This window comes from Dermacentor andersoni, chromosome 8, assembly GCF_023375885.2.
Source record: "Dermacentor andersoni chromosome 8, qqDerAnde1_hic_scaffold, whole genome shotgun sequence".
Lineage (NCBI taxonomy): Eukaryota > Metazoa > Arthropoda > Arachnida > Ixodida > Ixodidae > Dermacentor > Dermacentor andersoni.
This window is the reverse complement of record NC_092821.1, coordinates 142,999,328-143,070,350: the sequence shown is the minus strand read 5'-3', so window position 1 is coordinate 143,070,350 and position 71,023 is coordinate 142,999,328. Positions and strand designations below refer to the sequence as shown.

At 47.0% G+C, this 71,023-nt stretch overlaps 3 protein-coding genes, 1 long non-coding RNA gene and 2 other non-coding genes across 7 annotated transcripts in view; 1 reads left to right on the top strand and 5 right to left on the bottom strand.

Annotated features, from left to right (window-relative positions):
* Positions 1–1,773, bottom strand: part of LOC129383300 (uncharacterized) — a 7,772-nt gene extending 5,999 nt beyond the window's left edge. The window contains exon 1 of the long non-coding RNA XR_008611171.2: positions 1,564–1,773. This is a non-coding gene — a long non-coding RNA (uncharacterized lncRNA). The remainder of the gene's footprint in view (positions 1–1,563) is intronic.
* An 8,946-nt stretch (positions 1,774–10,719) lies between these two features.
* On the bottom strand, positions 10,720–24,446 carry LOC126525890 (uncharacterized). 2 transcript variants are annotated; one of them, XM_050173855.3, is made up of 5 exons: positions 24,153–24,446; positions 17,124–18,097; positions 15,085–16,021; positions 12,123–12,501; positions 10,720–10,830 (listed from the first exon to the last, which is right to left on the bottom strand). In XM_050173855.3, exons 2-5 carry the CDS (start codon positions 18,020–18,022, stop codon positions 10,823–10,825), a joined length of 2,223 nt encoding a protein of 740 aa, XP_050029812.2. In that variant the 5' UTR covers positions 18,023–18,097; positions 24,153–24,446; the 3' UTR covers positions 10,720–10,822. The 2 variants fall into 2 exon arrangements, with proteins under 2 accessions (XP_050029812.2, XP_054923901.2); XM_055067926.2 differs by having other exon boundaries at positions 15,085–15,184; positions 24,153–24,442.
* A 3,936-nt stretch (positions 24,447–28,382) lies between these two features.
* On the bottom strand, positions 28,383–38,966 carry LOC129383299 (uncharacterized). The gene is made up of 3 exons (XM_055067670.2): positions 38,035–38,966; positions 29,898–30,276; positions 28,383–28,590 (listed from the first exon to the last, which is right to left on the bottom strand). The coding sequence occupies exons 1-3, from the start codon at positions 38,827–38,829 to the stop codon at positions 28,544–28,546; spliced, it is 1,221 nt and encodes a 406-aa protein (XP_054923645.2). The 5' UTR covers positions 38,830–38,966; the 3' UTR covers positions 28,383–28,543.
* Positions 38,967–59,565: 20,599 nt separating this feature from the next.
* Positions 59,566–65,318, bottom strand: LOC129383298 (uncharacterized). Its single transcript, XM_055067669.2, has 3 exons — positions 64,777–65,318; positions 61,060–61,429; positions 59,566–59,770 (listed from the first exon to the last, which is right to left on the bottom strand). Exons 1-3 carry the CDS (start codon positions 64,906–64,908, stop codon positions 59,724–59,726), a joined length of 549 nt encoding a protein of 182 aa, XP_054923644.2. The 5' UTR covers positions 64,909–65,318; the 3' UTR covers positions 59,566–59,723.
* A 5,038-nt stretch (positions 65,319–70,356) lies between these two features.
* Positions 70,357–70,431, bottom strand: TRNAM-CAU (transfer RNA methionine (anticodon CAU)). The gene has a single exon. It is a non-coding gene; the product is annotated as a tRNA-Met (tRNA).
* Positions 70,432–70,605: 174 nt separating this feature from the next.
* Positions 70,606–70,680, top strand: TRNAS-GGA (transfer RNA serine (anticodon GGA)). The gene has a single exon. It is a non-coding gene; the product is annotated as a tRNA-Ser (tRNA).
* The last annotated feature ends 343 nt before the right edge of the window (positions 70,681–71,023 follow it).

Here is a 71,023-nt window from a genome sequence, read left to right as displayed (position 1 = left end):
AGGTCATCAAAGAGAGTGCAAATTGTCCTATCGTGACTTACGGATGCCGTGATTACCAATTGGGAAGATAATCTGACTCCTCTGTCTGAAATACTCAGCAGAATGTGCGCCTCTGCCCCGAGATGATGCAAGTGCGACGGCACTCTTGCGGCCAACTAAGGGCCACGCAAAAGGAATCAAGGGTGGCTACCTGCGCTACGAATTATACGTGCAAAAACATGTAGTGGTTAGTTGACGCTGCGTGCGTCCGCTTCAGCGTTCTGAGAAATGCGAGCCGCGTCGATATGGCCTAGGAAAGACGCCTAATCGTCTGACGAGTTTTCAGGCGTGCCGTGCCTGCTCTTCACGCCATGCTCATTTCGTGACAAAGTAGCTTTAAATTGTTCGCGTTAGTGCAGCATTAGACAGTTTTAGTTACACGTACGTAGAGGCTTCACGTGTGCAAACGTGAAAAGCCTACGCACCTTACGTGCACGCCATCTGAAACGCTTTTAGCTACACGTACGCGACGCACGCCAAGAGCGACCCCGTAGTTACGTCTATCGGGAAATGTGGACACGGCGGTAGCCAATCAAATCCTGTCGCCGTGTTTCGATGCAAGCCGTCTGCGCGCGCGCGGCCCGCTATCGCTTGTTTGTGATCTCGCGGAACTCCCGCGCGAAGCTGTCTACGTACGCAAGAAACGCACGCAAAGAATTGAATCTCACGTACGTCCGTGAGACGCGCGTGCGCCCGCTACGTTGTACGCATGCGCACTGCTGACACGTAGAAGCTCTACGTACGCAAAGCCTCTACGTACGTGTAACTAAAACTGTCTATTGTCTTGGAATTCCAGTGTAACTTGAAATTGCGTATCATCGCACCGCCATGAACCATGAATGGGAATGTGCGTGTAGCTGCGAAAGACTGCGGTTGGCGTTAAACTTCGTTAAAAGAGGCACCGCCGTTAAGTTTAACCGCTGTAAGCGGCGCCTGTGTATAAAGGGCATTAAACACGCCAAGGACTTCACAGAACCACGTGGTTAACCCTTCTATGAGTTTAAATGTACGCTTACACTGACGCGCAGAACTGTCAGTGTGCGTGACAATCAATTTGGACTGAACGGCTATTGGAAGCACTCCATACTCCATATCTCCCTTCGCGAATCCTAAATATGCCTTTCCCGCACGTTCGACTATGGCAAAAACTAACATTTCACGTTATTTCACTTCGCCCTCCTGTTTTTAAAAATCGGCACTGAACTTGAGATGCTTGATCAGGGCTGCGCATACAACACACCTCGAAATCCATTATATTCTTATATCCAACTTAAACAAAGACCAATGGCGGTATAACTACCACCCGGGTTGCGAAGACGACGCCACGTTTACGAGGTCTCATGCGTTAACTCATGCGTCAACTATCAAACGACTCTGGTCAAGTGGCGAGTACATCTCTCCGTGACTATAAGCAGCAGTCATAGCGGCTGCATTTAAGACACGTAATTTCCTTCGCTCTTGTAAAACGATATACCGACCACCTTCAAGGTCACACAAGAGACGTATGCGAAGAGAAATCCTCACCGTGCGTTCGTTGAGGTGCCGGCCCGGGACGCTCCGAGCACCCGTCGAAGCGATCGAAGCTGTGTCTCTTGCCGATCCCCGTTCTCATTAGCGAAGTGTTCTGGGCGATCGGCAGTCAGATCTCCGTACCCTCCTCGGATTTCGCCCTAAACCTGGAACAGCCGACGCAGCCAGCGTGAGTGAGGGCCCCTAATCAAAAGGATGCGTCCATGCTCGTTCGATGGCCACGTCAGAAGAACTCTGGCGGGTCGGGCGCTCGAGGCGAGCGCGAGCTAGCGCGAGCCCCGCAGGCCCCTCGACGCGCATGCTCGCCTCGCGGGTCTCCAGAGACGCGCAATCAGCAGCGCAAAAGACGACGAAGTCAAATGGCCGCGCGAAGCTCGCACATCATCCCTTCTATCGGCTCTGCCGGAGCACGGCTTGTCGCAGCGTCTGGCATAAGCGTTGAACTCTCGCACAAGAGCAGCTGTGCGCATACGACACCGCGTGCCATTGTCCTGAGCGGAACGTATAGGTATCAAGCTAAATTTCAACGCTCCGCGCGTTCTGTGACGCCTTCAGCGCGTTGCTAAACATCTTATCGCTTTTATTGCCTCGCCTTTGGGCGAAACTGCCTTTTACAGAGAAGCTGTTTATGCTTACCCTGTTACTTCGTGGTCGGGCTTCGCTTAAAGGGGGCCACGTGACCTAGCGGGAAAGGAAGAGCTCAGCAGGGGGAAAGGGGTTGTAGTGACCCCTTTCCCCCTGTGAGAATCCTAACGCACAAGCGAATCATCTTATACGGTTGTCACACGGTGCATTTTCGGCGACCCAGCCAAATCGGCATCGAATTTATCGACGATTGATTCCACCATGCAGTGAAAGAAACAAATGCTGTGCTGGCAGCTTGCGGTCAACGAACAGCGCCCAGCGATTGAAACGCGATAGTAAGAGCGCGCGGCTGCCGGCACTCCTTGCGCCGGCAATAAGAGCCGGCAGCCACGTCAATCGTCAGACCAATCCGACCAATCATCAAAACGATTGCAACTATGGGGAAAACACGAGCTACAACTATGGGGAAAACACGAGTAGCGCGTATTCCTAAGAGGCTGCCATACAGCGAGCGTCAGCGGGAGTTGGCTCGTGAACGGGCTCATCGTCGTATAGGGCCGACCCCGAGCTGCGTGCCAGACAGACGTCCAGTTTAAACGGCAGTGCTCCTAAAGCAAGATCACCGCGCAAAGCACACAAAAGCGAAAATGCGGTGAAAGAATCGTGAAACAAAAAATTTACAACATAAACTGCTTGTGAAGTTTGCCTTGCATGGTGTAACATTCGGTGCAACTAACACAGCTTCCCTGTTTGACCATCTCCACGGACTGGGAAAGAAGGTCATTTTTCGTTTTTTCTTGGCTTTTATTCTCGCTGAAACGCTCATGCTACGGTGGGTTGGATGGCTCATCAGACACAGAAACGAGACCCTGGCCTCAGCGCGCTCAATACTCCCGCGCGCTGAAAAGCAGGGGGGGCGGGGGGGGGGGGGGGGGGGGGGTATTCTGTAAGAGTCCACCTAGTGGACCGTCCATGTCGTCCGCTGCTGATTGGATGCAGCTGTATGAGATAGGAAGAGACGAGCGGCCCTAGCCAATCAGCAACGGCCGAAATAGACAGTCCACTGGGTGGACTCTAACAGAATACCTCTCCGGCATTGTCGCACCGTCCACATCCTCTAAACAGCATTCCTCTGCAGAACAGGACGCACTTTACAGTCGAGCACCCGCACGTGAACGCAGAATACAAATGCGTTTTGCAATGCGGCATAAGTACCAAGAGACGCTGGCAACATATTTCTAAATAATTACGCGCAGAGTTTACACCACGGTACCAGCGGTGCTACTAAACACTGACAGAGTGAGGAAATGTGTAACACTCCATAAGGCGACTTGAACAGCGGACAGTCCCGGACTGTGCGAGGTATTAATTACGCAACGCTAATTGGCTGAAAGCACCTTGGGCTGCCCGGGACTATCAGGGAAGGATAATCGAAGAGGTACACTGTTCCGTCTCCAGCACCTGTCAGGAAAATCCATTTCCACCTTCGTTTCCTCTCAGAAACTCGTAGCTGGCGATGTCAAAGAAATTCAGACACCAAAATCTCGGGTGTTTGTTATGACACAGCATTTAGGGGACCACAATGACGGCCGGCATAAGTACGATCGTGTACGCAATAATGAAGTATCATTCAATTTCTGCCGCCCAATTTCTCTTTTCAATATTCCCGCCAGCGGGGGTGAATAACCTTTTGAGTGACGTGAATGTTAAGCGCACGACGTCACGGAGGCCCGGTGAACTAACACAGCGTTGAGGATAGCAAATCGACGCGTCATGGAGGATGGAAAATATAGGAAGGCGCATTACATCACGCAGCGAGCCTTGGCGAGCGAACGCACCGTGTAGCCCACGGCGTAAGAGAAGGCACAGTGGTGGTCCAACACGTGGCCTCTTGCGTCGAGATCAGGGAGCAAAAATGCATATTTGCCGAGGCGTTTGGTTCCCAGTAGCTATGCCAGCAGTTTTATTCGGTGAGCGTTTGTTCGGCTGTGTCTCCTGAGCGGGAACATCGAAACCAACTGCGCATTGGGACGTGCGAGGATGTGTTGGGGCTCTAGGTTGGCTTCAGTCGCGTTGCGATATGCTCCGCTCCCTCCTATATATTTCCTTCCTCCCTGTGGCTCATCGTCGTTGTCTCAATTTTACACGTGCGCCCATGCTTATGGATGCTGGAAATGCATAGGTGGTAAAGGCGCACTTTCTTCTTCCAGCCGTGCTTTGGTAAACTCACTTGCAGCCGCTCTGGAAACGCGACTCCGTCAGCGTCTCTATCAGGGTCTTTAACGTCAGACTATTTTGCTCTCAACAATGACCTTTCTATTATGGCTATAGCGACGAATCCGGTGAGGGGAGCCGCGTTTCATTTCTGTTCGAGAAAATTGAAATGCATATACCTTTCCCACGGCTGCTGTGAATCATACTTCGTAAAAGCTGTCCCCGTTGGCAAGCCAAGCTTATGACAATGACAATTTACTCTAACCTCCATATCAGAAATGCAACTTAAGTTGAGGCTCATGCTTGACTTGATATCAACGACGCCTGGTGCGAACGCGCCGAAGACGCTCGTTGCGTTTCTTTTGGTGCGCTGACGACAGGCGTCGTTTAAATCCAAGTCAAGCATGGGCTTCAAATTACGATGCATTTCTGAATAAGGGGGTTAATCTGGTGTCTAGACGCCTTTAATAGCACTGGAAACGTATCCGGGTGGCCGGCGTCGAGTGTCCTCCCATCCGCTCCCGCCGGCCACTTTCAGGTGCACCGGGAAATTTATTTTGCATCTCATCCACGGAATCGGAGGCCTACCTGGTAAATCGAGGAAGGGAGGCAGGCATGGTAAGAGAGTTGTCATGCTTCGGCTTGTCAGGAGAATTAGGGTTAAAGAAACCACGGGAGGACGGCAATATGGCGTAGCCGAAGATGGCATTAGACAAAGAAAGAAGACCTAGGCCGACGCCAGCCGAAGCGTTCTAAGAGACTTCGTAGCCATGCGTAGAAGTAGTAAATGAAGTGACGTAGTTACGTAATGTTGTAACTTACGACAGCTGAAGCACGGGACATTCTTTTACACAGTATTCGTGACCACTGTAGCGTCGCGCCCGAAGCCGGCGACGGAGGGTAGCGTCCGAGAGGATGACGCAGTCAGGTTGGCGGAGCCGCTTCTCCAGGGTGAGAGGGTCTGTGGGGTCTGGCCAACATGGCGTTTATTCGACATATACCATTTAAAGGACAGGTGCCATCACGCCATTCGCTATGACGCAGGTGGCGTAATCAGACCCGAGTGGTAGTAGCAATGCCTTTGGTAGTACACAGGTGGCGTGGACACACCTTATTGGCCTGTTGAATTCATACAAACATACAGACATTGAGGTCGTTCCCCCATCATGCGGATATCGCAAGCAAGTCGTGCTTATGACACTAGAGGACAGCACGACACTATAATCGCCCTGAAGCGTGGAACCACAGAGTTTCTCCCTATAACACCTAGAGAGAAATCTGTCGTCACTGAGATTCCTAAGGGTCGCTGTGCTGTCATTGGAATAACGCTATACGGTGTCTGCGAGGCTTGTGTTGGCTGATGTTGTAAGAGGCTTCGTCTAAAACGTGGATATGGCTACACAAATAAGGCGTCCTTAAAGTAAAATCTTCATAAAAGGTTTTCATTCACGCATATTAAATCTTCCAGTGACGTTTGCTCACCTACGATGCATAACCATGCAAGCGAAGAAAAGCAAGAACAGATGACAAACTTTCAAAGCAAGCGCGAATCTTGTCGTCTGTTCTCCAACTTCTTACGTTTCATATAATTGTACATGCAATAACAAGCTCTCATAACTATACAAAACCTGTTTTTGTGTTGTAATAAATTTAAAACAGCTTTTTACGTGCTGTTTTAGTAGAAAATGAATCACTATGACAAACAGAACGGTGCCTGTCAGGTGCGTTTTCAGGGTGTCCTGGCTCTCTGAGAGCGAGGCCCATCCAAAGTCACAATATATTGGCATTCCCATGCATACCACGGCGCAGCAGCGGCAGAGTTCCCTCTAGGTAACATAGTGACATACTCAATGCGAGGAACAGCTGTCACCGCCAGCGTGTGGAAAAATTGTGCGAGGGCGCTGCGAGCGAACTGGATTGGGGCGGAGACGCGCTTCACGGCATGTGCAATGAAATTTCGCATGTGGACGCTCAGACCGATTGCGCGCGTACGCTCTTATAATGCTGCTTTATTTCGTCTGCAAATTTGTATTGACTTTTTTTTCCGCTACATATTGATATTGGATGCATGGGTTACACAACATGAAGTCTTCAATTTTGCTGTCGCTGTCAGTTGCGTCATCTGCCAGGGAACGCGCTTTCCTTGCGCGGATGCGGGCGGAAATCCAGTTTCTCTCGCAGGAAGTCTGTGCAGTAAAATATTTTATGGTTTTACTTACTTTGGTGCGCCGGCAAATCCTGTCGGCCGGCGCCAATTGTAGTTTTATTCAGGTGAATTGTTATTTTTAACTCTGTTTTCTAAAAGTAACACGTAATTGTTGCCGCAGAAGCCGCCTATCTGCAACATGAAGCTACGTGAGAAAATTTTATTGTTATACTGTAATTTTACGTGCGCTTCCCGTTGGTGGAATATTGATCAGGGACGATGATCAAAGCAAACAATATTATAGTAAAATAAAGCTGTAACTGCGTGGCGCGAAGAGACGCGGATGACCAATGTACTTCTGGGTAAATGTAAGGGCTTATAAACATTATATGTCCTCGACATATATGTAAGAAAAAATTATCAAATATTATAAATGCACTGATTGAAAAAGTGAAAACTCCCGACCAGAGTAAGCGTGTGTTTTTTTAAGCTGTGCTCGCCCCAGGTGAACCAGTCGACTTTGGGAGAAAAAAGAAGCGCGGCAATTATTGGTCGTTAATAGGAAGAAGAGTCTTAAGGAAAATAGATTGCCTACGCACTCAGACTGAATCGAGGAGACCGGAAAGTCTTAATCAATGTAATCTCCGTGGCTTGGCTGGCTATCTCCTTCAACTTGCCAACGTGCCATCGACGTGCCAATGAAGTAGAAACATACTTATACAGTCTGATCGAACATTACAGCCTAGCGTCTTCAATTTGTTAAATCGCACACTTAGGCTCGACGAAGAAAACTTTCAATCGAACATTTTGCAGTAGATTGATTAGACGAGGGGTTTAAACACAACCTTACTAATTAGTCATATATTGTAGTACTAGCTCACAGATGAAGACTACCGTTCTTCGTGTCCCTTACGTACTGTTCTCTACCTGCTTGAAAATAAATCCATAGTTTACAAGACCACATGGTGACATAAAATTGTTATGCATGTTACCTTGTCTGAAAGTGTTGTGTAGGGAAAATATCAACCCGATTTGCCAAGAACCGAGGTGTCAGGATCCCATCTTCTTTTAAATTCGTTCACCAGCATTCACTCCGACTTTATACAAAAGGAAGAGCATCGGCCGTGCGCCTGAGACCACGAAGTATATTTCATAAAAGGGAACGGTGCCAGGTGCGCCCTTACGTACAGTTGAGAGGCTGAAATTCACTGTAAAATCTGTGTTCCCGTAGATCGAGGTTTCGCCTCCTTCATTTGGTAGTTATCTCTATTAAATAAAAGAAGTCGCTATAATTCAAGAAAATAACTGAATATACACGCATGGCGTGTATTGAGCTCAGTATGAGAATGGAAGGAATTTCTAGCTCGACTCAACAGATTTCTCTGTTTACAGTTAGATAGGCGCTAACCAGATAAATCTCTACGTCGACGCTTCCTGTAAATGTCGAAATTATTTTTCGCAGCATTACCCACACCGATCTTTATAAACACTGTTTGATATGACAGTATTGTTTTTTTTATCTGCGAACACTCGAGATTCCGGTTTGAAGCCGGCATTTTTGAAGATTTGGCAAAACCCATCTAACAGCCACAGTCGACGGTATTATTGCGTTAGTATTAAGAAAATATAGACACACGACCTATTGCAACCGTCGGAACGAGTTATGTGTGAGGCGTGTACTGCAGCTGCACTCCTCTTTCGCGCTTCTCTACGAACACTCGGCGCCCTCTAGCGCCGCCAAGGCAAAGCTTACGGTGGCCTCCGAAATGCATGGCGCAACGGAGCATGCTAAAGCTGCGGATCGAGTAATGCGGTAACCAGGCTCCTCTCTCGCGCTTCTTTATGGTGGATCCACAAGACGGACGCAATCCATCTTTTTCGCGATGGACTGCGCATCACGTGACTACGCGTCACGGATATGTGCCGTCCGCGCGTCGTCCGCGACCCCCACGGACGGAAAATGCCGAGGTATTTTGCGCATCCGGATTTTGGGGCTCGAATGCTGCTGATTTAGCCTAGCATGCTCTACAGTCTGGCAACAAGCGCGGCTTTGGGATCTTTCTGAAACAACTTCATCGCTGCTGACACCATTCGTGTCCAATTCGGACAAAACAACAGCCACTGCGGCCAACCGCCGTTTCCTTTCGATCTCCATTTTCATTCAGAGTGAAAACACCTATGACGAAGTCTTTGTTACACCGATGGCGCCATCTAGAGTGAGTAAAAACAAGTAATTATATTAACTTACGGCCACTGAGATCCGCCCGGGCCGCCGCAACATCTTCGAGGCCATGTTCAGCCAATACAGCCACTCTAAGCCTACACGCCGAGAATCTGAGTATCGCTTTCGGAAACGGTGTCCACTCATCACGAATACATTGCTGTCGAAGATTCTGGACACAAATTTAAACCAAATACAATCCTCAGTTTGAAAGTTACGGGTCACACAGTGGACGACGACGACTTGACAGGTTCGAGGAGGACGGCAGTGGCTTCGGGCGTAGCCGCCATCTTTATTTTTCCGGCGCGGTCGTCTACTCAGTCCGTCCGTCGTCTGGATGCGCTTATGGTGTATCCACACGACGGACGGCTCCGCGCAAATCTGTGCCGCGGACGCTCTCGCCGCGCAGGAAGCTCCGCTTCACCACGACTAGGCGCGTCACCGCGCCACATAAGCGAATGTCAACAACTTGCCCACGCGCGCTGTTTGGGCAGCCGCCGCCGCGTCTCTTTCACCCTTCTTTCAATTCCCTCTCCCTCTTGTGCAGCGCGGTTGAGGTGTCCTCACCTGAGAGACAGTTACTGCGCTGCACTTTACCCCAATTTTTCCTTCCAACAAGAATCTCTCTCTCTCTGGATGCGCTTCGCAGCAGGACGGGCGGCGGAATAAGCGTCGGCGGCACAGATTTGCGCGGAGCCGTCCGTCGTGTGGATACACCATTATTGGCTGAGGAACACAAGTATGTCACGAAGGTTTGTAGAGCACCTTCAGAAACCAGCGATCGAGTTATTTCGTGTGCGATACGTCTCAAGAAGTCCTTTTTTCCGGGTTGCTAAGAAAGCCCGCGAAATCTGAAAAAAAAAAAAAAGCCACGTGACGGAGCGGTTGCGCAGTGATATCGTGCTGCTCTCAACCGTGCGTTCGGTGAACAAGGTCACCTCTCGTCTGTTCACGGCGCCCATGATTGCTGCTGGCCGAGAGCTGCCGAGGAAATAAAAAACGCCCTGCCGCTTCTCCTTCACCAGTCACGATGCAGCCGACCTGGTCGCGGGGTCGACGATCCCCTAAGTATTGGAAATGGTAAGCTTCTGGTGCCACTCATTGCGAATGCGGCTAGACGGAGAGAGCAACGGTGCCCCCAATTATTCCCTTAAGAAAGTTACGTTGATTCCCCGTGTCCTGGTCGACACGGTGCGAATGCCAATACAAATTCAGGAGCATTGGGTGAGACCGCAACGTCGCCCTGGTGCAAGCACGACACCTTGCTTTCTTGGAAGGTCTGGGTGAGGGAAGCACTTGGCAAAACGCTACTAGCACAGCAACTAAACAGGATAGAATCCGTTCCGAGAAACAGGAACTGAGTGCAGGCGGTGGCGATGCGAGAAGGGTCTGCGATAGGCGTTAGCAATCCACGCCAGTCTCCCTCCGACACCGGCGTGACAAGTGGTTTGCGTGGCTAAACTGGGACTGACGGCACTTCACAGAACTTATCCCTTAATTTGTTTTCGCGTGGGCCGAAATGCACTTGCATGCCTATTCTCCGAACGCGACGCGCTCAAGCGTTCGTACAGCGACGGCGACGGCGACGGCGACACAACCGAAAACAACTCGGAGGGCGAAGGACATTTGTGTATTTATGTTTAGGTGTACGTTGAAGAACCCGGTGGTCAAACTTGATCTGGAGTCCCCCAGAACGGCTTCCTTCATGCCCAGATAGTCGATTTGGTAGGCAGAGCCCCAAGGTTTATTTAAACTTCCACGTACTAGTTTACGGCTGGCAAAAAGATTTTTTATAGTCGCTAAAGTATCACAAAGCGGCCGCTTAGTACGTTTGTCTATACCACGAAATATTATAAAGATGTCTGCGTAATTATGACCTCAGTTTGTCGTCTCTAGCACGTACATAAGTGGAATATTTGCATTTCCAAAAGCTTCCTTGCTCTCCATTGCGGAAAGAGACATGAATAATTGATTGACGCATTGACTGAATATTTTATTGACTTATTGATTCAGCCGTACGTCGACGTCATAGGGGCATGCCGTGTCATCTATGCCAATGCTTGAAAGCTCTGCTCTGCTGACGGTGATTACCGGCCTGCAAGAAAATATTCAGATAATGTACGGGAGGATCATTACCAAGACATGTGCGGGAGCAATGTTTCTGGAAACTCTATACGTGTGCTGTATTGTTCAAAATAGAAAGGCCGGCTATATCGCCAATATTAACTTATCTTTTTTTATTTCCGGGAACACATTACGCAGTGAATTTCTACGCAGATATGCATTCATTAGTCATTCATTTATTGAGTTATTTATGCACAAACCTTTGCGAGCGCTATGATTAAAACGCATGTCGCAATGTTCTCAAAACGTCACAATATTCTCAGCCCATGTGACCGCCTTCTTCACCATGACACCACGTTATACATATCTCCCGGGGATCGAAACCTTAATTATGAAAAATCAATCATAGCAACATGTTGGGGGCGCCGGAGTGCTTGTCAGTATGCGTTATATTGTTTAGGTCGATGATATTCGTTTAACATTAAAGATGAAAACTACAAATTGTCATGCGAGTTCTCTGGTCACACACACAACACTATTTGCAAAGGCTACACAAATCTCAAGCCTCAAGTTAGGTTGCTCAGTTTTCTCGTTTACTTATTCTTTTTTTTTTATTTCCGTTCATACCGTTTGAATCATCCCAATGAAGTAGCAAGTCCTGCGTAACTTGGCTGGCAACTTCGTCTTTTGTTAAAGTCTCTCTATCATCCACGTGCAAGTAGGCTTAAGAACCAACATTATGCAAGCTATGTTATTCAGGGGCAATCCAAAACAGCAACTTAATTAATATAATTGAAAATCAATGAAACAATGAAAACAAAAAAGTACTGTTTGCTTTGCCCGCCCAGGTGTGATTGCAAGGCAACCCAAGCTAGTACAGACGTTTTACGATGCATAAACCTTGTCACGTTTGCTGGATTCGCAATAATTGAAGCGCGGGATAGACTTTGCAACTTGTTCCGTTTGTTATTGCGGATTATGTAGACTTAACAGTCTTGCAGTCTAACTTGGGCCGCCCGTGGCCTGCAGTATCTACGGGAAATAAAAATATGGTATCTAGAAAAATTAATCTCAGATTCATAAATAGCTCGCCGTTGCGAAGCTGAGGATTCATTGTAGCCCCCCCCCAAAAAAAAAAAAAAAACGTAAGGAAATTTGCAACAAATCTTCCTGCTGTTCATGTTCCACCCGAATGACCCTTCTTTGTAATCCATCATTTTTTGCTGACAGGTATTCATATTCACATTCCTCCTAATGTAGTAAACGAGCTGATCTCTTATCCCCCACCAGCAAAATAAAAGGATGATAAAAAACCCCTCGTACAGTTTTCACATAGATCGGCTCGAGGCTGCAGAACGTCCGCTATCTTCAAGAAGCGCCGGATGTGTAGCCAGCAGTCGAGGTTCAAGTCAGAGAGCTGACGCCTGGCACCAGGATGTGCAAAGCATTGCGTCTTCTGCTTGACGACACTGGTCATTCTCATAAACTCGTCGAGGCTCAAGAGGCCAACACGAAGCAGGGCGCTGCTGATCATGTCCTTGGCGACGGCCTTGGTGACGTCAGCGCCTTCGCTCACCATTTCGAGGAGATGAGGATGATCGTGCATCAGCTCGATAGAACGAGCGCCTTCGACGCCATCTTCCCGACCTAACACGAGCTGAGCTGCAGCAAAGACGGCGGAGGCATTCCGTCTGGTCGTTTCCTGCACGTAGAAAAAAAAATTGCCTTTGTGGGGTTTCAAGCCGAAAAAAAACGTTGATGAGCCTGCTAAGGGTCAAAATTTAGAAGCCGTTTCTATCTAGGGTTGTTCGTTTCGGGTAAGACCTGATTTTACGCAATTTTCACACCCCGAACGTGTTTCAGGTGAATCGGGTTAAGCCCGATTTCTCCCCGAAATGACTTTCCCAGTAGCGATTTGCGCAATCATGCGCTGACGGTCCGCCGTTTTCTCCGGGCATCCCGTGCAATATAATTTATATGAACAAACGGGCGAATTCTCACCTTGCTGCTTGGAGCGTAGATATTGTTTTCTAGCGCAGCACTTTTCTTATTCCCGCTTTCTCGTCACATCTACGTGAGTTCTTAAATGCACCCCCCCCCCCCCCCCCCTAAAAAATAAGGCTTCCAAAGGAAAGGGGCAAACACGTTTGAGGCTGACCACGCTGCTAGCGCATGGCTGCCAGTCAGGGAGGAAAAAAAATTTGAACGAAAAAAAAAGCTATGAAAAAGGCGCGTCGCCTACTGCAGGTTAGTCTGCTGGGGCAGTCATTTGATGAATACCGACCTCTGTTCATGTCCGCAACCGGCGATGTAAATTCATTTCACGGCGATTTCAAACACAGCTGTCGAACTCATTGAGTATTGGCATGATTCTACCGCTCGCTACTCCAGGCTGGAAAATGCTGCTGCTGACATTGTTGTGCCTAGCTAATGGAAGCTGCGATGTCGAGAGAACTTTCTCCCAGCTGCGAGATACGTTGAACGGCCGAACAGGTCTCGAATGGAGACTGACATGTTGCGCATGAATATGATAATGTATGTAAACAAGGGTGCGTAAAAAAAATTGATGACCAGCTTTTCGGTAATAAAATGTGTCATTTCTTTGAAGTTATGAATGCTCTTTACTGTCATAATTAATTATTCATTTCCAAACAAATGCCAAATTTCAGACAGTGCTTCCTAGAAAATCCTGGCGTCCCCACCCATTACCAGCTTGAAACAAACACCAATTTTAACGCGTTACAGTTAAGAAGCCCGTGACATTGTTTGATAAAATAAACTGAGTGTACTGCGTAGATGTAACCCGAAAAAAAAAAAACGGATTTCGCAATGGTCAAAAAAGAAAACAACACACGATATCTCTCCGATTATCCAGTTGGAAATGGATATGGAGTTGGAAATGGAAATCCAGTGGGAAATTTTTTCCCCCGATTTTAAAAAATAAAAAAACCCGCCCACGAACAACCCTATTGCACCCGCAACTGGTAGCTGACAATGTGCGCGAAAACGTAAGGAAATCTAAGTTAACTCGACTTGAAAACTGGTTACCTACCGCCCGAATTACCAGCATCTCAAAAACTGATAATAAGAAACCTCGGCAACCTGCGATAAGCGTTCTCCAGTAAAGCGATATCGACTGCAACCGAAAGATTTCGAGTGGAACGATCTCTTAAGCAAGCATCACAGGCGACCGCCATTGTTGGATGCACGAGGATAATGTCTAAAGAATTGGAACGAGTGAGTGCAAAAAAAACTTGTTAGCTACTTTTTCTTTTATTGTAGATGTGCGAAAGCATCGGGGTCACGATTCACATGTGCGATGCCAGCTCTCGAAAGCCACAGCGAGTTTAATGTGCCTTGCTGCAAATGCAAAGGGCAATCGATAGACAGAATTTGCCGGCTCGATAGCTTGTTAGTTCAGTACAAAAAAGAATCGCCCACATCATACTGGTGGACCTCTCACACAGCCCTAAACGATGGGGTCGTGCGTTGAGCGATTCGGACACTCGTTCCGAACACCGCAAAACAAAAAGGTATTAGAACTTATCTGTATGCGGCACTGCTATATCTTCTTTTTGGTTAACTCATATGGTTAAAGAAACGTTAAAAGCCATCCTTACACGAACGTACGAAAGCAAATCAAACTGGCTGGTGGGGGACTGAATTATACGTTTTACTGTACGACACTCGTGGAAATAAAGCGAGCAGGTATCGCAAGTTAGGGGGCAAGAACAAAGCGAAGAACACATTAGTCAACTTAACTTAAACTACCTAAGTTCAACACAGATTTCTGGAATTACTACTACAGGAAACTAAGGGGCTGCGACCATTTGGCTACACGGGAATAATGGCAATTACCCACAGTTGTCTACTTGTGTTCACTTGTGGCTTCTACGATCTTTGTGGCACCATCTGTGACGCAATTTCCCAAGTTTCTCAGCGCTCAGTGTTGTCTAACCCAGCAACGCAATTACTCTCTGCAGGTGCTCGTAATCATTGGAAATAGTTGCACACATGGCGCATAGTACTGACGGAGAGTGTCAATTTACGAAATCACGAAACCGTTCTAAGCCACAAGGAGTAAGCTTAGGCCATATCTGTGCAACTGTAAATCGTTCTCATGCTTGTGAAGCCGCTACTTACGCACCATCACTAGACGCGAGTACCGGAGTTCTCGGTAGTGATTTGCGCAGAACAGCACAGCATGGAGCGTATTGCGCCTGCACTGCCCTCAATAGCTGATCACTTTACTTAGCATCCAATAGCAGTTAGCACTGAGTCATACCAAGATGTCGGCCAGTGCGCTGTTCTTGTCGATGGATTCTCCCGCCAAGGCCTCGGCCCTGTGCACCGAACAGCTGCGCGTTACTCCGTCTTGACCAAACCTGGCATTGAAGATACAGGCAGGAGTCAGGGTTAATTCTGTGAGGCAGAGACTCTTGGTGGCACCATGCGCGAGCCACTTGAAGTCATCGTTGGAGAGCAGTGCTCCCTTGATGTTGACTCTGACTAGTCTGAGGTTGGAGGCCAGCGCACTCACCAGTTCCGCATGTACATCACGATTCTCTTGTTCTGTTTGAAGTGAATTTAAATTGAGGTTTATATTTATATCAATAAGCGGGGACGGGGCTCTTATACATGCCGCCAATGCGGAGAACACACTGCGGTCGAAGAATTCGCAGTTAACCAAGAGCGACGTTATGTGAGAGCAGCCACCGACCGCGTCTATAGCAGAGATAACTGGCTGCAAACCGACCTCGCGATTGCACCGAAAATGGGTCGCTCTGATGGTTACGCTGCTGACTTGAGGGCATTGCTGCAGACATTCTGCGTTGTGCATATAAGGCCAGTGGATGACCACTCGGTCGTTCAGTCCTCGCTCCTGGATGGTGGCGCACACCCTGTCCGGCCGGTCGATTGCAGGCAAGGATTGAACGACCACCGACTTCAGGGCGTCCGTTTCTGCAACCGCGCCGAAGAAGGCGTGGCACTCAGCTTCCCCGAAGCGCCGCAAGTCGATGCACAGCTTGCTGAGCGGCAAGTTCGGTCTCCGCAGGGCTGCGAGCCAGGGCTTCATGCATCGCGCGGCGTTGGGAGCTGGAGGCTGGACAGTAGGGCTCCAGAATGTGCCATAGCATTCGCAGAGCGTCGATGGTAACCTCAGGCTGCGCATTGAGGCGCTCCGAAAGACCACTTTGGCGAAGAGACTGACCACCCGGACGCTGGCAAACACATACAAAACACGTATTAGCTGAAGAACAATTGAACTTAAGGGGGAACAAAACGGGCAATATCAATATACACTAGGTCTAATTAAAAAACTGAAAAACATGCTCTAATTGGTGTTCTTTCACGCGTAGAAGAGTCGCATCGAACGTTATCCGCAAAGGACGTTCAAGGAATCTACCATGCTTTAGGTCTGTGAAGTCGTATGTCACAGCCAGTGCCGACTGACATTGACGACTGGACATACAAGCCCTTCATATACAGTACATACAAGCCCCGCAGTGAGTCATGGCGGGTTATTAACAGCGTACTGCCCAAGGACAACAGCTTTTACAGTCTCGTTTTTCTCCCTGAAGAGTACCCAAATTAGGAAAAAGAGGATTCAACCTGTTCTCGAAGTTGATGGAATACGACGTCTTCCTGGGCGAGTTGGGGCTAAGGAAGGCGTGTGGGAAGCGCGTGATTTTTGACAGTTGCACTGGAGCGACAATATTTGATCGATGTCAACTCTAGGTTGCGTTGCCTGCCCAACTTTTGCCAATATTCATTATCGTCTTCATCGTTGTCATAATCACTATAGCACTGATCATCGCCATCGCATTCCCAGTGACACTTATATTCACACTAGTACTTTCGCGATGGGCCTGCAAAGGAGGTAGCTCGCCAAGGAAGACATTGTCGTCAAAAGAAAATCTCACGGAAACGTCCAAAACTAAAAGCTCACTCCAGAGCAGCACACGAGTACCACACTAAAACCGAAATTTGAGGAATCAAATTCAATGTAACGCAAAAGTATATGATACATTGGTCAGTACAAGGTTAGGATGTAGCGACCATCCGTCACTTCTCCGTACCTTGCCGTGGGCGTCATTGCCCCCTGCTCCTTCATGGAACCGAGATGGCTGCTCGACTGGGGTTCCTCCTCTGCCACTCCGTAAACCAACGTTTACTTTTGCATAAAGACAGTGTACTCCCCTTTTTCAACCTATCAAAAGGTGTATTCCTTGTCTCCGCTTACAACGAAAGTAACGGGAGGACTACTTCGAAATGTCTGAATGCTATAGCGTCGATCCATAATACAAGGTCAGCTATACTTACAATTCTCGATTCTTCACAATGATGTCCGCATTCAGCTCCTCCAAAGTATTCATATTGCAGAACACATTGATGAGTTCTCTCAAGAGCAACTCCCCGTCATAATAAACACTCGATTTGAGTGTCAATTTTTGCAGCGTTGAGGCTTCTTTGGCGAGGTAGCTGGCGAAGAGTGCGTTGGAGGCTTCATCGCGGTAGCCGAACACGCTTTCTCCGACGCGCAGGTCAGTGATAGTTTTGTTTCCTGTGAGGGCACGGATGAGCGAACTCGCCTCACTAGCGGATATTGAAAGTTTTGCCACGTCGAGAGCCGTCAGGTGATGCCAGTCTAGGTCAAGTGATCTCCCAAACAAGCTTGTATTCATTGTATATTCCTTCTCGAAATCATGAACCTTGAAAGCTAGACTCTCGAGATGCGAGCAAGACTTGATCACTTCGCACATAAAAGCTGCGTCGTCAGCTCCAATGAATGTGCCGCCGACAGTAACGCTTTTTAAAGAGCAGTTACGTTTTACTGCTGAAAGCAACGAATGGCGATGCTTTGAGCTCCCGTTGAATTCAATCGCTGTGATGCAGCGATGCTCGGCCAGTAGACGTTCAAGAAGGTCCAGTGGCTTCGATTTGAGCAAGTCTTCGTCTACGCCGAGCAGGACATAGCCGCAGGAGGCTGCCTCGACGACCGCAATAAGGGCATCGCCCCTGCTCTGTCCTCGCCTGTCTTCCCGAAGCTCTAGGCAAGCTTCTAGAAGGATCCGGTTTAAGCCACGACGGTGGTCCAGTAAGCGACAGCTCGCTCCACCCGTCTTTGTGCATGGGATGTTCTGGACGTGCCATTCCATGCTGCTTTTGTCGGCAGCATGTCTGGCGTTACTGGCATCTTTTACGTGCAACGTTTTAGACATGATTCACCAGCCCGTTCGGTAGCGAAGTACAGTGCTGCCACGTGAACTACATCCTTCAGTTGTCTGGGGCAAGACCTGCAGAAAGAAAAGAACGTGGTGCAACAGTGCCAGAATAAACAAGTGCTTCTGCGTAAAAAAAGTGTCAGCGCATGCGGCTTGCGCAAGAAGGATAAAATGACGTCAGCTCTGTGATATATATGAACGACGAAAAGCACTGTGAAGACAGTTTCTTAGTTTTTCATAGTATACCACGCAGGCTGCTGCGTGGTATACAGCGAAGGCTTCGCAAAGTGTGCTGTGGTATTTCGACCCTGATGCTGACACTGAGTCCTAAAGCAAAAGAAAGCCGAGCAAGTTGATAATGTAATCACGGTATTGCAGTGCTAGTACGAAACAAGCGCTTGCGTTGCGATATCTTGACTTCGTTAAACTCGCATTGAAAAGGTGGTTCAGTGAGTGGACACACACACGCTCTGCATGCCTAAGTACAGCCCCAACTTTGTCTTTAACGTCCGTGCTCTCGTTCTGGTCGTTTCCTACCGTATTTTACGCGACCGCCCTTCCCCCATGATGAATCTATACCGTCGCTAGATTAGAAACTGTCCAATGTATGAGCCATTCCTGTTATCTTGTGAAGTTAGCCGATTCGGCCCATATTTTCTAATGCAGGACTAGACTCGATGTGGGCTGTGTTTCTTTAGTTTGCTACTTGTTCACATTGAAAGCGATGTGACTCACCAGTTTTCTTGCTGCTATGCCCGCTTACTTCCTCGCTTAAAAATGCCCCTGTCACACGGGCTCCCGCGAACTCCGTGCACGCGGAACCACCTAACGGAGATTTTCGGCAGTGGAGTCGCGGCCGTGCTACACGGCACAATGCGACCTATGGACGGGCGCCGCATGGGACAGAAACGGTGCTGCAGCGCTTACTTTTGCGTGCAACTGCTCGCATATAGAGTCGCAGTTAAGTGTAGTTTCTTTTTTTTTATTTTAGGCAGTATGCAGTCCAATAAAATTCCAGCGAGAACGTTTCCTGTATGTTGCCGCAAGACTTGTTTTCCAAGCATAGCGAAGTTGAAAGCCATGCTGGCCACACTGCGTTCTTGCTTTCGTGCGTGGGTCACGTGGTTCGGCTGGTGCGCTTCCAGTTGTAATTCTCTGCTGCGTAACCGTGCGTCTGCGTGTGTTCGCGGTGAGCTCAACTGCTTCCAGATGAGTGACGAGGCGGAAAAACAAAGGAAATGGCGCAACGACATCTCAAGCGGCATGGCCAAGCATTGGTGTAGAGGGTACAGGCAATATGCATCCTTGAAAACAAAATCAAAAACTTCCATTACCTGGCGTATAAACTATGGCAAATAACATAATAATCCTAAAACTTGTAAGTGAGCCATTCACGACGAGTTTATTAGCGCACTTCTCTGCGCAGCCTTAGCTATCTGTGAACGAGAGGGCTCCATCCCATTGTAGTGGTCATTGCCGAACTCCCTTCGGCAAAATCTCCATTTAACTTCGTTGGCACAAGTGTAGAGGCTATAGAAAAGTTCTGTATTCCAAGGGAGACCTCATGACACGCAGCGCAACTCCGTTGACGTAAAGGCGAAGCAGTTAAATGGAGTTCGAGGGTGCCCGCGTGACAGGGGCATGACAGGGGCGTGACAGGGACAGCGGACATTAGTGCACTGTGCTCGCCTTTCTTGCCCGGACATGACGTCGAAAAAGGCAGGGCATAGCATGATCCGCTGGTTGTGTACTAAAGCGCACCTCTGAATTATAACATTGCTATATTGGTTACGTTGTACGAGTTCATCAGGTCAATTTTTTTTCGCATTAAATTGGGGGCGGAAGGAGAACATTATGATGCGAAATTATTCATATACAAGATAATGCGAAGTACTTTCCAAACACAAAATCTTGTAGAGCAAAGGACAAGGACGCTACCGGTGGTTGCCGCAATTTACATAGCAACAGAAAGAGAATCACAAGCACAACCTGGGAATGAGTAACGTAAAGATTGTATTCAAATTATGTTGATTTTCGAGCTCGGATTTGCGCTCCGCCTGCATTATTATCAGAAGTTGCTTTGAAAGTATGTTCTATTTTTTTGCTTTTGTTTTCTTTCCAGCCAATAACATTCAGATACAGTTTTATAACTGCGCAAACAAGCGAACACAGAGAGAGCACACAAGGGCAGGCGCAGTCCTTCTGTGGTCTCTCTGTGTTCGTTTGTTCGTGCAGTTATAAAACTGTTTGAAAATATGCACCAATTTGCCCAACAACAAGCTTTTGTAAGCTAAAAATATTGAGATAGCTGGCCGCAAACCTCAAATATTTTATGCCTAATGAAGGCCTTAGTAAAGAACAATTAAAAACCAAAACGACGCAAATTACCGCCATTTTGACGCAGAACGTTCTCGTCACGCGACAATGTAAGTGCACGCATGGATTGAGGCAAAGCGAAAATGAACGTACGACGTTTCCAGAGTCTTTCTATCTACTAGCACAACATTTCACCTGCATCCTATGTGCATTACCTATGGCAGCCAAGTTGGCAAACGGAACACTGAACAATTTGTTCTGACAACCTACAATTTTCATCGTTTAATGTCTGCAGCCGCGTTTTTGTGACAGCCGGGCAGCCGTTTTCTATGCTGTCGTAGTCAATGCCCAACGACCGGACAAGGCGGCTTAGCTACGAGCTTTGTGACGTCATTGAAAGGCGACTGTTGAAACTGTGCGCGCCTTTCCCGCCGTGTCCATCCTTAACGGAATAAATCATTAACGGCCGCAAGGTGGTTGTTATATCGAATTTTCTTATGTCAACGCTCCTACTATGCAAATGTGCGCACATAAAAAAAATTTATAACCTGCGTATCATTTCACGTCCCGATGTGGGCGCGGCATTACATTGTACACAAGCTGCGAATGTACTCAATGCATCCGCCTGAGCCCGCTCAAGGTGAGGCTGCATTGCAACGTATTTCGCAGCTGCTTATAGAAGAATATTGCCCCATCTGAACCATCCTGCATCCACTACGAAACGCAAGCACTGACCCACCCGATTCTGAGGCAGAGAAGATTGTCTGTGCGCGACGCCTTTGTTGTTTCATTTCGGATCAAATTTTTCACCTACTTCCGTTAAAGAACCAGGACACTCGTCTCGCAAGCGAACGTTTTGGCTGATCTGGCTATACAACTACAAAGGGTTTTATATAAACAAATCCGTGGTCCCGCTGACCAATCGCTCTTAAATACCTCGCTGCCTACAGCGCAGTTTTGTAGCGCAGGGCAAATGGAAAAGCAACGTGAAGAAGAACTGCTGCCATGACCGTGATGCAGAAACGACACCCATTAAACAATCACTATTTAATTGATGGGCAAATTTTAGACATAGTGACAAGCTACAAACAATTGGGTGTAGTTATCGGTTCGGACTTGAATTGGAACGAGCACGTGTCACATATAGAAAAGAAAGCTGCGCAGAAGCTTGGTTATACTTGAGGCATGGCTTGAGAAATTTATGCCGCGAGACAAAGCTACAAGCTTAAAAAGCTTTCGTCCCCCCGATTCCCGAGTATGGGTCCGTCATCTGGGATCCACCTGGCGACGTTAACATAAAAAAGGCAGGCAAAAGTTGAGAAAGCCGATAAGATTTGCATTCAATTGATTTATCTGGTATGCGTCACCAAGTGCAATGCTCTCAACAGAGGAACTGGTTAACCTACAAAAAAACGACGATATAACGAACAATTAGAGTACACGTATCATCTTTATCATTAAAAACTAGGCATAGACAAGGTCACATATAGTAAGCCGGAGACATATACACGGTCTAGCCGTGCTAAACAGCTAAAAGAGGCCGCTGATGCCAGCACGGGACTGATGCGAGCGGCATGCACATATTCGATCAAGAGCGGAGAGCACGTGTTCGAAACACACTGACGACGTGTCGTCAAGTGTCCCCGCTCGATTTCGCAGACTGGCCGCACGCAGCGACCACCGTGCAATGCGGCTCGCGTTAGTTGCTCTTTGCTGCCGACAGAGTATAGAGAGAACCGACACAATATTATTTCAGCCATGACATAATTGTCCAGAGGCTAAAATGCTCGCGAAAATATACGCTTTATAACTCGCGGCGTTTTCATTGCAAGCGCCGTCGGCTGCTGCTTCAACAAGCGGGAGCTCGGCCTACCGGCTTGAGCGATCGGCGGCTGCCGACAATGTCGGCGAGCCAAGCGCGATGCTCCGCTTACAAGAGTTTACCCCACGGATATGGCCCATCTGCAACAAGCAAAGTTTCACGCAGCTGTTTGTCTTATCACGACGGTCCTTTTTTGCCCACCGTAACTACGGGAAAGCCTCAAACGGGGCTCTGTTCCCTTGACTGTATGCACCAACGGCAGCCGATGAACACAGGAGGCATTGCTCGCTGTCCATGGGTGTCGCCGGTTACGAAACTTCTGCTAGCAATTGAACGCATACATTTTGCGAGCTCCTCAACGCATGCATAAATATTAAGAGGCTAAATTAAAAATACATTTGGCTATCTTGTACACCGTCTCCAGAAAAGAGCAAACCAGGCGAACCCAGTCGCACGGTTCGCGCGGCGCCGCCCGTTGGCGACACCAAATGCTCTCGGTTGGTGTGTTTCGATCACTTCAGTGGCGTAGTACTGGGCGCTGATTGTCATATGAGGCGCACGTTCAACATATTTATTACGACTACATGTCAACGAAAACTGAATGAGACCACCGAGCTTCAGCAAGCTCTGTGCGTCCTCGTCCCATCTCGAGCTCTCCAATTTCCGGCAAAGTGCGGCTGCGTTTAAGGGCGTCTCAAAGCTTGCGTGCCGAAGTAACCCCGCTGCGCTGGCACATTACAATTCAGAAGCCGCAAGCAGCGCGATGAGAACCGGTTTTGCGAGGAGCGGACAAGTTGCGCGCTGTCATGGCATCGCTGGCTGTCGCATATCGATGCTGTTTGCTTTGCCGGTTAGCTCTTCTCCGACGGAAACCGAAATAAACTCGTGCTTCATTTGTCAGTGAAGCTAGCGCTGCCCAATACAAAACACAACTAGCAGGCCTTGTCACGCGAATACCGTGATTAAAACAATCACTAACCGGCGTCCGAAGGCGTACTATGGCTGCGTTGGTTGTTCGACTGCTTCTCGTATATCCAACTATCTAGAAGGCGCTCGTGACAGCCGTGTTCGCGCATGCGCAACAGTATATTTTGCAAATCAATTGACTGCTATTGCATTCTGCTGAAGCTTCAATGTATTGCTCCTCATGTTTGTAATCGCCCCTGCTTGAGGACTCATCAGAGGCTGGCAGTACTGTTCAAGTAAACAAAATGAAGAGAAAATATAAAAGGAAAGAAAGCTTTGCGCACGATTTGTTCTTAGAGGCAGGGTAGTCTAAGAATATCTAATGTACACCTTGCACCGTCGCCATCGAGTCTTCGACAATACTAATTTCGGAGTAGCAAAGAACATCGCTGTAATTTTTGTTCGAACATCATACACCAAAAAAAGCGCAATTTCTTCACTGGCCTTCTGTAGCCTGGATGCTTAAATGGGGCCTCGTACTCCTGCGCGTGGCGCCGTTCTGCGTTGAAAACTAGTGCGCCCGTCAAATGGACACCGCGGACTTGTCTCTGGTAAGAAACGGCAGAGAACCCTTCCCTTTGTCAGCCACTGTCAAAAGTTGGCCCCCTCTGAAGAAAACCCTTGATATTCCAGCGTGAACTTTTACTGCCGAGTACAAAGAGGCTAGTTTCACTCTCCTGACTCTACCCCCTGTCTCGGTTCTATTGCTTCTTCTCTATCCTTAACGTTTTGCTAAACTGCTCATTTCTCTAAAATCTGAAAACAAATGCCAATCCACCTTCTTTCACATCGCTACAGCGCATGCCCACTGCCAAGCGGATTAGTCTCGATACGTTTGGAATGGGACGCGCGTATCGGCCGCGCAGCCCGATCTTGGGAAAAAGTACCGCTAAAAAGAAGAAGTAGTAGTGCTGTGACGCGTTCTGCTGCAAACACTCGTGCCTTGTGCCGCGTCGAAACTCTACTGGTAGCTCGACGTCGGTGCGGTGCCAAGAACGCGCGTAGCGTAAGACAACAACTCACCTTCAAAAGAGCAAATATCCAGGACTTCGGCCGGACTATACTGAGTGGTCCGGACTGCACTGTGAGCCGCGTAGTCACCGCCTTTCATCGATGGCTGCAAATTTAACGAAAAACTTGCTGTTCTACACTTGCGCGACACTTCAAAAAACGTCACGTTGTTGACGTAATCTTCTTGCAGCGTCGGCCCGCAGTTGCTGGATGTGGCAGCGTGTTCCTGACTTCGCGGGCTCGATAACAATTGGTCGATACGATGACCGAATAGACGCTCAGCTCACGCCGACAATTGCCCGGTGATTCAGCACATGCAGCGTGTCACTGAAACCATTTTATCACACTAGGCCGAATCATTGTGCTGCGTCAGACTCTTCTCGGCGGCACCGATAAAATCAGCGTGGCGACCATCGTTTGATAGAACCCCGCGTGATCTGCCGTCGAACCGGCAACGCGACAGACGCAGCGCCTTCGCTTGTACATACAATCTTATTAGATAACGCTCTTTTGCTATTGAGCCCGTGACAACATTATAGCTATTTGACATACATGCAGGTACATCTAGAGCCAAGCGATAATCTTGGAACGGTGGTTCGACGCTAGAGAAAGATCACCCAAAAAAACAGTATGCAGTTGCTTCAAATATTACATGAAACATAGTGCTCGTGGTACAAAGGGCCCCGTAGACTGCACAGCGGCGCCGACATAACAAAAAATTCAATAGTTAAGCACTTTCAGATTACTGGTATTTAATGAACCAGCATTTCGTGGTTCAATGCAGCCCTGTATCCAGGGATCAGTTCCACCACGGTTACGGCGCCGGAGCTCATATGTCACGTCACTGTACGTATGTCAGCATTAATTGTCACAAAACCACAGTATTTTTTTTAGATCTTAACATTAGACAGCCAAAATATATGCAGCGAAACCCTCAGCTTAATATTTCAGTACATTTCGTTCTAAAGTATACATGTCCTTGCTGATCCATATGTTACAAAGTACTGAAAATGTATCCAGTGCTTTCCCTCAGACGGCTGTTCTTATTCCTGATAATGCCAGAAAACCAAACCTGATGCCACCAACGCTGATAAATCTAATCGGGAGCACACACAATGTTCTCGCACACCTTGTGTGATGTACCGTAGCGCTGAGGCGCTTCTTGTATAACGTAGGAGGATCGGTTGTAAAGGCAAATGTACATGGCTGGACACATGCGTTTAAGTTCATGAATTTCGTTTGTGTCAAGGTGACCTGCCCAAGCTTTCATGCTTGCTTTATAAGAAAAAAAAATTATGGGGTTTTACGTGCCAAAACCACTTTCTGATTATGAGGCACGCCGTAGTGGAGGACTCCGGAAATTTCGATCACCTGGGGTTCTTTAACGTGCACCTAAATCTAAGCACACGGGTGTTTTCGCATTTCGCCTCCATCGAAATGCGCCCGCCGTGGCCGGGATTTGCTTTATAAGAGGCCTACAGCACCGTCAATATGCCGGCTGTTTTTAGGTGCAATGAGCAAAACTACTCAACCAATACAAATATTGGTGACATCATTGTATCATTCGAGTGTTCAGACTGCTAACCTCTGGATGCGGAGTAAGTTGAGAAATTCTGCACTTAATTAACGAAGCTACGTTAACTAAATTTTCAATAAGTGATCTTAGGTGGCTAAAGGAAATGAGTAATTTGGAGCCCGTCCTCGAGATTATCTAGCCGAGCGAAGAAATTTTGATTAAGCATGCTTCCGTAAGAGCTATGCGAACAAAAGTTTCCCAAATAAATGCTCTTGGAAAGCGTAACTGACGCATAAAAAGAAAACCTGTGACATCACAGAACAGCGCTTCAAGGCGGGACACAAAGGAGGAACCACACACACTGCGCTAACAAGCTGAAGCGCTGTTCTTTCTGTGGTAATGAACGAACTAGCCCGTCAGCCAATCCTTCTAAACCTGTGAAGTCAACCTGACAGCATTCAACCTTTGTATGTTGTCATGAATAGTATGGCCCGTAAGAATGTTCCTTGTGGCCAGTCCACTTTCGATTTTTATTCAGGCTGTATTTTTTCTTCGAAGGCAAGTAGTTTTGTGTCAATATAGCAGCGAACGTGTGCCGCCGAAAGCTAGCTTGATCGCCGAAGCGATGCATGGCACAATGATGGTGCAGATTTCGCGCGTCGCTGGCATGAAGGCAATGCGCTGCCGCAGAGGCAAGGAAGATTATGAAAGTGACCGCTTGGTAGCTGCTTGCGGAGCCGTACCGATGATGACGTTGCCATCGTGACGAAATCTGGGGCGGCGATATTGACGGCTCAGACGGTTTCTTTTTTCTTCTTTTTTTGCTTTTTTTACAGCGAAGCTGTTGAGGGCTACTTTCTCCACTATCGTGTCCGCGTGTAGAACAAGATGCTGAATAAAGCGCAATACCAGGCGGACCCGCGGCGGAGGTGAAGCAAGTGTGAAACACTGCCCATATGTGGGCCGATCCTGAAGATAATGCAATGCCGGGCCGAACCACGTTGAGAGTGCAGTTCCCTATTCGAAAGCCCAGGCACGTACCCTCCCCCTCTCCACCCACGCCACCACTCCTCACATACACTCATAAAGTGCCGACAAAGCAATCTATTCGGCGGTCACCATCTTGCTGCCTTCTAGAGCGAAAGCTGTATATGGCTAACCGTCAGTAGTTTTTTCGGCGTAGTTTTGGCCCGGCATTCCACTATACCTTCGGGATGGACCTACGTATGCGGAGCGCTCAACGGCTGCTTCACCTTTGCCGCGGGTCGGCCCGGCTTTGCACTACCTTCGGGCCAACCCGTGACGGAGGTGAATCACTTTGCTTTTGGTTTGGGAGCTTTGAGTGTCGTCAGCTCTTGCTACCATTCCGTTTTCATGGAGTGGGATGGTAGTCCATTTTTTCACTCTTTTTCGATGGCGGCAGTTATCGGCATCTCCTGGGATGTGAAGGCCAATTTTCTCATCGATTCAGTGCCCACGCGATTAGCTTGAGATGAGTTCAGTTGTCACCATCTATTCAAAGATCACGCGCATCGCTGTTGCTTCGTTAGTTCAACCTTCCTTCTTTAGACTGATCCGGGGACCAAGAAAGGTATTCGGTTCGTAGTCAGCTATGGCCTGTATGCTCGTGGAACGAGCTGGGGCTGGAGAAAACGCCAGATGCGCTTTTCCTTTTGCTTCATTATTTCCCCAAGTAACGGTTCGCCGCGATGCTTGCAGATCCTCGGAACCATATACCCTCGTCTGTATACCTATATAATGTAATTAACAAACGATACAATAATAATAACCTGATTTGATACGCGTTAGATAAGGTTGGAAATAAAACGATGTCAAGCAGAGTCCATCATCAGGCCTTTCAATAAGCGCTTTACCCATCAGCAATGTGACTGTCCCCCGTTACCTCGTCTGGCTTTTGCCGAATTGTACAGCACTTTTCGTGAAAAATTGGCATCTGGCAACAGGAGTCGCACGGAGTTGAGTAATTAAGCGATCTACTAAGGGAGAGAGCCAGGGAAACAGTCAAACAGGCAGCTAAAGCAAATGATGCCGCGTGCTTTGAACGACGGCTGTGCTTAATCAGTCGAGCCAGCTGATATGGCCACTTCTCTCTCTCTCTCTGTATATATATATATATATATATATATATATATATATATATATATATATATATATATATATATATATATATATTGCTGTAATTCTACCAGAGCCAATTCAAAAAACGCTACTAGAAATTTGTATTTTACGTTTTTGCTTGTTTACTTCTTGGCAGTGTTCTTCCTGCGCTTCTGTCATGCGCCTGTACATTTGATGTGGTTCCTTGTTTGCCAAGCAAAGGAGAGGTGTACAGGTGGACAGGCGTACCTGTGAGCTATTTCATTTCTCTTTTGCGGGTTCACCCGTGTTTATTGCGAATGGTGGGCATTATTCACACTTGTACTAGTAAAAGTACATTGCCCCCCTCATTCGCATGGAAAAGTTACCTTGGGTTGGTTTAAGCCCCCCCCCCCCCCCCCCGCCAGTAGAAGAATGCTCGGCACGTGCCTAGGAAAGCCCCATGGTTTATTTAAAGTTTAGCACTTCCAAGAACTAGTTCCAAGACAATGTTTTAACGTCGCTAAAGTTGCCCAATACACTCGCCTATTACGTGCCCAGTCCATATTTCATTTCTCTATATCATAAAATATCACAAAGATGTTTGCGGAATAAAACATCCAGTTTATTGTCTCTAGTGCATACACAAGTGGATTATTTGCATTTCCAAAAGCTTCTTTGCTCTGAATTGCGGAAACAGACATGAATTATTGATTGAACCATTGACTGAATCTTTTATTGAATTCTTGATTCAGTCGTACGTCGACGCCATAGAGACCTGGCCTGTCTTCTATGAAAATGGTTGAAAGCTCTGCTCTGCTGACGGTGACTGCCAGCCTGCAAGAAAATATTCAGAAAATGTACGGAGGCATTATTACCAAGACATGCGAGGGAGCAATCTTTATGTAAACTGGTCATGTCTATTCTAATGTACAAAATAGAAAGGCTGGCTATATCGCCACCATTAGTTCGTTTATTTTACTCGATTACACGAACTCATTACCCAGGTAATTTCTACACATATATGCATTCATTAGTCAATTAGCTATTTAGATATTTATGCACAGACCGTTGCGAGCGCTATGTTTAAAACCCAAGCCACAATGTTCTCAACATGTCACAATATTCTCAAGCCATGTGACCACTTTCTGCAGCATGACATCACGTTATACATATCTCGCGCGGATCGAAACCTTAACTTAATTCTGGAAAAGCAATCATAGCAACATGTTCGGAGCGCCATGAGGCTTGCCAGTATGGATTATATAGTTTAGATCGATGACTTTCGTTTAGGATTAAAGATGAAAACTACAAAGTGTCATGCGGCTTCTGTGCTTTCACAAGCACACACACACACACACACAACACACTATTTGCAAAGGCTACACAAGTCTCAAGCGTCAAGTTAGTTTGCTCAGTTTTCTCGTTTATTTCCTTTTTTTTTATTTCCACTCATACCGTTCGAATCACCCAATGGAGTAGCAAGTCCTGCTTAACTTGGCTGGCACCTTCGTTTTTTGCTAAAGACTTTCTCTTGCGTCCACGTGCAAATAGGCTTAAACACCAACATTATGCAAGCTATGTAATTCAGTGGCCATCTAAAACAGCAGCTTAATTAATATGATTGAGAAGCAATGAAACAATAAAACGAAAAAAAGTACTGTTTGCTTTGTCCTCCCAGGTGTGATTGAAAGACAGCCCAAGCAAGTACAGAAGATTTGCGATGCATAGAACTTCTCAGGTTTGCGTTATACGCAATAATTCAAGCGGGGGATGGACTTTGTAACTTGTTTCCTTGGTTGCTGCGGACGATGTAGACTTAACAGTCTTGCAGTCTAACTTGGGCCGCCCGTGGCCTGCAGTATCTTGGGAAATAAAAATAGGGTATCTAGAAAAATTAATCCTGGGTTCATAAATAGCTAGCCGTTGGGAAACTGACGATTCATGGTAGCTTGCCCCCCCATATACCTAAGGAAATTTATAACAGATCTTCCTGCTGTTCAAGCTGCAGCGAATGACCCTTTTTGTAATCCATCATTTTTTGCTTACAGGTATTCATATTCACATTCCTCCTAATGCCGTAGACGAGCTGACCTCTCCTCCCCCACCAGCAAAATAAAAGGATGATAAGAACCCCCTCGTACAGTTTTCACATAGATCGGCTCGAGGCTGCAGAACGTCCGATATCTTCAGGAAGCGGCGGATGTGTAGCCAGCAATCGACGTTCAAGTCAGAGAGCTGACGCCTGGCACCAGGATGTGCAAGGCATTGCGCCCTCTCCTTGACGACACCGGTCATTCTCATAAACTCGTCGAGGCTCAAGAGGCCAACACGAAGCAGGGCGCTGCTGATCATCTCCTTGGCGTCGCCCTTGGTGACGTCAGCGCCTTCGCTCACCATTTCGAGCAGACGAGGATGGTCGTGCATCAGCTCGATAGAACGAGCGGCTTCGAGGCCATCTTCCACGCCAAACACGAACTGAGCTGCGGCCAAGACGGCGGAGGCATTCCGTCTGGTCGTTTCCTGCAGGTAAAAGAATGAGCCGTTGTGGGGTTTAAAGCCGAAGAAACGTTGATGAGCTTGCAAAGGGTCAAAAGTTGCATGACCTGTACTGGTATCGGACAGTGTGCGCGAAAATGTAAATGAGCACCGCTCCAAAAGCAGTAACGCAGCGCCAGAATCACGGCATCTCAAAAATTGCGAATAAGAAATTCAGCAACGTGTGATAAACATTCTACTGCAAAGCGCCATCGACTGCAACCGTAAGATTTCGAATACAGTAATCTGTTACGCAAGCATCACAGGCGACATCTATTGTTGGATGCACGAGGCTATTGGCTAAAAATTATGGGGTTTTACGTGCCAAAACCACTTTCTGATTATGAGGCACGCCGTAGTGGAGGACTCCGGAAATTTCGACCACCTGGGGTTCTTTAACGTGCACCTAAATCTAAGTACACGGGTGTTTTCGCATTTCGCCCCCATCGAAATGCGGCCGCCGTGGCCGGGATTCGATCCCGCGACCTCGTGCTCAGCAGCCCAACACCATAGCCACTGAGCAACCACGGCGGGTGAGGCTATTGGCTTAAAGATATGAACGAGTGAGCACGAAGATATAAAAATACTTGTTCGCTGTACTTCTTTTTTTTTTTTTTTGCGGCTGTGGGAATGCCTAGGCGTCACGATTCTCATGTGCGATACCATATCTGAAGGCCACACAGAGTCCTATATGCCTTGTTCTAAATGGAAAGGACTACGATAGAAAGCATCTGCCGGTTCGTTAGCTTACAGGGTAGTGCAAAAAAGAATCCTACGCGCCTCACACTGCATGGAGGACCTCTCACCCAGCCCCAGAAAGGTGGGTTTTTGCTTTGAGAAATTCGGACACTCATTGCAAACATTGTAACACTCATTGTGAAACAAAAAAGCGATTATAACTCCTAAATATTTTGGTTAAAGGAGCGCTGACGCAAAATTTCTAAGTAGAGTTAACCTGTGAGAGCGATTTATTTGGCCAAACACATATCGCTTGCTAAATATCAACGGCGAATTTCGCTTTAGTACATGCAGGCAGCCAACTGCAAAACGCAGCACCTCTCGACATCGACATCAAAGCAGAATTGTAAACAACCGTGAATACGCTACGTCACGTGTTTGCGCCGCCGTCGGCGCGGGCTCGGCGAGCACGTTTCTCTCCGTTCCGATCGCCCCGGTGGTTTTTTTTTTTTTTTTTCCTTGCCGCTGACGGCACCACAAAAATCAGCTAACATTTGTTTCTGACACGAAATGACTCATATATTAAGGTGAAGTCGTAAGTGTACATGTTTAAAAACGCCGCGCGGAATAGTGAACCGCTGGCGTGATTTTGACTCGCAAGCGGACAGCGCAGCCACCGCCACAATCGCGTCTGCGAAGAGGCTCGCCTGGCAAACTTGTTTTCTCAGCGCTACCAACGGCGTCGGGAAAATTAATTGTAGTGTCAATTATGAGCAACATAAATGTGCAGACGTTGATTGCGTTGACCAATATAGGTGCTTATTACGAGTTGCGGACGGATCGCCAGGGCCGGCGGCCTCGGATCCGAAGGCTAGCGATCGCCAGCGTGCCTGGCTTCCTAGTTCGCTACTGTCGGCGTCGATAAGCGGCAGAAGTGGTCCGTGTTCGTGGGCGCCTCTGGACGCTTAGAATGGGCCCGCGGTGAAGGGCAACCAGATTTGCTCGTTTCATTTCGACCGTGCCTGGTATAAACAAAATCGGCGGATCTTAGACCAGTCCTATGACCTTCGACGAACACGACGTACCCCAAGCCTTTCACCCCGGATTGGGTTCTGCTCCGGAATACGCTTCATTCCAAAAGCGTGCACGACGAATGCTTCATACTACTTCTAGTGGGGCGTACACATATTGCTGTCACTCACCGTACCTTCCGAGTCGCTGCTTTGAAGTGTATCTAATAAAATATTGGCAGTGGCTTAACCCGGCTATGCCAGTATATACGTAGCGAACGCTAAGGCATAGTACGGTTAGCCTTGGTAATCTTGATTGCGAGTCCAGATTAGTCTGGTTGTCTAGCTATGTTGCGCCGTTTAGACAGTCGGTTGGCGCGCTGTTCATCTGTTCCCTGGGCGATACGTTTCCTCTTCATCTCGTTCCGATGTCGATTCTGGGCCTCCTCGTGCTTCTCAGAATTGTCGCCTTCCATACTGCCCCCTCAATTGTGGTTGCGGCGCACGCGAGCTCTCCTTTTCAATCCTCCGCCACGTTATCAGGCATGCGACGCAGCTGGCGAAGCGAGCGGAGGTGAGCGCAACGACGAGGAACGCCGTGTGACGTCTATAACGAATGGCGGGGCGGAAAGGCGCGGCGCTGCGCAGCGGCGGAACACTTGGGTCTTGGTACTACTAGTGGTGCATGCGCAGTACTGACTAGAGAGCGAGAGAGAGAGAGAAATATCCGCGGCGAGGCGCGCGTTGTGACGTCATGTGACTCTTCCGAGCACCGCCACAGCGAAATCGCAAGTTCGCGTCCAGTAAAGCTTTTGCTTTGAAAGTCATTCGCCACGTCTTATAGAGCGGCGACTCCCGTCTGCAGGAAATAGTCGCCGCTAGAGGACGAGAGTGAGAGCAACGATGATAGCAAGGACGTCGCAAACCACGTGCAGACGTAGCAGACGAACTTGCAACACGAAGCTCGTACGTCAGCGAGCGTGCTGGCATGCTTACGTCACAGTTTTGCGCGTTCACGTGCACAGGTTTGTTTACATTCTTTCTTTGGTCCATGTCGTTGCTCTCTGAAACCGAAACATGGACGGGTCGCTATATACGAGGCTCCAAATAATTACTGTGATCCTCTGAAGGAAATGATGTTTCCTGCAGTGAATATTGGGTCATTAGCTACTTATTGCAGCCGAAAAAACAAGATCGAAAATATTTTTCTCGGTACTCCTTTAACCCGTACACAGATAATAAAATTCTAAATTAACGAAATGCCACACAGGTTTCAAGAAATATTACTACAGAAAACTAAGGGGCTGTGACCATAACACCCCCCTTGAGGGGGGTGTTATTGTGTTGCTGCCACTGCTGCTGCCAAAGGAGCGAACCTTGTTTATGTCAGTATGGAGTGTGTTGAGTGTGAACAAGAAATCTTGGATCCCAAAGAGAGTATATCTTGCATGACTTGTAAGCTTTCGTACCATGTAGGAAGCTGCGCAGGAGTGTCGGAGGCAACAATAAAATCTAAGAAATCAACCTACCAGAAATGGAAATGCCCGAAATGTAGGCTACCAACCTCACATGTTAACCAGGATGAGAAAGAAAAAGCACCGTTGACCGTAGAAGATATGTTGGTCGTACTTCAGGAGATTAACCAAAAACTTAATGTTTTGTTGCCACTGAAAGAAACTGTCGATGGAATTGAGCAATCGGTGCAGTTTATGTCCGAACAGATGACAGACCTGTTGACGCGCACAGAACAAAATGAGCGAGATATTAAAGCAATCCAGACTAGGCTCGCAAAAACAGAAATGAACAAAGAGCAGCTTGAATCGCTCAGTGTCCAACTCGATGACCTCGAGTGGCGCAACCGGAAACTGAACTTAGAAATTCATGGTGTACCACAAACGGAAGGCGAAAATCTTTTGTCCAAACTTAATGCTTTGGCCGGTGAAAGTGGATTGCCCCAGCTATCAGAACACGACATCACGGCAATTCATCGATTGCCGGCAAAGCGTGACAAAGTGCCTGGCATCATCTGCCGTTTCGCGAGACAGAGCATGAGGGACAAATGGTGGGCTAGCAGGCGGGAGTTGACCACTGCGGATGCCAATGTTCACATGTTGGAAAACCTGACCAGGCGAAATCGAGAACTGCTGAGGGAAGTGAAAGAATGGGCAAAAACAAATCAGTACAAGTATGTCTGGCACAGCAACGGCAAGATTCTGATAAGAAAGACTGATGGCGCGTCAGCAATGCTAGTGCAGCACTCTTGCGACCTTGGCAAGCTGCAATAAGAAGGGAAAATTGATTTTTTATTTTTGTTTCCTGCCAAAAATGCAGACTGTAACAGAAAAGAATTATCTACTCCCAGAGAACTTCAAAGATTACCTTGGCCCGGTTTTCCAGACGTCATTCAAATGTCTTCATATCAATGCTCGATCTGTCAGACGTAAAGAAGCATATTTCGACACTTTCTTTCAACAACTAAATGTTCCCATTGACGCTATCATGATCAGCGAAACCTGGTCTACAAGTGATTATGATGTCTTTCGAATTCCTGGTTATGAGACATTTTTTCTGAATCGTTACGCTGGTATTGGTGGTGGCGTATCCATATCATTTAAGAAGAAGTGGCGGCCTGAAATATTAGAGCGATTCACAGTTTCTGTGAAAGAATATGAAATCTTAACAATGTGTTTGAACAACACTATTTTTGCAGTGTGCTATCGTCCACCAAAGGGTTGCGTAGCCATATTCTTGAATTTTCTTGAAAGCCTGATTTCATTTGCAACCAGTCAGCATTTAAACATTGTCCTTGGTGGTGACCTAAACATTAATATGTTATCGGTTGATGCATCCCAAATGAGTTTAGACTTATTGCTTAGAACACATGGACTTCTGAATGCAATCAAAATGCCAACGCGTGTTACGATCACGTCTTCATCGCTGATCGATTTGTTTATCACTAACCATGACCCTAGTATGATCACATCTGGAGTAATAATTTCTGACATCAGCGATCACTTGCCAATATTTATGTGTGTTAAAAACATGTCTAAAAAGAAACGTAGTTCAACATATTCTTTCCAACTTATATCTGAAAAAACACTGTCGACATTTAGAAACTCGGTAGAAAAGAACAACTGGAGGCCTGTCCTTTTAGAAAATGACGCCAATAATGCTTACGAGGCATTCTTAGGTATTCTGAAGCCGATTTACGAGGCCTGTTTCCCAATATTAACAAAAAAACAAAGGCGTCACAGTCGCAAACCATGGGTCACACCGGAGTTGGTGGCAAAGATAAACACAAAGAACATCCTATATCATAAGTTTATTAAATCGAGAGCTGAATGTGATCTGACAGCGTTTAAAAAATATCGAAACCGCTTGAATACTGAGCTCAAGAAAGCCAGAAACGCCTATTACACAAATCAATTCACGTCAACTTGTGGTCGTGTCGACATTATGTGGAAGAGGCTAAACGCAATTTTGGGGAGAAATAGCAAATCAGGTGAATTAAATATGCTAAATATCGATGGTGTAAGTATAACTGGAAAAGAATTAGCAGATACGTTTAATACGCACTTTATTTGCGCTTCTAGAAATCAAGTCCCACATAACAATCTCAGTGATGTCGTTCATATAAGCGACACTATATTTCTCAAACCGGTTGAAGAAGCAGATGTAATGACAGCCTTCCACGAACTAAACAATAGCACATCCATTGATATTGATGGCCTCCAGATAAAGCCTATACGGTATATTTTTGACCTTATTTTACCATACATCACGCATATCTTAAACCTTTGTGTCAGTACCGCTGTATTTCCTCGTAAAATGCAGATTGCACGTGTAACAGTTATCTTTAAAAAGGGTGATAAAAACCAGCTCGGGAATTACAGGCCAATATCTATCTTACCCGTGTTTTCTAAGCTACTAGAAAAAGTAATACTTAGAAACTTTTTGCAGTTTGAAGAAAAACACAAAATTATAACAGCAGCTCAGTATGGCTTCCGTAAGCACCACTCTACTGAACTTGCACTATTAGATCAACGAGAATATATATTGAACGAACTCGAACATAATAGGATAGTCATTGGTATTTTTCTTGATTTTTCGAAGGCATTCGACTTATTAAACCATACAATACTTCTTCGTAAACTTGAGCGTTGTGGCTTCCGCGGCCATGCACTATCGCTTGTGCAGTCATACCTCATGGATCGCAAACAGGCAGTAGCAATAAATGGTCTCCTCTCAGATATGCAATCTGTAGGCTGTGGCGTTCCACAAGGTAGCATTTTGGGTCCATTTCTGTTTAATCTTTACATCAATGACATTGTACATGCAACTCCATTCGTTAAATTTATCATCTATGCTGACGACACCAGTATTTTTCTTGCCGGAGATAATGCAGCCGAACTCACAGATACTGCAAACAATGCACTGAGGCAAATAGAAAACTGGAGTAGCAGAAATGCGTTGCGGATTAACACAGCAAAGACTAAAGTCGTTGTTTTCAGAGGTAGAAACAAGAAGGTCCGTCTCACTAAGAATATATTCCTTCAGTCCGTACCCTTAGAAGTTGTGCCTTCATTTAAAACATTAGGTATATTATTTAATGAAAGAATGTCATGGGATGATCATGTCAGCTTTGTAACAAATAAATGTTCACGTATTATTGGTCTTCTTTACAAGAACCGTGAGATACTACCGCGAAATGTAATGCTAATGCTATATAATTCATTGATACAATCGCATTTCAGCTATTGCCATTTAACCTGGGGTGCAACAACAGCAGGCAATCTTCAGAAACTACACTTGTTACAGAAAAAATTTCTAAGAATTGTTGAAAATGTTCCGCATACCTACCATACGGCCGCACTTTTCTTAAAGTATAACTTACTACCAATTACTAAACTTTATGACTATCGTCTGAGCAAGTGTGTGAAAAACGAGGTGTTGAAGAACATATCTTTTCTATCAAAATTAGCTGGTTTAGAAAAACGAGATGCAATGTACAGCACAAGAAACATAGCACAATGGAACGTAAAAACATACAGAACTTTCTATGGTAATCAAACATTAGAAAATAAACTACCACGACTTCTTAACAAACTCGCACAAAACGATATTGATCTCCAAAACACAACACGCCACAAACTGTTCGAGTATTTTTTACACTACACCTAACCTTTTTTTTTTTTTTTCACCATCATTGTAAGTTTTTTTTCCAGCCAGGACAATGCTGTTGATTTTATGCTGACTACTGTAACCGGATAACAACTCTGCTATATGTATTTTTTTTTTTTTTTTTCCTTTGTTATCTGTATTTCCTGTATTTTCTTTTCTTTTTCGTGTGTGTGAAAAAAAAAAAAAAAGGGAAAGAAAAACAACCACTGTATTGCTGTCAAAGTGGGGGCCCGTGGCCTTGTCAAGCTGTCCAACGGCAGCTTTTACTACGGGTCCCCGCCATCATCTGTACCATGGTGGCAAATAAATTTGAATTTGAATTTAGGTACCTCAGGGAATGATGTTGATTACCTACATTTGTCTATTTGTGTTCACTTGTGGCTTCTACTAACCTTGCGGCGTAATCTGTGATGATATTTCCTGAGTATTCTCAGCGCTCACTTTTGACCAACCCAGCAAACCAATTATTCTCTGCAGATGCGCGTAATCATTGGAAATTGTCGCACTCATGGCGCATTCTGCTTATGATTATGGTCAGCTTACAAAATCTCAAAACCGTTCGAAGTAACAAGTATGAAGCTTATAGGCCACATCGGTACAACTGTCTGTCATTCCCATGCTGCTGAAGCCGCCACATTCGCAGCATGACCAGAAACGCGTACTTCACTACAGGTACAGTAGTAGTGCACTACTACTACTGCACCGTTACTACTGCACTAGTAGTGCATTAGTGCACACGTAGCACCTGACTTCTTTCTGGCGATTGGCGCAGAAAAACACTACACGGCACGTACTACACGCGCACTGTCCACGCTAGCTAATCACTCAACTGACGATCGCAAACAATCCAACAAAAGATAGCACTGAGTCATACCAAGATATCGGCCAGTGCGATGTTCTTCTTCATGGATACTCCCGTCCAGGCCTCGGCCCTGTGCACCGAACAGCTGCTCACCGGTCCACACACTCCACCACGCCCGGCACTGGAGGTACAGGCGGGAGTCATGGTGAATTCTGTGAGGCGGAGACTCTTGCTAGCACCATGCGCGAGCCACTTGAAATCGTCGTCGGACAGCAGTACTCCCTTGACGTTGACTCTGACTAGGTTGAGATTGGAGGCCAGCGCTCTCACTAGTTCCGACTGCATCTCACGATTCTCTTTTCTCAGACGGGCAAAAACGTAACCGAAGTTTATGTTTACATCAGTAAGCGTGGAAGGAGCTCTTATACATGCCGCCAAGGCGGAGAACACACTGCGATCGAAATCACAGCACTTAACCCGGAGCGATGTTATGTGAGAGCAGCCACGAACCGCTTCTAGAGCTGAGATAACTGGCTGCAAACTGAGCTCTCCATTGTAACGAAAACGGGCCACTCTGATTGTTGCGCTGCTCATTTGTGGGCATTGCTGCGGACATTCTGCGTTGCGCATGTAAGACCCGTGGATGACCACTCGGTCGTTCAGTCCTCGCTCCTTGATGGTGGCGCAGACCCTGTCCGGCCTGTCGATTCCGGGCAAGGAGAGAACGACCACCGACTTCAGAGCGTTCGTTTCCGCAACTGCACCCAAGAAGGCGTGGCACTCAGCTTCGCCGAAGCACCGCAAGTCAATGCAGAGCTTCCTGAGCGGCAAATTCTGTCTTCGCAGGGCTGCAAGCCAGGCCTCCATGCATTGCGCGGCTTTGCGATCTGGTAGCTGGACAATAGGGCTGCAGAATACGCCATGGGATTCGCAGAACGTCGAAGGTAACCTTAGGATCCGCAGTCTGGCGCTCCGAAGGACCACTTCGGCGAAGAGCCTGACCGCACCAACGCTGGCAAACACATAGAAAACACTTGTTAGCTAAAGAACAATAAAGTCAAGAGGGAAAACAAAACGAGAAAAAATCAATAAAAAGGACTACTTTAAAAGCTCACATTGCATACTCGAATTGCCGTTCCTTACCGCGAAGAAGAATCGCAGCCAACGCCATCCGCAAACGACGTTCAAGGCGTCCACCATGCTTTAGGTCTGCGAACTGTATGTTACAGCAAGTGCCGATTGACAGTGACCACAGGATCTACAAGCTCTTCATACTGGACACACTGGTCATAAAAGCCTCACGGTGAGATACGGCACGTTATTAACCGTGCACTACCCAAAGCCAGTTCGAGAAGAAAAGCTGTATCAATTTCTACATTTTCGTTCTTCTCCATGAAGAGTACATATGTTAAAAAAAGGTGATTCAACGTGTAATGGAATTTGATGAAGGACGATATTTTCATGGGTGAGTTGGAACTGAGGAATGGGGGTCGGAGTTGCCTGATTTATTTTGAATACCGCGCTGGAGGGACAGTATTTGATCGACGTCAACTAGAAGTGGGATCACCTGCAGAACGTTTGTCAACAGTTATTATCATTATCGTCATCATCGCCATCGCTTTCCCAGGAGCGCTTAGATTTACGATGTATGTCTTTCTGGATGGGCCTGCAATAGAGCTAGCTCACCAAGGAAGACATTGGCCGCAACACACACAGACGTATATATATATATATATATATATATATATATATATATATATATATATATATATATATATATATATATATATATATATACTTCTCTGAAACCTTCAAAACTAAAAGCTCCCTCCAGCGCAAGACCCTCTCCTATAGGCTCGAACAAAAACCGAGGGGCCTGATTTTTATTAGTCATATCATAAGATTCCAACTAACACTGACACCCACCAATGACAACATAGCGGAAATTACTTGGGCTTAATAAATCAACTAAAGAAACGATAAATTCATGGAAATTAAAGTGGATGAAAAAAGAACTTGCCGCAGGTGGGAACCGAAACCACAACTTTCGCGTTTCGCGTGTGATGCTCTACCAATTGAGCTAAAACGGCGCCGTTTCCCCATCCACTTTCTTGGGTATTTATGTTTCCTTGTAGAAACCTGGGAGTGTTCGCCAACGCCACTACTCATAGACCTTGCCGGCGGACGTGGAACATCCTGTTCTGCCGCAGGCCTCACGAGAACGTGATCGTTTCGGGTGAAGGAAACTGGTCAATAAACCCACACATGCTGCCTGAAGGCATCAATGTTGCCGGACCCGAGAACCTCGTTATGTAATTAACGAGAAGAAAGGGAGTTAACAGAGGGGACCGATGTTTATAAGTCATATCATAAGAAGCCAACAAACACTGACACCAAGGACAACATGCGTTAGGTGTGCCCTCGTAAAATAAAATCTTCAGGTATCATATTCACAGTAGCTCAAACATATTATACGATACATCGGATATTACAAGGTTAAGATGTATAAAAAATCCCTCGCTTCGCTGTGGCCCACTGTGGGGGTCATTGTCCCGTGCTCTTTCATGGAACCGAGGTGGCTGCCCGACTGGGGCGCCTACACTGCCACTCAAACCTGCTTTTACTTTTGCATAAGGACAGTCGACTCTCCGTTCTCAACAAGTCAAAGAGTGTATTCTTTGCCACCGCTGATAACGAAAGTCCCGGGAGGAGTGTTAGGAAAAGTTTGAATGCTATAGCGTCGATCCATAATACAATGCCAGCTATGCTTACAATTCTCGAGTCATCAGAGTGATGTCCGCATTCAGTTCCTCCAAAGAAGTCATCTTGCAGAATGCATCGATCAGTTCTCTCAATACCAAGTCCCTGTCGGAATAGCCATTCGATTTTAGTGTCAATTTTCGCAGCGCTAAGTCTTCTTGCGTAAGGTAGCTGGCGAAGAGTGCGTTGAAGTCTTCGTCACGGTAGCCGAACACGCTTTGTCCGACGCGCAGGTCAGTGATAGTTTTGTTTTCCATGAGAGCATGGATGAGAGAACTCGCCTCACTAGGGGACATCGAAAGTTCTGCCACGTCGAGAGTCGTCAGGTGATGCCTGCCTAGATCAAGTGATGTCCCAAACCAACTTATCTTGATTAGCTGTTCCTTCTCGAAATCATGAACCTTGAAAGCAAGACTCTCGAGATGCGAGAAAGACTTGATCACCTCGCACATGAAAGCTGCATCGTCTGCTCCCACTAATGTGCCGCAGACGGCAACGCTTTTCACAGAACAATTACGTTTTACTACAGAAAGCAGCGAACGGCGTTGCTTCGAGCTCGCGTTGAATTCTATCGCTGTGATGCAGCGATGCTCGGCCAGTAGTCGTTCAACAAGATCCAGAGGCTTCGATCTGCGCAAGTCTTCGTCTGAGCTGGACAGGAGATGCCCGCAGGTGCTTGCCTCGACGACGGCAATAAGGGCATTGCCCCTGGTCTTTCCTCGCCTGTCTTCCCGAAGCTCAAGGCAGGAGTCTAGAAGGATTTGGTTTAAGCCACGACGGTGTTCCAGTAGGCGACAGCTTGCCCCACCCGTCTTCGTGCATGGGATGTTCTGGACGTGCCATTCCAGGCGGCGTTTGGCGGTTGCAGGTCTGGCGATGATGGCATCTTTTACTTGCAATGCTTTAGACATGATTCACCAGCCCGCTGACTAGCGGAGTACAGTGCTGCAAGGTGACTTTATATCCTTCAGTCGTCTGGCGCAAGACCTGCACATAGAAAAGAACGGGGTGCAACAGTGTCAGAGAATAAAGTATAAAACCCATGCAAGCGGTCTTGCACGCGACAGCGACAAGCGACGCGATGGAGATGGCTGTCGTGTTCGCTCGTCGCCCAGTAGTCGTGCCCCATGCCTGCGATGACTTCGAGCGACGTCTCCCGGTTGTTGCCGGTATGGACGCAGCAATATAGGCACCAAAACTAGCGTGACGCCTGCTTTGTTAATTTAAGTTGATGTATTTTACTTCAAAAAGCAGTATCAAATATTTCGGAGGGTCTTAATTGCAGCATGTTCGCATCCTTTCACGTATAAAAATTCAATTCCTTGCTCCTTCCGTGCGACAATCGGTATATTCGAGAAACGTACTACATCAAGTTCCGGCTTCGCGCTATTGGCTAGTCGCTCATAGCACTTCCGGTCGTAAAGCGACGAATTCAGACCGACGAACAGACCGAGCGATCTGTTCAAACAACGGTCCGCTCATGTCGCTCGAAGCCACCGCTCGTCGCTATCACGCACAAAATCGCTCTCATTGTATCTAGCTTTAAACAAGCGCTTCTGAGTAAAAAACATGGAACGCGCTTAGGTGTACGCGTTTCCCTTCTTTCAAGAGGCGTATGGCGTGCGAAAAAACGCCATAATGACGTCGGTTCTCTCTCATATATATGAAAGACGAAAAGCAATAGGAAGGCAGTCGACTAAGAATACATTTTCCACAGCTTTGCCGAGTGAGACCAAGCTGCTGCTGCGTGTTATACAGCGAAGACTTCACAATGTGTGTTTTACCATTCCTGCCGTGGTGCTAACACTGTGCCCTAAAACGAAAGAAAGCTGAGCAAGTTGATAATGTAATCTTGCTATTAAAGTGCTCTTACAAAGCACGCGTTTGTCTTGTGACATTTAGGACGGGTTAAACGCGCATTGACAAGGAGGTTGAGCAAGTGGACGCACAAGCTATGCCAAAGCACAGGTGTAAGTATCTATTCAATGTTTGTGCTTTCGCTCGGGTCGTTTTCTTCCGCATTTTATGTAATCGCCCTTTCGCACGACGAATCTACTGTCAGCGTCAGTCGATTTGAAACTGTCAATGTACGAGACATTCCGGTTATCGCTTGAAGTTGGCTGATTCGACTCATATTTTCTGCTACACGACAAAGTCTTGACATACCCTTGCCTCTCTTTGTTTCTCTCCAAAATCTGGGAGCTGCCGCTCCTTTGTTGCAGCAATGGATAAAGAAGCCCTCGAGGACCTTCCTGGCGCCCAGCCATCTCGCCGGGTCGCGACCAGGAAACGTGGAAATTCGTCAAGTGACACGGACGGCGAAGCGATCGAGTTGTACTCTGACAGCGTCGACTCGTCCGACGACGATTTCAAGCTTGCCATGCGCGGAACTACAAAAAGGAGGCTGCTACGGAGGTCATCGCCGCCAAGTGTCTCCACCGTGAAGACAACACCAAAGCGCTGGCCGTACACTATGCTCTTCATGCCTGTGGACCCAGTGTCCAATCTGCGACTCCTAAACAGGCATGTCCTTTCTGCATTTCTTAAAGGAATCGCGCCAAACGAGATAAAAGATGTGAGGATAAACGTACGGAAGAATGTCCTCGCAGTAGATGTTCTACAATGTAGTGTACTGCAAAGCATGTGACACGTAACGGAGATCGACAAAGTGAAAGTGCGATCCATGATTCCTACAGGCTGAAATTGCAATGTCGGCGTCATTAATTATGTCGATTTTTCTATACCAACGGACGACTCACCAATGTTATTAAAGCCAACTACAGAAGGCACTCTTATCATGCACGTCACAAGACTTGGCCATACACGTTGCCTGAAGCTTGGGTTTGAGGGAGACAGCATTCCTTCACACCTCAAGGTTGGCCACGTCCGCCATCCAGTTCGCCCATACGTACTGAAGCCCCTGCAATGCTGCAAATACTGCGAGATGGGATGCGTAAAAGGTGTCTGAAGGAATAGCGTCGTGTGCCCACGTCGCACTGAATCTCATTCAGCAGATGCCTGCCGCGCTACTGTGTTAAAGTGCCCTAACTACCATGGGACTCATGAGACCTCATCCAATGATTGCCCGCGGGTGAGGAACAAGCGAGCAGTACTCAAACGTATGTTACGGGACCATTCACCACACAGAGAGGCTGCCGCTACTCTCAGGCGACGACGACATCGCCACCGAAGAGCATCACGAAGAGTTGCATCTACCGAAAGATATATACCACCTTCCGGCAAAGCGTCTGCCATATCAACGCCGACTTCCACAAAGACGGACACTGCGAAAACGAAGAATGGGTCAAGACTTGCACTTCCTGAAGAGAGGCCTACACTTCCACTTGCACAAACTGCCTCGGAATCACATGAAAGTGCGCCGTCCTCAATGACCTCACGAACCGCGGAGGCGACGACGACTGAGGATGGCCAAGTCATAGTGATGTAGTAACTTATGGACGCCATGCGCATTCTACTGAGCAACATGAACACCCCGTGGGCACAGAGTGCACTGCAGATGCTGGACACCTTGAGTCCGGTGCCTCCTGACGAAGTAAATGAATACATTTTCTTAACAGTGAAGAAGAAAAAGCTCACGCTCACAATTCTCCAACAAGCCGTCTAGATTGTGAGTGCTTACGGGGAATAGTGACATCGACTCCACAGCGGTGGGCGATCACTGGCGACTTTAATGCCCACCATTACCTATGGAGAAGTTCCAAAGTGAACTCTAGAGACAGAACGTTGGTGTCCTTTGCCTCTGAACGCGAATTTCTCCTGACAAATGATGGAAGCCCTACTTATCTCCGTGGATAAGCGTAGAGTAGCTACTTGGACCTTACCTTCGTTTCACGTTCGCTTTCGGAAAGAGTGCACTGGTTTTCGGATTTAGAAACGCCGGGTGGCGACCACATACCAACCGATTTAAAGATCGAAGGTTTGACTAGCTCCAAGTCCTCCAGAACCGTCCAGTGCACCGATTGGCGTAAATACAACATAATCATCGAAGACTGTTGTCGTAACGGCACCGCCTATAACCTACCGGGCGCGATAAATGGTGCCATATAAAGAACCACGCATTTGCTATTGAAGAGATCTTCCCGCACCGATTTCGACATTGAATTCGCGAAACTTCGAGCAATTCGCACTCGTGCAGAACGAAGATTACACGCACGAATTCCAATCATGATATGACACTGGCTAGACGAACACACAAGAAAATACAGCGTCACATAAACAAGCTGGCTTCGTGACAATGGGTATGCTTTTGCGAGTTCCTGGATCTGCGAAAACCTTTGTCGCTTATATGTTCGTGGCCTTCGCACAACCTATGGTCAGCGCAACCCGTTTGAAACACTGGCACTCCATTTACAATGTAGAGGTATTGACGTCGCTGAATCTTTCTGCAGAAAGATTGCTGGCGAAGCAAATTCTTATGGAACGGGTACGCAACGCTCGACCAGCCAATTTACTCACGCGCTCCCCGTATGGAATGCCCTTTTTCTATGGAAGAACGGGAAGCTGCGCTGGCTTTGTCCAGACGTTCTTCAGCGCCAGGACCTGACGGCATTACATTATGTGCTCTGTGTAACCTAGGAGACCAAGCTTGGAAGGCACTCTTGCTCCTGTACAACGACTCCTGGCAGGCGGGTACGGTTCCGCAAGAATGGAAGTCAACTTGCCTCATTCCATTTCTCTAAGCTGGCAAGTAGCCTATGCACATTTCCTCATACCATCCGATCACACTTACGAGCTGTGTCGGAAAAACAATGGAAATTATTATTTTACACGTCTGGAATGGTACTTCGAATTCTATGAAATCTACCCAGATGCTATGGCCGGATTCAGTCCACAGACAACGCTGTTAACGTTGTTGAAGGCCGTGTTTTCTCCGTGGTGTTTGAGCCCTCCGCAAGTACATATAATGATTCCAGGACTACAGAAAAAGACAGATCTACCGGCCCCTGCTCTAAAACAGCTGAGCTTACTTCTGCATGAAAAGTACAACAACCACGTGCACATCTTGTTAAGAATGGCCGTACGGGTTGACAACGTGCCAGCTTTCAGCCCGCTGCACGTTTTCCAATCCGGCCGACGGGGCGCGCTTCGGAGAACTGCGAATGGCCGGCAGCCACGTGGCGTGCGGTGAGCTCAGGAATGTGGTACTTGGCCGCGCCACCCGGGGCAACGCAGAGTTCTACGAAGCCCTCTGACGTCGGCACTGAAAGCTGGGCGGTACCGAGAACTGTCCGGCCTTTTCACCTGTGTGTATGTGCGGCACGTGTATGTGAGCCATCATCCTCCTCCAAGTCGACAGACCTCAGCCTCCAAAAAGGCGGGTCATCTTGAATGACGTCGAACTATGACGTCGAGCAAGGGCTTATAAGAAGCGTTTGCCGGCTGCTAGTGTGTGCTCGTGGCGTGCTCGTTGTAGTGAGCTGAGTGCTCTTTGTCATGGTAGAGATGTAATAGTGAGCTGTGTGCTCGTAAGCTGTTTGCTGTATGTTAGTCTTGCGGGCTCCACATGGGAGTCGCGCTAGACTGCCAATGTATCTTGCTTAAAATGTTCATATGTAAATAAATCCTGTTCACCGAGTTCCTCTCTACGACCTTCAACTCCTTCAAATGGTGGCAGCGGCAAGGTCGTCCGACAAATCTTACAATCTGTACCGATGGATCGACTACATCGTGCAGTTCTGGTGGTGCGGTGGTTATGCCAACGCGAGGAATAACACAGCGGTTCAAGACATCGCATGTCACGACCTCAACGGTGGCAGAACTAACGGCTCTGCGGCGTTCACGAGAATTCTTTGATTCTGAAAGATCTAGAAAATTGGTGGTGTTCTGTGATTCAATACCTGCATTACAGTGCACGCACTCAGTTCTCCGACGCGTATGTCATGAACAATCGACATAAGAAGTCGTGAAACTTCACCACCACGTCCAACAAAAACTTCTCGAGGTTGTTTTTCAATGGGTACCTGGCCATTGTGGAATCAGTGGCAATGACTACGCCGATAACGCTGCTCGCACAGTACACCAAGAAGAGCAAAGCGTTCCAATTCCGCTTTCGAGGACACACGCCGCATGGCAGCTTCGACGCTTGGCACGCAGTCTCTCACTGACCGAGTGGAACTCGCCAGACTTGCGACTTACACGACTGCATCGATTAAGCCCCTCACTGAAACTCCGACCTCCACTCGGACTTCCTCGACGTGAAGCTACGCTTTTCCGTCACTTTTGGTTGGGAGTTGTCTTCACAAAGGTATACTCTACATTAATCTGAGTGACCAACAGTGCAGCATGCGAGGTCTGCGGCACAGAAGAAAATATAGACCACCTCCTGTGCCACTGTCCACGATATGCCAGCCAGAAAGTCAAGAACTTGCTAACGCTCTCTAAAAAGTGGACATTCGGCCGCTTCTTGTGCAGGTGCTGCTGGAACTCCGCCCCCATCGCTCGTCGGCCCATAAAGCGGTGAAGGCGCTTTTGTGCTTCTTGAGGACGACGGGCTTGTGCGAACATCTGTGGCTACTAATGCACTTTCTATTAGATCACGCGCGTTGGCGAACTCACCGCTAATTTCCTTCTTTCCTTCCCTCCTCTCTTTCCCTATCACCTTTGTTATCCCTTTCCTATTCCCCGGTGTGGGGTAGCCGACTGGACGTTATTCTGGTTTTCTCTTTCCTCCTCCTCCTCCTCTGCACATTGAAAGTGACGTGACTCAAGCCAGTTTTCCTGCCGCCGTCCACGCTTCTTTCCTCAAAAAAAAAATAAATAAAATAAGCTGACGTTAGCGCACTCTGCTCGCTCTTCTTGCCCGAACATGACGTCGTCGAAAACCGCAGGGTACTGGCTGTGGCGTCAAGGCCTCCTTCGTATTGTGATTCGGTGGTTTTTTGCAAAAGCGCCGCTCTGATTGATATAGTACTGCTATATTGGTACGCTGTACGAAGCTTGATTAGGACAACTTTCTATTCGCACTCAATTGGTGCTCTATGGAAAACATTCTGATGCGAAATCAATATACACAAGATAATTACAAGTAATTTCCAAACACTGAATCTTCTACAGAAAAGGTCAATGACGCTACCGGCGGTTGCCGCAATTTTCATATCAAAAGAAAAACAATCGGAGGCACTACCTGGAAATGGATAACGTAAAGATTGTATTGAAATTATATGCATTTCCGCGCTCCGCATTGAGCTCCGCCTCCGTTACTATACTACAATTTGCTATGGAAGTATTTTGTATTTTTTTTGCCTTTGTTGCCTTTGCAGCCAATAATATTGGAATAGCCGTCCCCGAACCTCCAATATGTTACACCTAACAAAGAACAGAAAACATGGTCCTTTGTACAAAGCTATAAGGACAAGATAGCCGCCCTACCAATATACAGGCCTTAGTAAAGAACAACGTCAAACCGTTCACGTAAGCCGCAAATTATTGCCACTTTGACGCAAAACGTTACCAGTCGTGCGACGATGTAAGCGCACGGATCGCCGGAGGTAACGCGAAAATGCACAGTCTTGGTCAAAAAACTTCAACCCGCTGGGATGGGCCGGGGAGCAGCTGCGCACCGCTGTCGCGGCGCGGCTTGCTTTCGGCGAGGATAAAGAGGGAGCGGGAAGCATGTCTCCCAAGCGACGGTGGCGAAGCGGAAGCCACCCGACCAGCTATCATGCCGTTTGCAGCGTAAGCTGGATGAGCGGGCGTGGGGTCTCTGACGGCGGCTGGCAAACGCGAGACACTCTAAAAACAGTTGCACCCTTTGGAGTGTACATTTGCCACACAACGATAATCGTCATCTGCCTTGCCCACATTTCCTTTCTTTAACGCTGGGAACCCGGTACTTCCCAGTAACGAACGCCATGCCCGTTATCAGCATGACATAGCACTCCCGAGAGGAAAGTAACGAGCACAGCGTTTTCAAGAAAGGAAACGCAAGGAAGACGGATAACGATTGTTGTTCCGTGGCAAATGTACACCCCAAAGGGTGTAAATGTTATTTAGATTGTACAGTCAAATTCCGCAGTTCCGAGTATCGTAATCACCAGTTAATATTTTTCGGGACCAAATTAAAGGAACAACGCTATGAATGGTCCTGAGCATGTTCGAACACCGGCACCTGCGAGGATCGTAGCTAGTGCCCCTGTCACACTGGTAGTTTTAATGTCATTCGAATCGAACGGCATTCGGTGCAACGAATGTCATTTGCCCGCGGAGGTGCTACACTCGAAAAATTAATGTCATTCGGTGGCGATATCAATGGCGATCATTCCGAAAAAGAAACGTGGCAACTAAAGTAGAACAAGGTACGTATAAAGTGCTTGCATAAGCAATCCATATATTTAAATATATTTTTGGAGCGTCACTTCACTGAAAAAAAAAATATTTTAGTAATGCCTATAAAAAAGTTATTCTATTTCAGACTATGTGGCCACTATAAGCCAAAACAAGGCTCAGCCACCTGAGTAGCCGATAAATTGAAAACAAACAAAATGGCTGACATGGCGACGCTAAGTTGCAGCAGCTGAAGCGATTAGTTGCTGCGTACTTTGCATTACGAGCAAGGCGTAATAATCGGAGGAAGCGATTAGACGTTCTATGGCCGACGAGCAGAGTGGCGGCGTCATGGGCGGCGGCCAGACGCCGCTGAGCTGGAGAGTAACATTTTGCGACAGCCTGCCGCACATATTTTGTCTCTTTAATGTAGCAAAACCATTAAAACACGCAAACGTTATTATTTCTGTACGAGCACGGTTTTCAATTTGCAAATACTGTGTCCTGTTTTGCTTTGTGTCTGGGGTTGAGAGTACACATTCACTCCGACTGCGAAGCCGAATGAGTTTCTCGAACTCATTCGACTGCGGAAGTCATTCGGTGCTAATGACATTAAATAACGCGGTGTAGCAACCGAATAATGTCATTCGATGCTAACGCCATTCGGTTCGAATGACATTAAAACACCCAGTGTGACAGGGGTATTAGATCTGATTTCAGCAGATGAATGCTATATTAAATCTTGTGCTACAATGGCATCTCGAAATTGTCATCATGAATGTCGCAAGTAGCAAATTAATTCAGAAAGCATAAGCTTCAGGGAGGCACTTGCATCTCTCGACGAAATCACAGGAAGGAGCATGCCTTCAAGGCATTGAGTGTGGTTTTGTCAGTGGTTGACCCGTACGATTCCAGCTTGTCCATGTGATTGGCTGTAAACTAGCCAAGGTCTCCGGTTGAAAGGACGCTACGTATAACAATTTTTTTAAACTACCTGTGAAGCCCTTTCTCGTAGAGATGAACGATACCTCAGTAATCTATATCCAAAATGCTTCTTCCAGTGCACCCGTAACAGCGATAGCACCGCCGGGCCGACACCTTCACTGTGCAATAATCCTATAATCTCGTGGCCGTGGGCTACATTGCGCGATTCAAGCCTCTGATGCCCAATGCAAATGGGCCGAACTTACATTCGCCTCGTATGTGCTTGAAAGTTGGGCCTAACGGCAATGAGGCACAATGCACGAAGATGCGAAAAAAGCCGAGGTTGTGGGCACTTTCCAAAATGACGAGGGAATGCCTTTAACTCAATCGGCTACTAAGCGAAAAGTTTTCATATTCTCACCATGGGTTTATTCGAAGAACTTCAACGCCAAACGCAATTCTGTGGTCGGTCCTTAGAGGAGAAGTGCGGTCAACATATTTAAAATATTGCAATGGTATTACAGGCCCTTTCCGAAGAGAGCCTTTGTAGACGAAATTACGGCATCTGGTCTTTTCTAAACGAATGATGGTTGAATTGCCCGCTTATTACAAAAAAAGCAAACCTGGAACAATGCTAGACAGCGCTGAGAGATGTCAGTTTATATTCTATCCTTTGTTTTCATCCCACTCAGGAACATATTCAACCTGTATATCTCAAAGCATAATGCGAAGGCCCTCGCCTTTGAATGTGTAGGACAAAATTGTGATAGGAAATTTCGACGATAGACAATTATAGCATAATGCGCTGCATGGAAGCCGGGCAGTTTTGCAAAGACGAGAGCATTTACTGGAATGCGTCGCCGCACCCCGGCGGCCGCAAAACGACCTCGCAGGTGGCAGAATGGACATCGGACTACTTTTTCACGAGCGCAGTTAACAAAGGGTGCTTGAGGGTAAGAGACATGGTACCCTCGCCCTCTTTATCCTAGGCGCAGCCGCTCCGCGGCCGTTCACAGCGGGTTCACGTTTTTTGACCAAGACTGTACATAGGTCGTCTCCCTACTGCTTTCCATTTCTCAGCGCAAGATTTCACCTGAAATTTACGTGCATCGCCAACGGTAGCCAAGTTGGCTAACATAACACTCAAAACAAACAAAATCTTTTTTTCTGACAACCGATAATCTTCGTCGTTAATACCTGCCGCCACGTTTTTGTGACAGCGGGGAGGTCAACGCCCGACAAATGGACATCGCAGCTTAGGTATGCAAACACTGTGACGTCATTGAATCGCGACTGTCGAAACTGTGCGCGCCTGTCTCACCGTGTCCGTCCTTAAACGAATAAATCATTAAGCCGTGCAAGGTGGTCGTTATCTCAAATTATATTATTTCACGGCTCCTACTACGTAAGTAGGCGCATTTTAAGAACCTTTATGACCTGCTTATAATTTGACGCCCGGAGTTGTGATAGGGATGACATCGTATACAGTTTCGAATGTGCGCAACGCATCCGATTGAGTGCGCTCAACGAGAACCTGGGTTGCAACGTATTTCGCAGCTGCTTAAGGAAGAATATTGCCCCACCTTATCCATTCTGCGTCCACTACGAAGCGCACGCACTGACACTCGATTGTGGGGCATAGAAAATGGTCCGTGCGCGACGGTTTTGTCGTGTTAGTGTGCATCAAATTTTTCACCTACTTCGTTAAAGAACCATGACACTCTTCTGGTAAACGAACGTTTTGGCTGATCTGTCCATACAACCTCAAAGGATTTTATATAAACAAATCCGTAGTCCCGTTGACCAATCGCTCCTATATACCTCGTGTTGGTGTAGTGCAGGGCAAAGGTAATATCAACGCGAAGAAAAATACTGTTGCCATGACCATGACGCCAAAACGACACCCGTTAAGCAATCACTTTTTAATCGATGGACAAATTTTAGACATAGTGAGGAGCTACAAACACTTGCGTGTAGTTATCACTTTGGTCTTGAAGTGGAATGAGCACGTGTCATTGATGGAAAAGAAAGCCGCGCAGAACCTTGGTTACACTGGGCTGTTGCTTGAGAAATTCACCCCGCGAGACAAAACTAACTACTAGCTTACAAAGCATAGCATAGAGGGACTCGAGTATAGGTCCATCGTATCGGATCCACGTAGCGAAGTTAACATTTAAAATTGTGAGAAAGAATTCAGAGAAAGGCCATAAGACTTGTATTCAATTCATTTAGCCGGTATGCATCACCAAGTGCGATGCTCGAAAACGGAGAATTAGTTACCCTACAAAAACGACGATATATGGGAAAATCGAAGTACATGTATTTTCTTAATCACGGAAAACTACGCATTGACAAGGACACACATAGTGAGCCTCTCACTCGTCGATCCACACGCCCAAGCCGCGCTGACAAGCTGAAAGGTCACTACTGCAAAACTGAAGCGTTTAGAAATTGATAATGTCGCTAACCATTAGGGAATTGAATGTACTTTCTGCTGCGGCGGTTACCGACGACACCATTGATTCATTCTTAACACTACTTATAGAAATTCTACAAATTTCTTTGATTTGTTTCAGCCTGCCCTTCCGCGTGATTGCACTCATTTGTTTTCTGATGCCTCTGCCACGGCTAAGCATTTTTAGACACCTAATTTCATTGTGTTTTTCTGACAGGATGTATGTTTTGAAACGGCTTGCCACGCGCAATATACATATTATATTATTCTGTTTCTCTGTCTCTTAGTATTCGTAAACTTAGCGCTAAGAGCAGTTCGCATTTGTTTAGACATTTTTCAAGCTGCTAGCGCAAAATAGCGTGTTTTCCCAAATGACGCGCTGTCCATGATTGTCTTTTCTTTTTGCCCACTGAGTGGTATTTCATTCTGCTCAAGCTTCGCAGCTTGTATTCAATGCATTGTTCCTCATGTCTGTAATCACTCCTGCTTAAGGGCTCTCATCAGTGGTGGGCAGTACTCTTCAAATAAATAAAATAAAGAAAAGTAAACGTATGGAAAGAAAGCTTTGCGCACGATTTGTTCTTAAAAGCGGTGTAATCTCTGAATATGTACTGTAGACCTAGCACCGTCACCATCACGTTTTCGTCAATGCTAATTTCAGTGTGGTCAAGAACATCGTCATAATTTTTGTTGCAATATCATACACCAAAGAAAAAAACGCGATCTCTTCACTCACCTTCTGCAGCCTGGCTGCTCCGACGTGGCCTCGTACTCGTACACGTGGTAGCTTTCCGCGTCGACAACTGATGCGTCCGTCGCAAAGACCCCGCGGACGTGTCTCTGGAGAGGAATGGCAGAGAGGACCCTTTCCTCAGTCGGCCACTGTCGAAAGTTGCCCCCTTCGTAGAAAGTGCTTGACATTCCAGCGAAAATTTATCGTGACCAGTACAAAGGCGGCCAGTTAGACTCGCTTGACGCTGCCCCCTGCCTCGTTTCTTGGAGTTTTTTTCTATCCATAACATTTCTTCTGAACTACTCATTCGCTCTACGGGGCGGGGGGGGGGGGGGGGGGGTAGGGGGGCTGATTCGGCTTCGGCTGTGCTTGTGATCACGTTCCCCATATAATCAGACAGCATATGCCAATCCGCATTTTTTTTTTTCACGGTGCTACAGGCTTTGCGCACTACCCCAGCGGATTAGTCACCAAACTTTTAGGAAGGGACGCGCGCCTCGGCCGCGCCGCCCAATCTCGGCAAAGTGCTTCCCGGTAAAAAAAAGAAAAAAAGGCAGGCGGTCCAACGCGCGCTGCTGCATACAATCGCGTACGCGTTGAAACCCTGGAGATACTAGACCATATGGCATGTCCTCTATGACGCTCCACAGCTGGTAGCTCGACGTCGGTGCGGTGCCGAGAATGTGCGTTGCTTAAGACTTCCACTCGCACTCAATGCTGAAAGCATCCAGCGCTTCGACCGGACTACTGAGTGGTCCGGACAGCACCGTGAGCCGCGTAGTTTCATTGATGGCTTGCAAATTTTACGAAGACACCTGTGTTACACTTGGGCGACACTTCAAAAACGTCCCGTTGCTGACGTAGTCTTCTTGCAGCGTCGGCCCCCACTGGCTGGTGGTGGCAGCGCGTGCCTGACTTCACGGGCGCGATAACACTGGGTCGATGCGATGACCGACAAGAGGCTCAGCTCACCCCAACGATTGCCCGGTGATTCAGCATGTGCAGTGTGTCGCTGAAACGCTTTTATCACACCAGACCGAATTATCGTACTGCGTCGGACTCTCTTCTCGGCGGCACCGACAAAACCAGCGGGCCCACCATCATTCGAGCGAATCCCGCGCGATCAGGCGTCGAACCGAAAACACGATATGCGCAGCGCCTTCGCTTGTACACGCAGGGTGTCTCACGTGATTTTAGTCAAACTTTCGAAATATGCAAATTTATTTATTTTAATGTCACGTACTGCAGCCCCAGCGGGGGCTATAGCAGGAGTGGATAATACAATATAATACAAAAATAGAAATACAACAGACAACAAAGAAAGAAAGTTAAGTGCAATGCTGAGGGCACACAGACAAGAATTCGTTTAATGGGAGAGAACGGTTGGCTCCTGGAAAAGAATTCCAAGTTGCAGTTGTTTGAGGGAGAAAGCTATACTTAAAAGCATTAGTGCGCGCAAGAAAAGGATGCAATATTAAGCGCGTAATGTCTCCTACTGGAAGAGATTCTCGCAAAGGTGATATATTCATTACTGGAGAGGCGACAAGACGAATGAATAATGCCGTGAAAACAAAATTTAAAGAATTTACGTGTCGCTGTTCGGCGAGAGATGTTAGGATGAGCGAGGACTTGATTTACCATGGTGAGAACTCGCCGGTGCTCATAACGTCGGTAGATAAATCTAATGCCTTTCGTTTGGACGGCCTCAACTCGGTCTATTTCGTACTGCTTGTAGGGAATTCCAAACAATACTACAATACTCTAGTATAGGGCGAAACATAGTTTATATAACAGTAACCAGACAGCGTACGACGTAAATACCCCGGTTTTTGTAGAGCTTTAGTCGTAATGTAATCAACATGTTTTGACCAGGACAGGTTTGCGCTGAAAGTGAGACCAAGATATTTATATTCAGAAACGCGTTGAACTAAATTATATTTAAATTCGTATCTGAAAAAGAACGGGCTAGCTTTATTAGAGAAGGACCTAACGATAATCTTGTGGAAGTTGATATTCATCTGCCATGTTTCACGTCATTTGAAAAATTTGACAAATAATTCAGTAAGGCGAACATGACAAAAGGGAGATGAAATGACGTCATATAATATGCAGTCGTATGCATACATTCGGATTTTAGATATCTCACGTGGCAAATCATTAATACATATTAAGAAAAGAAGAGGACCGAGGACCGATCCTTGAGGGACGCCAGATCACACAACCCCCACCGAGGAATTGATCGAGTTAAACCTTACGAATTGAGAGCGGTGAGACAAAAAAAACTCTCAGTGCAGTTTTCTAATTGAGGCTTGTCAAGAACGGCATTTAGTTTGGACAGTAGTTTTGAGTGAAGTGCGGTGTCAAAAGCTTTGGGAAAATCTATGAATATAGCGCCAATTTGAAATCCCTTATCCAGGTTAGAAGCTATGTCATGAGTGAACTCGACAAGTTATTTATTGTGTTAAATCCGAGATAAATTCACGCTGTACGTCAGAGAGAATATTATTTCATTCAAGAAATACCATAATGTGTTTGTATATTATATGCTCGAGTATTTTGCATGAATATGATGTTAAATATTGGCCGGTAGTTAGTAAGATGTTGCTTACTACCTGACTTATGTTACGGAAATGCCTTAGCCATCTTCGATAATGAAGATACAATGACGGAAGTTAGGGATTTATTGAAGTTAAATAAGGTACCGTGAAGTTCATAAGGCATGCCGAACGAGAAACAAATTCGGGATTCCATCAGGCCCTTCACTTTTCTATTGATTCAAGATTTAGTATGAGGTTTAAGACACATTGTGTGCTAAGATATCATTAATGGGGCAACTTCGATGAACGTCTGAAAAAGGAGGAACAATGTGATTATCGCAAAGAAAAATTGACTCAAAGTATGCGTTGAAGGTGTTGAAGATTAATAATGAATCACAACTCGTTTCATTGTTCACACATAACGATGTACAAGAGCTTTCACGAGGAAAAAATGGAACCACATAACTTATGCGGGTTACTTTTTAACAGAAGCGGCAGCCTGCATGCTATACAAAAAGTCTTCAGCTGATTTGGTTTTTGTACGAAGATGCTCCTTCGCCTTAGCAAACCTAGCAACGTGTGCGGGGTTATGGGATTCCTTCAATCGTCTAAGCCTGCCAACACGACGTGAAAGATGTAGTATATCTCTCTCTGTTCATTCAAGAAATTTTATCCCCAAATTTGGGCTAAAATTTATAAGATAGTGGCATCATGACCGCGCGTGGATAGAGAGGGCCAGTGAATGCCCGGTGCGTTGAAATCACCAAGGCAAATAAAGTTGGAAGGAACCCAGGTTGTGCATGTGCATGAATGTTTCGATTGCTTGAAGCGAGTCCACCGTTGTACATAGCTGGACATAACCGTGGGAGCGTTTATTGCCGTCGCTTGGAAATACTGAGATTATAGTTTGCATTCCGCCTAATTGTATAGTTAAATTTAAGGTTTGAAGGAAATTATCAAACATTGTAATGAAATTGAATAATTACATGTACTATTATAATATACTTAAACGTCAGTTTTTTCCTTTCCCAAGCTCTACCCCTGTATAGGAACTGTGAGACTGGCAAAGCTGTTATGCAGTCTATTCGCGACTGTGTCAGTTCTACCCATTATCTGCCTCCTCTTATCCTCCTCGCGAGCGTTGAATGTAGCTCCCCTTTCGATTTGCACGTTAGTAGGAAGGTGAGCTCTACGATTTCTTAAATGCGTTTGCGGGGGCTCACGGCTAATTACAGCTGTCGACACGCTAACGTGGTGACGTCCAGGGAGCCCCAGAGGGCGCTGTGCACATGTGAGGCGATGTAAATGTCCAAACGAGTTTCTTGCACCGCTTTTTCTCTTTTCCACGCTCTCTCCATGTATGTGCACGCTCCGAGCCTCCCTCCGACACGGCGTGCAAGAAAGCAACAGCATCCAGGCACGGAACTTTTCTAGGCAAATGAGGAGGAGGGTACTTTTGCTAGTACAAATGTGAATATTCCCACCATTCGCCATAAATACCAGTAAACCCGCAAAAGGGAATTGAAATAACGTGTTTCTGACTGGCACGCCTGTGAGATACACCTCTTCTTTACTTGGCAAACAGCGAACCACATCTAATGGACTCGCGCTTTAAAGATGGGCAGGAAGAAACTTGCCAAGAAGAAGTTAACAAGTGAAAGTGCAAAATAAAGATTTCTAGTAGCGTTTTTTTGAATTAGCTCTGGAACAATTACAGAGAAATGATTATTTGTGCAACAATCACAGTTCTTTTGGATCCCTCGTTTACTGCTCTACCAAGTGACAAAACCGACTCGCGTTGTTGTTTGGGAAGTTACGTAACGATGCGTGGTCTCGAGTTCCGTAAAACCGCGTAGAGAGCAGGACGCTGCGGTTCCAGACGTACTGCGCCCACCACGGAAGCTTAGAAAAACACCCGCATTAGCACAACAGGGAAGTGGCTACGTCAAGCGGCTCGATTGATAACTGTAGAAGCGTCATACAAAACACACGGAATTATTCTCCACATCCGGCGGCGGCATTTCACTATCTTCGGGATGGACCCACGTATGAGGAGCGCTCAACGCCTGCTTCACCTCCGCCGCAGGTGGGCCGCCATCGCACTACCGTCGGGATCAGCCCAAGTATGGTGAGCGCTTAACGCCTGCTTCACCTTTGCCGTGGGTGGGTCAGGCATTGCACTACCTTGGTGCCAACCCGCGGCGCAGATGAATCACTTTGCTTTTGGTTTGAGAGCTTTGATTGTCGTCAGCTGTCGCTGCCATTCCGTCTTCACGGAATGGTATGGCTGTCAATTTTTTCACTCTTTTTCGATGACGGTAGTTATCGGCATCTCCTGGGGTGTGAAGGCTAGTGTTCTCACCGATTCTCTACCCACGCAATTAATTCGAGAGGAGTTCAGTTGTCACCATCTATCCAACGATCACGCGCATTGCTGTTGCTTCGTTAGTTCAACCTTCCTTCTTTAGACTGATCCAGGGACCAGGTAATTAAGAGATCAGCTATGGTCTCTAGGCTCGTGGAACGAGATGGGGCTGGAGAAAACGCCAGTTGCGCTTAGCTGTCCTTTTTGCTTCATTATTTCCTCGATTGACTTTTTGCCGTAATGATTGCAGATCTTCGGAACCATACAACCTCGTCTGTACACTAAAGTACTGTAATTAACGTACGACGTAATAATAATGAGCTGATTTGATTTGATATGGGTTAGATAAGGTTGGAAATAGAACAATACGAAGCGGAGTCCATCCTCAGACCCTGAAATAAGCGCTAAACCCATCAGCAATGACTCTCACCCGTTACCTCGTCTGGCTTTTCCTTAATTGCACAGCACTTTTCGTGAAAAATTGGCGACTGGAAACAAGAGTCGCAAGTTGTTGAGAAATTAAGCTATCCACCAAGGGAGAGAGCCAAGGTAACAGCCAAGCAGGAAACAAAAGAGAAAATGAACAAATTTAACCGTTGTTTGCAAAAATATTTATGGATCAACATCTTTTTTTTTAAAGGAAGTAGAGAAAACGCGACAGGAAGTGGAGAATGATGCAGTGTGCTTTGAACGACGCTACTGCATTAATCAGTCCAGCCGCCTGATGTAGCCACTTCTCTACTGTGCTCATGGGGGTGTTTTTCTAATCTTCCGCAGTGGGCGCAGTGCGTCTAGAGCCGCAGCGTCCTGCGCTATACGCGGTTGTACGCGAATGGTGATGATGCTTTGTTACGCAACATCCCCAATAACAAAGCGAATTGGTTCTGGAACTTAAATCGCTAGAGGTGTAAACGAGGAATCCAAGAGAACTTCGATATTTCCCCAAATATATATATATATATATATATATATATATATATATATATATATATATATATATATATATATATATATATATATATATCTTCCAGAGGTAATTCAAACAACACTACTAGAACTCTTTATTTCACATTCTCCCGTGTTTACTTCTTGGCAGTGTTCTCCCTGCCCTTCTCTCATGTGCGAGCACATTTCATGTGGTTCCTTGTTTGCCAAGTAAAGGAGAAGTGTACAGGGGGACAGGCGTGCCTGGCAGGTACACCTTATTTAATTTATCTTTTGCGGGTCTAACCTTGGTTATTGCTAATGGTGGGCATCATTCACATTTGTACTAGTTAAAGTACCTCACCCCCCCCCCCCTCATTTGCATAGAAAAGTTACATTGGGAGCCCCCCCCACCCCGAAAAAATCTCCTGGGTACGTGCCTGGGAAAGCTGCAATGTTTATTTAAATCTTAACACTCTCAAGTACTAGTTCCAAGAAAATGATTTATAGTCGCTTAAGTAACACAATAGGCTCGCTCACAACGTGCATAGCAGATATTTCATTTCTCTATATCATAAAATATCACAAAGATGTCTGCGGAATAAAACATCCAGTTTATTGTCTCTAGTGCATACACAAGTGGATTATTTGCATTCCAAAAAGCTTCTTTGCTCTCCATTGCGGAAACAGGAATGAATTATTGATTGACTCATTGAATGAATCTTTTATTGAATTCTTGATTCAGTCGTACGTCCACGCCATAGAGACCTGGCCTGTCTTCTATGAAAATGGTTGAAAGCTCTGCTCTGTTGACGGTGACTGCGAGCCTGCAAGAAAATATTCAGAAAATGTACGGAAGGATCATTACCAAGACATGTGGGGGAGCAATATTTAGGCAAACTGGACATGTGTGCTCTATTGCTCCAAACAGGAAGGTCGGCTATATCGCCAGCATTACCTTATCTTTCTCATTTACGGGAACTCAATACCCAGGCAATTTCTACGTAGATATGCATTCATTAGTCATTCATTTATTGAGTTATTTATGCACAAACCTTTGCGAGCGCTATGTTTAAAACGCAGGTCGCAATCTTTTCAAAACGTCACGATATTCTCAACCCGTGGGACCGCCTTCTTAACCATGACATCACGTTATACATATCTCCCGGGGATCGAAACCTTAATTGTGAAAAATAAATCATAGTAACATGTTCGGGGCGCCGCAGGACTTGTCAATATGCGTTATATTGTTTAGGTCGATGATATTCGTTTAACATTAAAGATGAAAACTACAAATTGACATACGAGCTGTCTGCTCACACACACAACACTATTTGCAAAGGCTACAAAAATCTCAAGCCTCAAGTTAGTTTGCTCAGTTTTCTCGTTTATTTGTTTTTTTTTTATTTCCACTCATACCGTTCGAATCATCCCAATGGAGTAGCAAGTCCTGCGTAACTTGGCTGGCACCTTCGTCTTTTGTTAAAGTCTTTCTCTTTCATCCACGTGCAAATAGGCTTAAAGACCAACACTATGCAAGCTATGTAATTCAGTGGCAATATAAAACAGCAGCTTGATTAATATGATTGAGAAGCAATGAAATAATAAAAAGAAGAAAGTACTGTTTGCTTTGTCCTCCCAGGTGTGATTGAAAGACAGCTCAAGCTAGTACAGAAGATTTACGATGCAGAAAATTTATCCGGTTTGCGTTATACGCAATAATTGAAGCGCGGGATTGACTTTGTAACTTGTTCCGTTTGTTATTGCGGACGATGTAGATTTAACAGTTTTGCAGTCTACCTTGGGCCGCCCGTGGCCTGCAGTATCTTGGGAAATAAAAATATGGTGTCTAGAAAAATTAATCACAGGTTCATAAATAGCTAGCCGTTGGGAAGCTGACGATTCATGGTAGCTGCCCCCCTCCCCACCCCGCAATACCCAAGGGAATTTTTAACAAATCTTCCTGCTGTTCATGTTGCAGCCGAATGACCCTTTTTTGTAATCCATAATTTTTTGCTGACAGTTATTCATATTCACATTCCTCCTAATGCAGTAGACGAGCTGACCTCTCATCCCCCACCAGCAAAATAAAAGGATGATAAGAACCCCCTCCTACAGTTTTCACATAGAGGCTGCAGAACGTCCGATATCTTCAAGAAGCGGCGGATGTGCAGCCAGCAATCGAGGTTCAGGTCACAGAGCTGACGCCTGGAACCAGGATCTGCGAGGCATTCCGCCGTCTCCTTGACGACGCCGGTCATTCTCATAAACTCGTCGAGGCTCAAGAGGCCAACACGAAGCAGGGCGCTGCTGATCATCTCCTTGGCGGCGGCCTTGGTGACGTCAGCGCCTTCGCTCACCATTTCGAGCAGACGAGGATGATCATGCATCAGCTCGATAGAACGAGCGCCTTCGAGGCCATCTTCCTCGCCAAACACGAACTGAGCTGCGGCCAAGACGGCGGAGGCATTCCGTCTGGTCGTTTGCTGCAGGTAAAAGAATGAGCTGTTGGGGGGGTTAAAGCCGAAGAAACGTTGATGAGTTTCCAAAGCGTCCAAAGTTCCAAGCGCTTTACTTGTATCAGAGAGTGTGCGCGCAAATGTAAAGAAATCTCAATGAGTTCCGCTTGAAAAGCGGCAACGCAGCGCCAGAATCAGAGCATCTTGAAAATCGCGAATAAGAAATCTCAGCAACATGTGATCAACATTCTACTGTAAAAATCCATCGACTGTAACCGCAAGATTTCGAACACAGTAATCTGTTACGCGGGCATTACAGGGGACTTCTATTGTTGGGTGCACGAGGATATTAGCTTAAAAATTGGAACGAGTGTACACGAAAAAAAAAGAAATCAATACTTGTTCGCTGTACTTCTTTTCCTTTTTTTTCTTGCCGGTGTGCGAATGCCTAGGCGTCACGATTCGCATGTGCGATGCCAGATCTGAAGGCCACAGTGAGTCCAATATGTCTTGTTTTAAATGGAAAGGACTACGATAGACAGCATCTGCCGGTTCGATAGCTTATAGGGCAGTGAAAAAAAAGAATCGTACGCGCATCACACTGGAGGACCTCTCACCCAGCCCCAAAAAGGTGGGCTTTTGCTTTGAGAAATTCGGACACTCATTGCAAACATTGTAAAACTCATCGTAAAAGAAAAAAGCGATAATAACTTATCTGTCTGTAGCACTCCTAAATATTTTGGTTAAAGGAGGCTGACACAAAATTTCGAAGTCGAGTTAACCTGTGTGAACGATTTATTTGGGCACACACACATCATCTGCGAAATATCAACGGCAAATTTCGCTTTAGTACATGCAGGCAGCCAACCGCAAAACGCCGCCCCTCGTGACATAGACATCAAGGCAGAATTGTAAACAACCGAGAATAGACAACGTCACGTGTTTGCGCTGCCGTCGGGGGGGCTGCGGGCACGTTTCTCTGCGCTCCGATCGCCCCAGTCTTTTTTTTTTTTTTTTCCTTGCCGCTGACAGCACCACAAATATCAGCTAACATTTGTTTCCGACACGAAATGACTCGTTTAGTAAGGTGAAGTTGAAAGTGTGCATGTTTAAAAACGCTGCGCGAAATAGTGAACCGTTGGCATGATTTTGATTCCCAAGCGGACAGCGCCGCCGCCGCCATCGTGTCTGCGAAGAGGCTCGCTTAGCTAACTTGTTTTCTCAGCGCTAGCAACGGCGTCGGGAAAATTAATTGTAGTGTCAATTATTAGCAACATAAATGTGCAGACATTGATTGTGTTGACGAATATAGGCGTTTATTACGAGTTGCGGACGTATCGCCAGGGCCGGCGGCCTCGGATCCGAAGGCTAGCGATCGCCAGCGTGCCTGGTTTCCTACTTCGCTACTGTCGGCGTCGATAAGCGGCAGAAGTGGTCCGAATTCGTGCGCGCCTTTGCACGCTTAAAGCGGGCCCCCGTTGAAGAGCAACCTGATTTGCTCATTTCATTTCGAGCGTGCCTGGTGTAAACAAAACCCGCGCATCTTAGACCAGTCCTATGACCTTCCGCGAACACTACGTACCCCAAGCCTGATGCTGTGCCGACGTTCACCCCGCCTTGGGTTCGGCTCCGGAATACGCTTCATTCCAAAAGCGTGCACGACGACTGCTTCATACTACTTCTAGTGGTACGTACGCATATTGCTGTCACTCGCCGTACCTTCCGAGACGATGCTTTGAAGTGTATCCAATAAAAAATTGCCTGTGGCTTAGCTCGGCTATGCCAGGATAAACGTAGCGAAAGCTAAGGCATAGCATGGTTAGCCTTGGTAATCTTGATTGCAAGTACAGGTTAGTCTGGTTGCCTAGCTATGTGGCGCCGTTTAGAAAGTCGTTTGGCGCGCTGTTCATCTGTTTCCTGACCTATTTGTTTCCTCTTCATCTCGTTCCGATGTCGATTCCAAGCCTCCTGCTTATCAGAATTGTCGCCGCCTATACTGCCGCCTCATTTGGGTTGCGGCGCACGCGAGCTCTCGTTTTCAATCCTCCGACATGTTATCAGGCGTGCGACTCAGCTGGCGAAGCGAACGGAGGTGAGCGCAACGACGAGGAATGCGGTGTGACGTCTATACCAAATGGCGGGGCGGAAAGGCGTGGCGCTGCGCAGCGGCGGATTACTTGGGGCTTGGTACTACTAGTGGTGCATGCGCAGTACTGACTAGAGAGCGAGAGAGAGAGAGCAATATCCGCGGCGAGGCGCGCGTTGTGACGTCATGTGACTCTTCCGAGCACCGCCACAGCGAAATCGCAAGTTCGCGTCCAGTAAAGCTTTTGCTTTGAAAGTCTTTCGCCACGTCTTATAGGGCGGCGACTACCGCCTGCAGGAAATAGTCGCCGCTAGAGGACGAGAGTGAGAGCAACGATGATGGCAAGGACGTCGCAAACCACGTGCAGACGTAGCAGACGAACTTGCAACACGAAGCTCGCACGCCAGCGAGCGCGCTGGCATGCTTACGTCACATTTTTGTGAGTTCACGTGCCCAGTTTTGTCTACATTCTTTCTTTGGTCCATCTCGTTGCTCTCTGAAACCGAAACTTGGACGGGTCGCTACATACGAGACTCCAAATAATTACTGTGACGCTCTGAAGCAAATGATGTTTCCTGCCGTGAATATAGGGTCACTAGCTACTTATTGCAGCCCAAAAAGCAAGAAAGAAATTTTTTTTCTCTCGGTACCCTTTTGATTCGTACACTGATGATAAACATTTAAATTAGCGAAACTCCACACAGATTTCAAGAAATATTACTAAAGAAAACTAATTGGCTGTTACCATTTAGCTACCCCAAGGAATGATGTTAATTACCCGCATTTGTCTATTTGTGTTCACTTGTGGCTTCTACTAACCTTGCGGCGTAATCTGTGATGCTATTTCGAAACTAAGTTTCTCAGCGCTCACTTTTGTCCAACACAGCAAACGAATTAGTCTCTGCAGGCGCGCGTAATAATTGCAAATTTTCGCACTCATGGCGCATTGGGCTGATGGATATGATCACTTATACCAAATCCCAAAACCGTTCGAAGCCACAATTATGAAGCTTATAGACCACATCCCCCGTACAACTGTCTGTCATTCCCATGCTGCTGGAGCCACACCTTCGCAGCATGACCAGATACGCGTACCGAACTACTGGTACACTAGTAGTGCACTACTACTACTGCACAATTACTACTGCACTAGCGCACACGTAGTTCTCTCTAGCGATTGGCGCATAAAAACATTACGCGGTGCATACTACACGTGCACTTTCCACACTAGCTAATCACTTAACTAACGATCGCAAACAATCCAACAACAGATAGCAATGAGTCATACCAAGATGTCGGCCAGTGCGATGTTCTTCTTGGTGGATACTCCCGTCCAGGCCTCGGCAAAGTGCACCGAACACCTGCTCACCGGTCCGTACAATTCACCATGCCCGGCACTGAAGATACAGGCGGGAGTCATGGCGAATTCTGTGAGGCGGAGACTCTTGCTAGCGCCATGCGCGAGCCGCTTGAAGTCGTCCTTCGCCAGCAGTACTCCCTTGACGTTGACTCTGACTAGCTTGAGGTTGGAGGCCAGCGCTCTCACCAGTTCCGTCTGCACCTCCCGTTTCTCTTTTGTTAGATGGGCAAAAACGTAACCGAAGTTTATGTTTACATCAGTAAGCGCGGACGAGGCTCTTATGCATGCCGCCAAGGCGGAGAACACACTGCGATCGAAATCATAGCACTTAACCTGGAGCGACGTTATGTGAGAGCAGCCACCGACCGCTTCTAGAGCTGAGATAACTGGCTGCAAACTGAGCTCGCCATTGTAGCGAGAATGGGTCGCTCTGATGGTTGCGCTGCTGATTTGCGGGCATTGCTGCAGACATTCTGCGTTGCGCAAGTAAGCCCTGCGGATGACCACTCGGTCGTTCAGTCCTCGCTCCTGCATGGTGGTGCACACCCTCTCTGGCCGGTCGATTGCGGGCAAGGAGAGAACGACCACCGACTTCAGAGCGTGCGTCTCCGCAACTGCACCCAAGAAGGCTTGGCACTCAGCTTCGCCGAAGCCCCGCAAGTCGATGCAGAGCTTGCTGAGCAGCAAGTTCGGTCTCCGCAGGGCTGCGAGCCAGACCTGCATGCATTGCGCGGCTTCGGGATGTGGAAGCTGGACAGTAGTGCTCCAGAATGTGGCATGGCATTCGCAGAACGACGACGGTAACCTCAGGCTCCGCAGTGTGGCGCTCCGAAGGACCACTTCGGCGAAGAGGCTGACCGCACCCACGCTGCCAAACACATATAGAAAACACGTGTTTGCAGAAGAGCAATTGAACTCGAGGGGGAAACAAATCGGTAAATATCAATAAGCAATAGGACTACTTTAAGAACTCACGTTACATACTCAGATCGGCGTTCCATACCGCGTAGAAGAATCGCAGCCAACGTCATTCGCAGAGGACGTTCAAGGCATCCACCACACTTTAGGTCTGTGAACTCTACGTTACAGCAGTGCTGATTGACAGTGACCACTGGATCTACAAGCTCTTCATACAGGACATACTGGTTATATAAGCCTCACAGTGAGTCATGGCGCGTTATTAACCGGGCACTGCCCAAAGCCAGTTCGAGAAGAAAAGCTATGTCGATTTCTACATTTTCGTTCTTCTCCATGAAAGTACACATTTTAAAAAAAGGTGATCCAACGTGTAATTGAAGTCGATAAAAGACGATGTTTTCATGGTTGAGCTGATAATGTGGAATGGGGGTCGGAATAGCCCGATTTAATTTGAATACCCCACTGGAGCGACCGTATTTGATCGACGTCAACTAGAAGTGTAATCACCTGCCAAACGTTTGTCAAATGTTATTATCATTATCGACGTCATCGTCATCGCATTCCCAGGGGCACTCAGATTTACGCTGTATTTCTTTCTGGATGGGCCTGCAACAGAGCTAGCTCGCAAAGGAAGACATAGTCCGCAATATATATATATATACATATATATATATATATATATATATATATATATATATATATATATATATATATATATATATATATATATGTGTGTGTGTGTGTGTGTGTGTGTGTGTGTGTGTGTGTGTGTGTGCACACACTTCAATGAAACCTTCAAAACTAAACGCTCCCGCCAGTGCAAAACAATCTCCTATAGGGAAGGAAGGGGGTTAGCCGATGAGCCCGAATTTTATTAGTCGTATCTTAAGAAGCCAACAAACACTGACACCAAGGACAACATTGCTTAGGTGTCCCCTCTTAAAATGAAAATTTCAGGTAGCAAATTCGCAGTAGCGCAGAGATATTATACAACACATCGGATATTACAAGGTTAAGAAGTATCAAAAATATCACGCTTCGCTGTGGCCCGCAGTGGGGGTGAGTGCCCCATGCTCTTTCATGGGACCGAGGTGGCTGCCCGACTGGGGCGCCAACACTGCCACCGAAACCTACTTTTACTTTTGCATAAATACAATCGACTCTCCGTTCTCAACTAGTCAAAGAGTGCATTCCTTGTCTCTGCTGACAACGAAAGTCCCGGGAGGAGTGCTGGGAAATGTCTGAATGTTATAGCGTCGATCGGTAATACAATGCCACCTATACTTACAATTCTTCCGTCAACAGAGCGATGTCCGCGTTCAGTTCCTCCAAAGAAGTCATCTTGCACAACGGATCGATCAGTTCTCTCAATAGCAAGTCGCTGTCGGAATAGGCATTCGATTTTAGCGTCAATTTTCGCAGCGCTGAGTCTTCTTTTGCAAGGTAGCTGGCGAACAGTGCGTTGCAGGCTTCGTCACGGTAGCCGAACACGCTTTGTCCGACGCGCAGGTCAGTGATAGTTTTGTTTTCCATGAGAGCATGGATGAGAGAACTCGCCTCGCTAGGGGACATCGAAAGTTCTGCCACGTCGAGAGTCGTCAGGTGATGCCTGCCTAGATCAAGTGATGTCCCAAACAAACGTGGCTTCATTCCCCATTCCTTCTCGAAATCATGAACCTTGAAAGCAAGACTCTCGAGATGCGAGAAAGACTTGATCACCTCGCACATGAAAGCTGCATCGTCTGCTCCCATAAATGCGCCGCAGACGGCAACGCTTTTCACAGAACAATTACGTTTTACTGCAGAAAGCAACGAACGGCGTTGCTTCGAGCTCGCGTTGAATTCTATCGCTGTGATGCAGCGATGCTCGGCCAGTAGATGTTGAACAAGATCCAGAGGCTTCGATCTGCGCAAGTCTTTGTCTGAGCCGGACAGGAGATGCCCGCAGGTGCTTGCCTCGACGACGGCAATAAGGGCATCGCCCCTGGTCTTTCCTCGCCTGGCTTCCCGAATCTCTAGGCCAGCGTCTAGAAGGATATGGTTTAAGCCACGACGGTGCTCCAGTAAGTGACAGCTTGCCCCAGCCGTCTTTGTGCATGGGATGTTCTGGACGTGCCATTCCAGGCGGCTTTTGGGGGTTGCAGGTCTGGCGATTATGGAATCTTTTACATGCAATGCTTTAGACATGATTCACCAGCCCGCTGACTAGCGGAGTACAGTGCTGCAAGATGACTTTATATCCTTCAGTCGCCTGGCGCAAGACCTGCACATAGAAAAGAACGGGGTGCAACAGTGTCAGAGAATAAAGTATAAAACCCATGCAAGTGACCTTGCACGCGACAGCAACAAGCGACGCTATGGAGATGGCTTTCGTGTTCGCTCATCGCCCGCAAGTCGTACCCCATGCCTGCGATCACTTCGAGCGACGTCTCCCGGTGTTGCCGGTATGACGGCAGCAATATAGGCGCCGAAACTAGCGTGACGCCTGCTTCATTATTTTAAGTTGCTGTATTTTACTTCAAAAAGCAGTATAAAATATTTCTGAGTGTCTTGCAGCAAGTTCACATCCTTCCACGTATAAAAATTCAACTGTTTGCTCCTTGCGTGCGACAATCGGTGGTATTTCAGGAACGTACTACATCAAGTTCCGGCTTCGCCCTATTGGCGAGTCGCTCATAGCACTTCCGGGCGTAAAGCGACCAATTAAGACCGACGAGCAGACCGAGCGATCTGTTCAAGCGACAGCCCGATCCGTCGCTCGAAGCCGCCACTCGTCGCTGTCTCGCACAAAATCGCTCTCATGGAGGTTAGATTTAAACAAGCGCTTCTGAGCAAAAAACTGTGAACGCGCTTCGGTATAGGCCTTTCCCTTCTTTCTAAAGGCTTGCGAAAAAAGACTCTAATGGCGTCAGTTCTCTCTCATATATATCAAAGACAAAAAGCAATAGGAAGGCAGTCGACTGAGAATACATTTTTCCCAGTTTTGCCGAGTGAGACCAAGTCGCTGCGTCTTAAACAGCGAAGACTTCACAAAGTGAGCTTTACTATTCCTACCGTGGTGCTGACACTGTCCTAAAACGAAAGAAAGCTCAGCAAGTTAATAATGTAATCTTCGTATTAAAGTGCTAGTACAAAGCACGCGTTTGTCTTGTGATATTTAGGACTGGTTAAACGCGCATTGACAAGGAGGTTGAGGGAGTGGACACACAAGCTCTGCCAAAGCCGAGGCGTAAGTATTCAATGTTTGTGCTTTCGCCCGGGTCGTTTTCTTCCGTATTTAATGTAATCGCCCTTCCCCATTATGAATCTATATCGCCGTTCGATTAGAAACTGTTAACGTACGAGCCATTATTGTTATCTTGGGAAGTTGGCTGATTCGACCCATATTTTCTGCTACAGGAAAAAGTCCCGAGGTACCCTTGTCTCGTTTTGTTTCTGTCCAAATTCTGGGAGCTGCCGCTCCTTTGTTGGGGCAATAGATAAAGGAGCCCTCGAGGACCTTTCTGGCGCCCTGCCATCACGCCGGGTCGCGTCCAGGTAACGGGGAAATGCGTCAAGTGACACGGACAGCGAGGCAATCGAGTTGTACCCTGCCAGCGTCGACTCGTCGGACGACGATTTTACGCTTGTCACGAGCCGAACTACAAAAAGAAGACTGCTACGGAGGTCATCGCCGCCAAGTGTCTGCACCGGGGAGACAACACCAAAGCGCTGGCCATACACTATGCTCTTCATGCCTGTGGACCCAGTGTCCAATCTGCGACTCCTAAACAGGCAAGTCCTTTCTGCGTTTCTGGAGGGAATCGCGCCAAACCAGATAAAAGGCGTGAGAAGCAACGCACGGAAGAAAGTCCCCGCAGTAGATGTTCTACACCGTAGTGCACTGCAAATCCTACGGCACGTAACGGAGATCGTCAAAGTGAAAATGCGATCCATCATTCCTACAGGCTGCAATGGCACTGTCGACGTCATTTATGACGTCGATATTTCTATACCAACAGACGACTTACCAATAATGATAAAGCCCACTACAGAAGGCACCCTTATGACGCACATCACAAGACTTGACGACACACGTGGCCTGATGCTTGAGTTTGAGGGAGACAGCATTACCTCACACCTCAAGGTTGGCCACATCCGCCATCCAGTCCGCCCATACTTACCGAAGCCCCTGCAATGCTGCAAGATGGGACACGTAAAAGGTGCCTGAATAGAGGGAAAATCAGACATCCACCTGTTCGTAGCAATTGCTACCAAGGAAACCCATACGAATTCCTCGAAAGAAAAGCCTCAAAGTTGAAGAAAAATTCGTCCTGGTCCGGGACTCGAACCCGGGACCACCGCCTTTCCGGGGCAGCCGCTCTATCATCTGAGATAACCAGGCGTCCAGCAGGAGGCAGGTCGAAATCGAATTTGTCGACAACACAAAGCAAAGGCAAGTGTTTGACGTAGTAGTTCTGCGGCAACCCGCAAGGTGGAGAGAAGTAATGAATGAAAGGAAAATCAGACATCCACCCGTTCGTAGCAATTGCTACAAAGGAAACCCATACGGGTTCCTCGAAAAAGAAGCCTCAAAGTTGAAGAAAAATTCGTCCTGGTCCGGGACTCGAACCCGGGACCACTGCTTTTATGGGGCAGCCGCTCTACCATCTGAGCTAACCAGACGGCTAGCAGATGGCAGGGCGTTTGTAGCAACTGCTACGAACGGGTGGATGTCATATTTTCCCTTTATTCATTACTTCTCTCCACTTCGCGGGTTTCCGCAGAACTACTACGTCAAACACTTGCCTTTGCTTCGTGTTGTCGACAAATTCTATTTCGCACTGCCATCTGTTAGCCGCCTGGTTAGCTCAGATGGTAGAGCGGCTGCCCCGGAAAGGCGGTGGTCCCGGGTTCGAGTCCCGGACCAGGACGAATTTTTCTTCAACTTTGAGGCTTTTCTTTCGAGGAACCCGTATGGGTTTCTTTTATAGCAATTTGCTACGACAGGGTTGATGTCTAATTTTCCCTTTATTCATTACTTCTCTCCTCCTTGCGGGTTTCCGCAGAACTACTACGTAAAAGGTGTCTGTAGCAAAACCTGGTGTGCCCACGGTGCGCTGAATCTCATTCAGCAGATGCCTGCCGCGCAACTGTGTTAAAGTGGCCTAACTACCATGGTACTCATGTGACCTCATGCAATGATTGCCCGCGGGTAAGGAACGAGTGAGCAGTACTCAAACGTATGGTACGGGACCATTCAGCACACAGAGAGGCT

What these genes read in the sequence shown, in the direction of transcription:
- LOC129383299 (XM_055067670.2), bottom strand. Translation starts at nt 38,829, where the DNA reads ATGGAGGCCTGGCTTGCAGCCCTGCGAAGACAGAATTTGCCGCTCAGG. An exon ending in TCGCACTGGCCGATATCTTG is followed by an intron (nt 30,277 to 38,034) that starts GTATGACTCAGT and finishes TTTTACCTGCAG; the next exon opens with GAAACGACCAGACGGAATGC. An exon ending in AGCCGATCTATGTGAAAACT is followed by an intron (nt 28,591 to 29,897) that starts GTACGAGGGGGT and finishes ATTTTCTTGCAG; the next exon opens with GCTGGCAGTCACCGTCAGCA.
- LOC126525890 (XM_050173855.3), bottom strand. Translation starts at nt 18,022, where the DNA reads ATGTCTAAAACGTTGCACGTAAAAGATGCCAGTAACGCCAGACATGCT. An exon ending in ATTGTGAAGAATCGAGAATT is followed by an intron (nt 16,022 to 17,123) that starts GTAAGTATAGCT and finishes TGTGTTTGCCAG; the next exon opens with CGTCCGGGTGGTCAGTCTCT. An exon ending in GCGCACTGGCCGACATCTTG is followed by an intron (nt 12,502 to 15,084) that starts GTATGACTCAGT and finishes TTCTACGTGCAG; the next exon opens with GAAACGACCAGACGGAATGC.
- LOC129383298 (XM_055067669.2), bottom strand. Translation starts at nt 64,908, where the DNA reads ATGACTCCCGCCTGTATCTTCAGTGCCGGGCATGGTGAATTGTACGGA. An exon ending in TCGCACTGGCCGACATCTTG is followed by an intron (nt 61,430 to 64,776) that starts GTATGACTCATT and finishes TTTTACCTGCAG; the next exon opens with CAAACGACCAGACGGAATGC. An exon ending in GCAGCCTCTATGTGAAAACT is followed by an intron (nt 59,771 to 61,059) that starts GTAGGAGGGGGT and finishes ATTTTCTTGCAG; the next exon opens with GCTCGCAGTCACCGTCAACA.